Source organism: Onychostoma macrolepis, chromosome 03, assembly GCF_012432095.1.
Source record: "Onychostoma macrolepis isolate SWU-2019 chromosome 03, ASM1243209v1, whole genome shotgun sequence".
NCBI classification, from domain to species: Eukaryota; Metazoa; Chordata; class Actinopteri; order Cypriniformes; family Cyprinidae; genus Onychostoma; species Onychostoma macrolepis.
Genome location: NC_081157.1, coordinates 15,065,757 through 15,126,704, shown reverse-complemented (window position 1 = coordinate 15,126,704; position 60,948 = coordinate 15,065,757). Strand labels below are relative to the sequence as shown.

The 60,948-nt window shown below is 37.4% G+C and overlaps 3 protein-coding genes across 3 annotated transcripts; 1 reads left to right on the top strand and 2 right to left on the bottom strand.

Annotated features, from left to right (window-relative positions):
- Window positions 1-397: 397 nt before the first annotated feature.
- LOC131534715 (gastrula zinc finger protein XlCGF57.1-like) lies at window positions 398-42,248 on the bottom strand. Its single transcript, XM_058767756.1, has 5 exons — window positions 42,128-42,248; window positions 41,361-41,505; window positions 1,489-2,261; window positions 1,164-1,403; window positions 398-526 (listed from the first exon to the last, which is right to left on the bottom strand). The coding sequence occupies exons 2-5, from the start codon at window positions 41,440-41,442 to the stop codon at window positions 398-400; spliced, it is 1,224 nt and encodes a 407-aa protein (XP_058623739.1). The 5' UTR covers window positions 41,443-41,505; window positions 42,128-42,248.
- LOC131536999 (putative uncharacterized protein DDB_G0290521) lies at window positions 27,540-29,635 on the top strand. The gene is made up of 2 exons (XM_058770202.1): window positions 27,540-28,583; window positions 28,780-29,635. The coding sequence occupies exons 1-2, from the start codon at window positions 28,123-28,125 to the stop codon at window positions 29,483-29,485; spliced, it is 1,167 nt and encodes a 388-aa protein (XP_058626185.1). The 5' UTR covers window positions 27,540-28,122; the 3' UTR covers window positions 29,486-29,635.
- Window positions 42,249-57,335: 15,087 nt separating the features above from the next.
- On the bottom strand, window positions 57,336-58,372 carry LOC131534696 (gastrula zinc finger protein XlCGF8.2DB-like). The gene has a single exon (XM_058767726.1). The coding sequence runs from the start codon at window positions 57,981-57,983 to the stop codon at window positions 57,336-57,338; it is 648 nt and encodes a 215-aa protein (XP_058623709.1). The 5' UTR covers window positions 57,984-58,372.
- Window positions 58,373-60,948: the final 2,576 nt, after the last annotated feature.

The window sequence follows — 60,948 nt, the reverse complement described above, 5'->3', positions numbered from 1 at the left end:
TGCTTTGTATTGTAATGTTTTTTCACTGGTGACTGAGACATGAGGTAATCTGACAGCGCTGCATTCAGTCCTCCACCAACACCGTCTCTCATTGTGTTGCAGTTTAGTCTCTGTTCTGCCAGAGCATGTTTATATGTGTTTTGGAGGAGGCGCAGCTTTGCAAAGTGATTATGCAGGGAGGGTGGGGATCTTGCATTCAAAGCTAGCTTGCTATTGCTAGCCTTTCTGAAATCGCCTACCCTATGTTTAAGAAGATCTTTTAGCAAAAACACAGTCAAATGAATAGCCTTTCAAATACATAAAATTCACATGGACACTAGAAAGATTCGTGCTTGTCCAGTGTCTACTATTTAAGTTATAAGTGTCAAAATGTTTTGTACTTGTTTGTGGGTATCTCTTAATCCCCGCACTCATCCACGTTACCATCTATTGTTGTTGCCATCTTTAGTAGTTTGTTGTTGTTCATATTCTGTCCCCTTTGTTTCTTTTCAGACTGTGAAACACCAGGTCGGGCCAGTGTTGCCACCTTGTGGAAACCAGTGCAAAGAAATTCAAAATGTATGCGCACTGTACACATACACTTGCATATGCATAAAAATAAAAAATAAATAACATAGCATATTTTGGGCTTAAGTGTGATGACAAAATAATTTATTACACATATTACACATTAATTTTCCAGAATTAATGAAAGTGCGAAAGTGATTTTTTAAATTGCTATATTTTGTAAACCTTTTGCCAAACTGAGAAACACTGCAATTTCTTTCTATTGTAAGATTGCAAATTACATTTCAGGTCTCTTTGATACATGACCCCTTTTCACACTGAAGATGCATGAAATTCCTTCTCTCCAGTTTAAAGCCTCATGTGGATGTTAAGGTATCCTTTACGTGTCAATCTCTTTCCACACTGATGGCAGGTGAAGGCTCCTCTTCACTGTGAATTTGTATGTAAACCTCAAGGTTTGCTTTGTGCAAGTCTTTCCAAAGTGATGACACATGAAAGGCTTCTCTTCAAGTTTTTACACGCCTCTTAAAGTGTTTTCTATCTGTGAAATTCATTCCACACCAATGACATATAAATCAGTTTTCTCTTGAGTGAGTCTTCATGTGTTGATTTAGTGTTACACTGAATCTGAAATTCTTTCCACACTGACCACATACGAATGGCTTCTCTCCAGTGTGAATTCTCATGTGGGCATTAAGCGTTGGTTTATGTGGAAAACTCCTTCCACACTGAGGACATGTATAAGGCTTCTCTCCAGTATGCGTTCTCATGTGGCGTATAAGGCTTCCTTTTCGAATAAAACTTATTCCACACTGTTGGCAGGTGAAAGAGCACTCTCCAGTGTGAATTTTAGTGTGACGTGTAAGGCTTCCTTTTTGAGTGAAACTTATTCCACACTGTTGGCATGTGTAAGGCTTCTCTCTGGTGTGAATTCTCATGTGCCTGTCAAGGATTCCTTTTCTGTTGAAACTTATTCCACACTCTTGGCATTTGAAAGGGTTCTCCAGTGTGAATTCTCATGTGGGCATTAAGCGTTGGTTTATGTGGAAAACTCCTTCCACACTGAGGACATGTATAAGGCTTCTCTCCAGTATGCGTTCTCATGTGGCGTATAAGGCTTCCTTTTCGAATAAAACTTATTCCACACTGTTGGCAGGTGAAAGAGCACTCTCCAGTGTGAATTTTAGTGTGACGTGTAAGGCTTCCTTTTTGAGTGAAACTTATTCCACACTGTTGGCATGTGTAAGGCTTCTCTCTGGTGTGAATTCTCATGTGCCTGTCAAGGATTCCTTTTCTGTTGAAACTTATTCCACACTCTTGGCATTTGAAAGGGTTCTCTCCAGTGTGAATTCTCATGTGTACTTCAAGGTTTTCTTTTCGGCTGAAACTTTTGCCACACTGTTGGCAGGTGAATGGGTTCTCTCCAGTGTGAATTCTCATATGGACTTTAAGGTTTCCATGTTGACTGAAACACTTTCCACAATGTTGACAGGTAAAAGGGCTCTCTCCAGTGTGAATTCTATTGTGGTGTTTAAAGCTTCCTTTTTGAATGGAACTTATTCCAACCTGTTGGCAGACGAAGTAATCTCTACTTCCTGTCTTTTGAGCGCTTCTTTCCTCTTCTAAGGATGTCTTTTCAGTCTGTGAGCAACTAAAAGATTTTTCTCCAATTATTACATTGTGATGTTCCTTATACTGATCTTGCTCTTCCATTTTATTCAGATCTTGCCTCTCTTCTTTCAGTGCCATCAGATCTAATGTGAAAAAGAGACAAATACAAGTTAACCCCAGTTTAATGAAACAACAGGAACAGACAAAAACGTTTAGACATGTAACCAGCAGCGTGTATGCTAGATTCCATACACACTTAAACAGGTGTTTCCTATTATGACAGAATCTCCTCTCAATATGGTCTGCTTTCTTCAGGACAGTGTTTCTCAACTGGTGGGTCGTGACCCACTACCGTTCTGAGTGGGTTGCAGAGTGTGCGGCCAAAGAAACGACACCAACAACAAAAAACTTAATTCTAAATGTTTTTCTGATGCGAGACTTTTATTTTATTTTAAAAGATGTGCATGAAAAGCTGTTGACACATCAGTTTAAGTAAAGAGTGTCTGAGAAAAAAAGTGCTGTCCTGTTTCAGTATCTGCGGTCAGATGAGATGTTGACAGGTTTAATATCGGTGTCATTATTTTATCGTTATTTTCGTAACTCTCACCTCAGAAAAGCAAACTATGTGTCCTGCCAGATGTTATACCGTGTTCATAGTGCGCACTCTTCAATAGCATGCATGAACGCAGCGTATATATCACTTCACTAAAGTGCAGAAACTACGAGCATGCAACTCGTGAAATAAAAGTACAGTACCAATAAATCACATAACTGGTACTGCGTGTGTTAAGCCGGGCATACACTGTGCGATTTCAGCAAGGTATCAACTCACACTGTACGAGAAGATCGCATGCGATGTAAAGCCAAAGCTCACGATTTATGTGCTCATACTGTAGTCCGATTGTCGAGAGCGATTTACTCGGGTTGCGCTTGCGCAGACGATGACACCGTATAGCCTATGGAAGATAACCAGAGATAACTTAAAATAAAAAATAAAATAAAAAATTTGGCATTTCCAATTAATATATTAAATTATTACTACTATTATTATTATTATTATAGTTTTATTTATAGGTCTACTACAATTCATTTGCCCCGAAATAACTGCGCATTTACCGCACATCTGAGGCGCGGATAATAAAAGATTAATTTAGATTAATTCTCACTGAAAATTATTTAAAACATTTAGATATATTCCACAATTAATAGGCCTATAATTAAAATTCTCAACCGTCTAGCTAGCCTATGTTTCGACTCCGAACACTGAATGAACAGCTTAATGAATATTAAGTCAATGAAAATAAAACCTTTATTACAGACAAGGAAATTCCAAAAACAACTTGTTTAACACGAAATACTTAGATTCTGTTGTTGTTTTTTCACTACGTATAACAGCCATAAGAAATTTTTTTTTTTTTTAGAAAATAGATTAAGACAATACCCAATAGGCTACTACCCATATCTTGCGTCTCTTCTGAGAGAATATGTGCCGTTAATGCAGCGACAGATGCTGAAAGCTCGGTCAGTTTTTACTTTCACTTTCTTTAGTTTAACGAATTGACTGGATTTGAAAACTTCTTCACGGGCATTATAGGCTCATGCAGTTTGCAAATTGTTTGTGTGGTATGCACTGGCTCGCCTTCATGGTTTAAAACTGAAATATTTATAATTTTGCGATGTGTTTGTCTATCACTGATTGCAAAATGATGGACAATGATTCACATTTCCCGTGATAACATTATTTTATCTAAAGATCTCCCTCTTTTCATTTTCTTTCTTGGTGCAATAAAGTTTAAATAGCCTAGTTAAAGTAGGCTACTGTTTCCGTGCAGGCGCAGTGAGGGAAAAAGCATTGCATTTAGGGCAGTCGGTTCGTAGCTTTGCTTCAATTGTGCGATACCCTCACGAGGAGCAACCGTCCGATTGCCTGTCGGGAGAGGCTAATTGCTTCTCGTTTCCCCCTGTACACTGAACGAACACTGCACGACAAACGACGCACGACAAAGCTGAAATTCGGCCTGACACAAAAAATTAATAAAAAAAGTGTCGCACGAGTCAGAATTCGGCTCAAAATCGGATGAAAATGCGTATGCCCAGTGTATGCCCAGCCTTAGCTGGGAAGTATTTGCAGGAAGGTATGATATTCATTCTATTCAGGAGCAGTTTCCATGTTTCATTAACAGTTCATGTTAAGTATTGTATATTCACCATGGTAACTGTTGTTTCCATAACCCAAAAATACCATGTTATTTTCACTTTGTGTCATTTTGTATGTGTTTAAATGACTGTGGTGGCTCAAACCAACTTAATTGTGTTAACAAAAACTAGTTTGGGATTGCTATTTAATAGCCTTAACTTGTAGGCTGTTTTTCAGTATTAATCATATTCTCAACAGTCTTAACTTAATTTTTGTGAAGTAAATTTGCTTTGTTTTTGTTTAACAAATTATATATGGTAAGTGGGTCGCGGCTTGATGACCATAGGAAAACGTGGGTCCCAAGGCCAAACCAGTTGAGAACCACTGCTTTAGGACATAACCCAAAAACGTTTAAGCTGGTAGATGTCTAAAAACACTTGGCCCAAGAGAACTGGTTAATTAGAGGCTGATCTCAAACCAACCATTTATGTTTAAATTATTATAAAAATAGTGTCCTCTCACCTATGTTCAGTTTCTATTGATATTAGATCTTTCCACATCATAGACCACAACATTTTTTGGATAGCTTGAGAATTTCTTATTCATGTTGGCATATGTGGACGAGCATTAGCTTATTTAGGTCCTACCTATTCTACCCTTACCACTTGTGTTTGATGAGGCATCTCTTCTTTAACACAAAATATGGAGTTCATTATTATGTCCTCTGCTTTTCTCCTTGTATATGCTTCCCATGAAAGACATTTTTCATGGGAAGCATATACACTGTTATGCTGATGAGACATAGTTTAATATTTTCTTGCAACCTAAAGAAACTACACAACTGCTTTTAGAAGAGTGTATTACTGAAATCAATGATGGGATGGCTAGAAATTTTCTTCGAGATATTATTAGATCAAAACCCACACATAAGATTCTAAATATCAATAGATGTATTGTATTCTACTGTTAAGAACCTGGGTGTTATGAATGGCTAGTACAATTAAATAATGCATTAAATATTTTGAAAAATTATTATATTTAAATTTAAAATACAGTATATTTAATTTACAGATAAACCTTGATTTAAAAGTTTAACTGACATTTTTTAAACATTGCCTCAAAAAGGACACATCAAAAACAGTGCCTTAAATTTTATCTTTAAATGTAGAAGCTGCTAAATATATTCAGCCAACATAGACCTGTTGCTGTTGTAGTTTTGATACTCTGAATTTACGCTGCATTAATGCACAGCTCTATTTTGACATGGGCTTGGCAGATAGTTCATTCCGTCCATTGCTACAGTTTTCACTGTCAATCATAGTAATGACTCATTGAACATTTCAGCAGATTAACTCGCTTAATTTTTTATAGTTGCGTTTGTCATTCATGAAACAGTATACATGGATGTTTAGTCCTCATAGACAAAATCCATTTACAATTTGAAGACATGAGCTTACTCACTAAAAACTCCTGATATAATCAATGACTAACTACTAGGGGTGTGACGAGACGCTTACTCCACGAGACGAGACACGAGATTGGGTTCACGAGAACGAGACGAGACGAGATTTTTACACTATTTTTAAGAAATCCTCAATGATGAAATATATGAATGGAAAATAGTATTTTATTCAAATGAAAATCACAAAATGCAAAACAATTTAGGTGCATTTTGAAACCAACTTGTAATTAATGTTATTTTACTTGTATTTTAATGAATTCTATGCAGTAAAGAACATGCAAACACTGCAAAATGTTTTGCTATAAACTCTACCGACTGGCTTCTCCCCTTTACGATTTCACATGACGGTGGAAGAGATGCAAAGGCATTTAGAGTTGTTTGCCCTTTTAATTTTTTCGTCACAGGTGCGGCTGGTTTTAGTAGAGAGCTGTGGTAGTTCTGTATGTGTCTTTGCATAGTGCTCGTGTTAGCCGTGGTGTACGGCATTGTTTTCTTACAATGTTTACATATTGTGTTCGTCTTATCTGTCACTCTTTCGCCGTTTCTTATTTCCACTGGAAAACCAAAATGTTGCCACTAGTGTTGTCACGGTACCAAAATTTCAGTATTCGCACCGATACCAGTCAAAATCCACGGTTCTCGGTACCAATTTCGGTACCACATGCTAATTAAAAAACACACTATTTTTAATAAAGTCAAACAAAAATAAAATGTACAAAAATCAATGCCATTCTTTATACTTTATTTAAATTGTGTTTCAAGTTTTTCCGCAAGTAATAAAAGTATGAAAAACATTAAACAAGTTTCACCATTTTTCACCACCAAAACAAGTTTTAATTAATTAAATTTAAACACATTGTATTGTTTTGGTAAATAAAGGGGATTTACTATTAAAATTAAACTATGGAAGAAATATTGTGACTTCTTTAAAAGATAAAAATAAATTAAAAAATTATATATATGTAAAATTATATTTCTGGCACAATGTCTTTAAGATGAACTTTTATTTTGACGGGTTGCCGTGAATACCTTTACATTTCTGTGTAGCTATATGATATGACGCTGGTTTTACTCAATGAAACGGTAAAATGCTCGCGAGGGGACTCTCAGAGCAGTTCTGTAGATGTTGTTTATGTATTTATGTCCTCATTGAGACGGCAGATGATGAATCACCGCGAGCATCAGGCGCGCTTCAGTGTATGTAGTAAAAAGAAAAACCGCTGCCTCTGCCATTCATTCACTCACACAGAGACTCGCAGAACATGCGGATTCATATTTGAATCGACTTTTGCAGCTTAATATTTACAGATACTAGTCCACGTCGCGATTTGATTTAAGTGCAATGACCTACTTTTGATTAATTCATCCAAACTTTGACAAACTCCGTGACATTCCGTGCTAAACTGTAAATTCCGTTTTTATAACTGGATTCCGAGATTCCGTCCGCGTTTTCTGCATCGCGGAAATCATCGGGCCGTACGCGTCAAGAACCAGGTTGACCGGGTACTCGGTACCACCGGTACTTAAAAAAACCTGGTACCGTGACGTTTTCACTTTTTTAGTACCGACTTGGTACCGAAGTACCGGGTCTTTTGACAACACTAGTTGCCACACAAATGATTTAAAAGTGGCAGGGGGATCTTCAATACTAATTTCACCCTCAAGCTCCATCATGCTGACATCACAATTTACGAGACAACTTTTCACCTTGACGAGAAATCTCGTCGCGTTTTAATCTCGCGAGATCTCGTAACACGAGATCTCGTCACACCCCTACTAACTACACAATCTTTTATTTTACTGTGCATGTTTTTTTTTTCTTGTTATAAATGGGAAGATCTATGTAGAACTCTGAAAACTTGTGAAACAAATGAGTTCATAGTAGATTCTGACTAACCTACAGTAAATTGGGTGCAATACTCAACGCTGCAAAAACATGTTGTAAATAGAAACTTTTGGTTTTGTATTTCAAAACCAGAGCAGGCACACAAAAACACACAGGAGCATTTGAAAGTGGGTGAGTTCGAGTGGGTTTACAATTAATTTGGTACTACTGATCAAAAAAAAAAAAAAAACTCAAATCATACAAATGTCCTATTTTGAATTCAAAACAGCAAATTTTGACGAAAGGTGACAAGTTCGCATCCCTGACTTGAAATATTGAAATCCTCACAGCAAAATTCCCAGTGTTTAATGAACACTGCTGGGTGTCTCTATGGGTCCACTTAAAAGTTAAAAAAGTATTACTAAAGCAGCATTGCAATTAATTAATTAATTAATTAAGTGATGATATCTGTGGTTAACAAGCAGAATTCCTGAAGGAAAGATTAACAAGAACAGAAAAACTGATAAAAGATTAACAGAAGCACAACCATTATAACTGACATCCAGCCACAGCCAAGACAAAAAAAATCTCTCAAGATCTCAGCAGAGGATTATTAAACAACTCCAAAAACAACATTACCACCATGTATTACAAACCAGTTTGACTGTTTCTGTCATACATGTACAAAAGTTCTTATTGAGAATTAAAAGTTAATAGTTGCAAATTTAACTTTAACTGAAGCCGTTAAATATAATAATTTTCATATATAATAAATTACTTGCACCTCAGAGCGAGCAGACAAAATGCAATAAATGTGGTCATTGCTTTTGGAATTGGATGCCTGCTGTTTGGGAACACAGTCATGAAAGATAATTCTGGGAGGCAACTGTTCCATTTAAGAATGAGCATAACAACATTTACATTTACATTTTACATTTATGCATTTAGCAGACGCTTTTATCCAAAGCGACTTACATTGCATTCAAGTTACAGTTTTTACAAGTTGACAGCTCTTGCTTTCCCTGGGAATCAAACCCATGATCTTGGCGTTGCTAGCGCCATGCTCTACTATTTGAGCTACAGGAAAGCTATTTCAGATGCTGTGCAACAAGATCGGTCTGATGGTTTTCCCGTCCCATAGTGCAAAGTCACATGACATTTTTATGTGCATTAAGGAATTTGTTTAGCAAATTTGTTTCCATCTAACATTATTCACATGAACCCTTTTTCACACAAATCAAAACCACCTCAAGCGAGTGTAAAAACTTTTGCGAATTAAGCTTATTTTTTTCTTTTTTTCAAAATTTGGCATTTGCATCACTCGTTTCTGATGTGATACTTCAAAATGCTTATAAAAACAGAGTGATGGAAACATAGCTAATGTGAAATCGAACAGTGTTGTGACAATCACATATTCTGAAGGATTAAAAATGTTGTATACAAAAGTTTTAAACTACTGTATAATTTAGACACAGACAAGGCCTTAATGCGTGGGCTACACAAACAAGGATTAAATTAAGCAAAGTTTAGAGCCAATCAGGGATTTGTTGATCTGGGTTTTTTGGGGGGGGGTTTTTAAATGGTTGTTTTGCACCACTTAATTTTAAACACAGATTGACAAATCGGGGACTGGAATTGAGAAATGGGCATGAGAAACGAGAGGTGTGGCAGCGATCACTGGTGCTCACCTTATCACCGCTGCTGTTAAATGCTATACAGTAGAGATGGGCAGGTGAAGCCTTGTGAAGCTTTTGAGGCTTTTTCCTGATTGTACCAAAAAAATATTCAAAGCTTCAAAGTAGAGGGCAGCATTGGGTTTGGGCTCCCGCGGGACCCAACGCAAATCTCGCGGGAGCAGGCAGTCAGAAAATTTCGCAGGAGACCCGCGGGAAACAGTGGGATTTGGCGTGCAATAGAAATGGAGTCAACACATGAAGTTGAGAAGAAAATTAAAGTGGCTGTTTACATGACAAAAGCAAAGCAAGGCAAGTCAGACATATGGAAACAATTCTCAATTGTCACGGAAAAAAATAGGAAAGAATTAAACTTTGTAAGCCGCTAGTTTTGTTTTAACGGTTAATATTTTATAACGTAATAAAAAATACCCAATGTTTTTGTCACGTGTGGTGCTTTGGTTTAGCATTTCTTCATCTTATTTAAATGCAATCATGTTTAAAGCCTGTTATTCTGGATGTTAACTTATTTAGTTTGAGTATTTGTGTACATTTTTCACAAGCTCTGAGAGAAAGTCCACGGGAGCACGCGGGAGTGGAACACGCAGGTTGCGGGAGCGGGCGGTCCTGGTCAGAAATTCAGCGGGAGCGGGCGGGTTGAAGAAAACAGTCCCGCGCAGGGCTCTACTTCAAAGCCTCAAAGACAGACCCTACCAGTGACATCTAGTGATCAGCTGCAATTATAGCAGCCACTTTCAAATGATTCACACATCTTGTTGATTCCAAAGTGTTACTATGAAGCAGGGAGGGAACACCAAGCATTTCGTGTCTCCTTATAATGAATGAAGCCTTCAGGTGTTTTATTGTGACGTACAGTATGAAGCCTCAAACGTCATCGGTCACATGATCACGGAGATTTGATACAAGCCTCGACACAGTCTTTCGAACCAGTCTACTTCAATAGAGTAAAACAGGCTTCGGAGCCTCAGTGTCAAACGTCCCATCTCTACTATAGAGTATATTCCTGTTTTCTTTGTCATTCGACATGACACACCGAGATGAGTGACGGACATCACAGACTACCAAGTTTACTATGGGCTGCAGGCTCAATGCGCTTTAATTTTCATTTTTATTTGTAATAAACACCTCTCTGAGACCTGACAACACAGCCACTGTTTCTGTCTTTGTTCAATCAGTGACATATTTTAACTGTAGGTGCACTTTATTTTATTTAAACCTCCTCACTTGTAAGTTTAAAATGAATCCCTAATTGAGATTTAAATCCGAGTTTAAAGTTATGGAGCAACTGGATTACATTTAATCTATCTTGAATATAAAATAAATCCTGGCCCTTAAGAAAAATGTTTGGCCTACATGGCCACGGTAATTTGAAATAATGTGGCATGAAAATTCAAATGCAGCATCAGACAGTGACATTAGTCTGACACTGGGTCTACACCTGACACGAGCGGCATGGCACAATGCGACAAAATACAATACAACATGTTGGTTCACATTGAGTTAAAAATTTTAACGTACCACAACTTCGCTTTAATTTATTTTCAAGATCTGAGGTAAAATATCTACTGTTGCTTCCAGTATAGCTATAAAGGTCATGCAAAATAATATTCAAACTCACATTAGACCATTTTAACATTGAATAAAGCACATAATCATTACCTGAGATTATCAATGTCATAGTTTGTATATTGTTCCAGCAGCGACAAAGCAGAAAATAGAACCCGTTTTGAAAATCCCTGTCGTGTAGGAAACAATCTACATGGAAAAGATACCTATAACGATATCGCATCACGTCTGTGCTACAGTGTGATCACCCCCCAAAAAAATCAAAGTATAAAAATATTAATGCTGATAGAATAATTTAATCTGCAGATTGCAGGCATGCCATTAGGGAAAGTGGAGCAGGGCTCGCAAAATTAAAAAATCCCTGGTAGGTACTCTTCAGATTTTGGTAGCCTGAAAATTAATTTAACTAGCCCAAATTAAAAAATTACCTTTTTTTTTTTTTTAATATTGAAAATCAGATAGGAGTTTAAATGTCAATCAAAAATATTTTCAATGCACAAATATCAACAAATATGAAGGAAGGAATTTTATTTCACTATTTACAGGGTATCCGCAGAATTTTTAAAAATAAATTTAAGGAAATTTATGACCCATTTTAAGAGCTGCACAAGTAAAATGAACACAGAATGAGCGGGGTTGGACAATGTCTATGGTAACATACAGTATTGAGCCATAAAATTACATGATTTACAGTTCAGATACAGGTTTTCACAAAAACAAAAATCTTATACAGTGTTTCAGGCTATAGACCATTTTTATGAAAAGGGATAAATCAAGCATATAAATTATGTTAATTTAAAACGTATAAATATTACTGTCTTAATTGTTTAGATTTTTAGAAGGCACATTAACTTCTTTCTCATTTACAACCATGTGCTTGCTGCGTAAAAACATGAGTTGATATTTGCATTGATCTGAGCATAAACAGCAAGAAAGGCTTATTGGAAATGCAAATTCATTCTCTGCCATATGCTTTAGGAGCGCTGAGATATTGCGGTTTCCCCGGAAACGCAAGCAGCTTTGCGCTCATAAACGCTGCTTTATCAGGAATTATAGGTAAAATTAAATCGAAGGGAACCGACTGTCCTCAGAAACGTGTGGCTGGCATTTTAGAGACATTCACATAAAGACATCCGAGCCGCGTTTTGACTTGAAACGTGCAGTGCTCATATTTATTCAATGACATCATTGCCTTTTGAAGTTTAATCCTGCAGTATCGCGCGACTCTTGTCTTTCCGTCCCCAACTGTAAGACCTCTTGAAATTATAATTAAGACATTTCTTATACCATTTAACGTATTTAAAACTTTTTATGGTCTTAAGTTTGATACAACTTACTTTCAGAGTTTTTAAGGACCCGCGGGAGATCTGTATTTAACGTAGCCCGTCGGGCAGGCAGTGATACATTTTGGTAGCGATTTTGCAAGCCCTGTGGAGAGAATATCAGGATATCAGGGCCCGTATTCACAAAACATCTTAATTAAAAGTAACGCATAACTCACCAATTTAGGAGAAAATCTTAAAAATAATGGGCGTGTCAGATACTTTTAGCACTAAGGGTGAATCCCATTTCTCTGTCTTACCCCTTCCCCTTAGTTTTGCGCGTTCACATGAGAGTAAGGGCTATCCCAATTCTCGTTTTGATCGAGGGGTAGGGCTAAGGGGAAGTGGTAGATACCCCTTAAAACCAAGCATTTTCGCGAGCTTACTTGAAACCAAGGGGTACCCAGAACACACTGCGCAACCGGCAACAATGGCGGCCAGATCATCAAGTATTCAAATATTTTCGGCTTAAATAATTTATTTAAAAATTACGACAGTCTTGTTTTGTGCTCTAGACAGTCCTGTACATATATATTTGCAACCATGTTCTTAATTGAAATGTTTAAAAAAAAAAAAATCGCTAGTTTGCTACGCTAACGTTACATTGCTGAGTTGCACAACAGTCCCGCAGACTAGCCTTGAATGGACTCCATGCATGTCTACAGTTTTAACAAGTTTGTAAAACGATCCAAAGTTTGTGATCAACACTTGTCGGCTCTGGTGACGTAGCAGCCAGCTAGCGACGGTGTATGACGACGTAACCGTAACCAAGTGGTGTCTCATTTCATAGGGTATGCCACCCCTAGCGCTACCACTCGGTTTCGAGGGACAAGGGCTAGGGGTAAGACGAAGGGTAGGGGAAGGGAAGGGAAGGGAAGGGAAGGGAAGGGGAAGGGGAAGGGGTACGACAGAGAAATGGGATTCACCCTAAAACTAGCTCCTAAATATGTGAAACGTTAGGAGTAGTGAAGAGGACTTCTAAGTCACTAAGACCAAGCCACAAACTATCCTAAAATGGCTGTTGCCGGAAATCTGCCTCAGAATATAAACATTTTAGAAACATTTGACAAAAATTAGCTTTTAAAAAGGTATCACCTTTGGTTTTGGAGGTTATCCCTACTCCAGATTTTCCTTTGATTATATCCTTGTTTTCATTAACCAGCTGGGCACTAAGTAATGTTCTTGCATCCAGTTTGGTTTTCTTTTACATTTGCATGTCTTACTATCAGCCATTATTCTACTGTTAATTAAAAGGCTGTTTATATGCATATTTACTAATTACGAGAAGCATACATGAGGATGCCGACAATTAGCTGAACATATTTAGTTAGCGACACAGCCTGCATTTTAAAATCTTTATTTGAATGTGGCAATTAACAGTTTTATTTTTAACCCTTTATTTCAACATGACAACAAAATATTGCGCTCTTCAATATTTCTATGAATAAATATCTGACAGAAAGTCCTCCCCTGTCAGACAATCACTGTGTGCATAGTTAGTAAGCATGCTGACATCATCCATAGCAATGAGATTAACCCTTACTCTTAGCTTAAGACTTCTCTCTATTCCTTAGTAAAAGTTTGTCTCAGCAGCTTTGTGAATAGGTTTTAAGAGAAAACTCTTATCTAAATTTTTTTACTGCTATTTAGGAGAACTCTAGCGCCGGTTTCACCCTGCACGTGTAAGCAGTGCAGAAGCAGTGCATATGCAGAGCAGGAGCAGCGCACGCCCATTGTGCTTTCATACTGGCAGCGTTTGTCGCACGCAGCTGAACCGCGGTTTGTACTAGGGCTGCACAATTAATTCGAATTTCTAATCGCGATTACGATTATGGATGCCACGATTACATAATCGTTCAAAGCCGACAATTAAAAATGCCCACTTGCATTATTCTGTGTGCTTAAGAGGTGTTTGCAGCGCAGGGTTTAACAAACTCAAACACACTGGATAAAAGACATTTTGTCTGACTGATAGTCACTCTGTTACGCATAACATATGTTAAACGTCAAACGTGTCAAAAGCAGAACAAAATAGCGGTACTCGTTTGAACTGCGCGCCACACGGACCTTTTATCCGCTCGCCTCAAAAGAAAACAGCACAGTGCGAGCTTAGAGCGTATGCGTTTATTACAGTAACCAGTTGCGATCACACGCTAAACAACGCTGTGAAATCCAGTAAGAAGCACTCGAGTTCAGCGCAGAGTTCTCCAGTACAAATCACGTCTCTTTAATTTAAACTAGTTTAAAGCCAAATAAATCGGAGCTGTTATTCTCATCAACAATGATGCAGAAACAGTGCAACAACGATCCAGTTAGAAAACGTTTCAATGCACAAATCACCCACATTTACCATAGTTTTACTGTAGTAACACTAACAGTAAAAATACAGTGGCAGAAAAGTAGGATATTCATATTGAGTATTATTATATTAACAATATACTAAATATGTTAAAGAAGTAATGGAATATAATTCCATTATTTTGTTAATTATTCTATCAGTTGATGTGGATTTGTAATTGAATGTCTTTAGGCTACTGTTTTTCAATGCAAACACCATGGAAACCATATAGTTAGGCTACTTTTTAACATGGTAATGAGGTGCTGTACTTTTGGTTATGACCTACAAATGTATAAAAGATGAGGCTGTTTCAGTTTTCACAATGGTACTGTTTTTGTTAATAAAATTAAATGTACATCTGCATCCCAACTCAAACTCCTGCTACTCTGAACTCAAGCTCCTGTTCTAATGTGCATTTCTAAGAGACAAAACTTGTAATATTATTATTAAATGTTCAGTGCTACCAAATCAGGTGCTGGTGCCACTGCTCTCAAATGTTAGTCTGGAGCCCTGATAATATAAATTGTACTGTAAAATGTTACTGTAATTTGAAATTGTCTCTGTTTAATTGTAAATATAAAGCTTTAGTAAATAATTTTCTCTTTTTTTTAAATTTTAGTATAACATTATTATACCATACGTAATTATACCTTTTTTTGTTTAAAGAAGAAACCAAACCAATGCATAGTTGACATTTGAGGCTCAGTGCTATAGAAAAGCTATAAAAGTTCAGGAAGAGTGTTTTCAGCCTTTTTTATATACAGGTGCTGGTCATATAATTAGAATATCATCAAAAAGTTTATTTATTTCACTAATTCCATTAAAAAAGTGAAACTTGTATATTATATTCATTCATTACACACATTCATTTATTTCTTTTAATTTTGATGATTAGAGCTTACAGCTCATGAAAGTCAAAAATCAGTATCTCAAAATATTAGAATATTACTTAAGACCAATACAAAGAAAGGATTTTTAGAAATCTTGGCCAACTGAAAAGTATGAAAATGAAAAGGTCATACCTTGGATCTGGTTTTCTCACATGGTTTTTCTATTACGAACTTGGAGATTAATGACACTGGCTTTTCTGATCATAAATCTGTGATACTCGCTACTACTCTTCCTCGCACATCTAGTAAAGTTCCTGCCCTGGCTGGATGGTCTCGTTATTTTTCTCCGACAGCCTGTGAGGACTTTGCGGCTGCATACACAATTGTTGAATCGTCATTGGACGAGCTTCGGACCTTAGAATACAATGCTGACGAGTATTCAAACATTTTAGTAACTCTTGTGAAAGAGTTCTATGTGAAAACCTTGCCTTTTTTCTTAATAAGACAAAATTGTTAAGACCTCAATCAATGCAGACGGCATATGCCATGTCTGAAATAACCAGTCGCTCAGTTACCTGGAGTGTGTTTGATCACATTTCCTTACATACCTGCAAAGATATTATTGCACATTTAAAACCCACCTTCTGTCATCATGATTTTATTCCATCACGTTTTTTTAAAGCAAATTGTAGATATCATAGGGCCTGATCTTTTGTCTTTTATCAATATTTGTCTTATGGTCCCTGACTGTCTAAAACAGGGGTGCCCAATAGGTTGATCACGATCTACCGGTCGATCGCAAAGACAGTGTTGGTAGATTGCGCACAATTGTAGGATGTTCTTCTTTTATTTTTTAATAAATAAAACGGTTTTATTTTTTCTTCTCTTTTTAGTTTCTGTCTGACAAAAACAGTACTTGAGAATAAATTGACCAGGCAAAACTTTTGTTTGTTAGTTGCCATGACAACTAGCCTGCTTCTAGCCTATCAAGAGCTTCGGAAAATGGAGCGTGAAATTACAAATCCGATAGTTAAACAAATGACCTTAATTTTCAAAACACAATTCCAACAATTTGAAAATGAGTGCGGTACTAAGCAAAAAGTCAAAAACTTACCATTTCCATGCGGAATGGGAGGAAGACTTTTTTTTCACTGTCATTTTCTAAATGCATCTGTCTGATCTGTCAGATCTGTCAAACAAGTATTGCTATTCCAAAAAAAGGAAACGTTGAGAGACATTTTCATACACTTCATAAAACCTATGACAACGATTTTCCTGCAAGAAGCGAGCTAAGAAGAACAAAGGTGAAAGAACTGAAATCTCAATTAATTGGTCAGCAGTCTCTTTTTACTCGCCCAGGCCTAAAAGCAAAGGCAGCCACAGAGGCATAATTCCGGGTGAGTCACACCATCGTAAAACATAAAAAATCATTCCAAGATGGACAAATGATAAAGGACACGTTTGTCGAGACAGCAGACTCGTTGTTTCGGGATTTTAAAAACAAATCTGAGATCGCGTCTGCTATTAAAGCTGTTCAGCTTTCGAGAAATACAGTTACACGTCGTTGTGAAATGATGGCTGATGACTTGACACAGCAACTAGGAAAGGACATAACTGACTGTGAATGTTTCTCACTGCAGTTAGATGAGTGCACAGACATCAGCGATACTGCACAATTGTGTTTTTATAAGGATGGTGTTTAAAGACATGACCGCAAGAGAGGAACTGCTAACACTTTTACCTATGAAAGAACACACTCGGGGTGAGGACATTTTTCGCTCATTTAAGGACTTTGTCGACAAAACGCAGCTACCGATGTCTAAACTGTTGTCAGTCACAACTGACGGGGCACCTGCTATGGTCGGCCGTTCGAACGGATTCATTGCCAAGTGCAAGGAGGACGATGCTTTCCCTGACTTCCTCAATTATCATTGTATAATACACCAACAAGCACTTTGTGCAAAAATTCTGAACATGAAAGAGATCATGGATGTGTCCACGAAAATCGTGTGCTCCATTCGTGCACGCTCACTTCAGAGACGGCTGTTTCGTGCGCATTTGGAGGAAGCTGACTGCAACCACACCATTCTCCTGCTGCATACTGATGTCAGATAGTTAAGCAGGGGCAAATTCTTGGAAAGGTTTCGTGAGCTGCTGCCTGAGATAAAGGAGTTTCTCCTATCTACAAATAACACAGAATACAAGCAACTTGAGGATGAGCAGTGGCTTTTAGATTTGGCTTTTTTGACTGATCTGACTAACATGCTAAATGAGCTAAATTTAGAGCTACAAGGTAAAGAGAAGATGGTGGTCAACATGATCAGCTCAGTTAATGCTTTCAAAAGAAAACTTCAGTTACTCACATCTAAGCAGCAGCACCACAAATTAGGCAACTTCCAAAACATCACATCTGAACTGCATAAGCAAGGAAAGGAGCCTGCACAACTTGACAGTGAGCGCTACATTGAACAAATGGAAAAGATCAAGTCCGACTTTGACAGACGTTTTCAAGACTTTGCGTTACTTGAACCAGTCGCTACATTCATGTGCTTTCCATTTAGAGATGAGCATGAAGTTGATTCCCTGGCCTCAGACATGGGAAAGCTGTTTCAAATTAACCCATCAGTACTGGAAGATGAGATTTTATCACTGCAGACTGACATTCAGGTGAAAGCGAGGGCCAGTGGACAGTTTTGGAACCTTCTTTCAGAAGACAAGTATCCAAATATCAGAAAATATGCCACCTCACTGACTGCACTCTTTGGCTCGACATATTTATGTGAATCAGCCTTTTCGCAAATGAAGATCATTAAATCAAAACACTGCTCCACCATAACTAATGACAATTTGGAAGCCTGTTTGAGACTCGGTATCAGCAGCTACTGCCCTGATTATGCAAAACTGTCTGATTCCATTCAGTGCAAATCATCTGAATAAAGTAAATGCCCTGGCTATTGTAATCTGTTGTGCTTTAGGAATTTGAAATTACTGTTAAAATTGAATGATATTAACATTGAGCAATTATTATTTTTCTCCTTAATTAGAAGATTCCATGTAGTAGCAACAAGGATCTGAAGTGTTTTTTTTATTTGTATAATTAAACTGTTTTTGTTGGTAGATCTTATTGAGTTGATCGTTTTTAAAGTAGATCATCACACATAAAAGTGTGGGCACCCCTGGTCTAAAAATGCTTACGTTACTCCTTTGCTGAAGAAACCCAATCTTGATGTTTCTGTGCCAAGTAATTTTAGGCCGATTTCCAATCTCCCATTTATTTAAAAATTTTTTGGAAAAGGTTGTACTCTCTCAATTACAGTCTTTTCTGAGTTATAATTCACTATATGAAACGTTTCAGTCAGGTTATAGAAAATTACATAGTACTGAATCTGCGTTATTGAAAGTCACAAATGACATTATGCTGTCTACTGATAATGGGAATGCTGTTGCTTTGGTCCTTTTAGATCTCAGTTCAGCATTTGATATGGTTGATCATGAAATCTTAATTTCTCGATTGGAAAGTTATGTAGGCATTCAGGGTACAGTTTTAAAATGGTTTAGGTCATACTTAACCAATAGGAAGTTTTCTGTTTGTATTGGAAAACATTCTTAGTCAGTAGCACACCTCTCCTGTGGTGTTCCACAGGGATCAATCCTTGCTCCTACACTTTTCTCTTTATACATGCTGCCACTGGGATCCTTGTTTTCTAAACATGGAGTATCGTTTCATTTATATGCTGACGACACCCAGTTGTACCTCCCATTTAAACGTAAAGATTCATGTTCTATTGAGGTTTTGCTTGCCTGCAGGATCTGAAATCATGGCTGTCACAAACTTTTTTGCCCTTAAATGAGGAAAAAAACTGAAGTTGTATTGTTTGGGCCAAGTGATTTTTATGATGGTAGTAATCGGGATCTAGGCTTTTTAAGCTCTGATGTTACTCCATGTGCGAAAAAACCTTGGTGCGTTACTTGACTCAGGACTGCGGTTGAAAAAACAGATTAATTCTGTTGTCAAATCACGCTTTTTCCATTTATGTCGCCTTGCAAAAGTTAAAACTTTTCTTTCCCTCAGGAAATTTGAAATAGTGATTCATGCATTTATCACCACACATCTTGACTACTGTAATTCACTTTATTACGGAGTTAATAGTTCATCTATTGGGCGTTTAACAACTTGTTCAGAATGCTGCTGCGAGGCTGTTGACCGGTAGTAAAAAAATTTATCGCATCACTCCCATCCTGATATCTCTGCACTGGCTACCAGTTAAATTTAGAATGGAGTTTAAAATCTTAGTCTTTGTTTATAAATCTTTACATGGCTTAGCTCCAGACTACCTTTCCAGGCTACCTTTCAGTCTGGGTACTCCCTCATAACCCAACTCGGTCACTTAGGTCTGGGGATCTTGGACTAGTCTCTGTGTGCAGGACTAAGCTGCACACATAGAGGGGACAGAGCCTTTGCAAGGGTTGGCCCTAAACTATGGAACAGCTTACCACTGTCAATTCGAATGGTATCTTCTCTTTCTATGTTTAAATCTAAGCTTAAATCTTATTTTCTATCTATGGCATTTAACAACATATGAATTTTTACGGTATGTATTTTACTTTGTTGATTGTAATTCTTTATTTTATGGATTGTTTCTAATGTTCTGTACAGCACTTTGGTCAACCTTTAGGTTGTTTTTAAATGTGCTTTATAACTAACTAACTAACTTATGCAACCAAGAACAAAGTCTTGAAGAACAGCAGCCGGAAAGATATTCAATGATTTTATTCCACGATTTGGATATCCAAATAAGTTGCATCACGACCAAGGAAGAGAGTTTGAGAATGAACTGTTCAAGACCTTGAGTAGACTGTCTGGAGTTGGACATTCAAGGACCACCCCCTATCACCCTCAAGGCAACCCTGCTGAGCGATTCAATAGGACTCTCCTACAAATGGTGAGAACACTCCAAGAAAACGAAAAGGAGAATTGGAAAGAATATCTAGCATGTGTTGTCCATGCTTATAACTGCACAAGACATGAGGCAATTGGATTCTCACCCTTCTACACTGAACAAAATTATAAATGCAACACTTTCGTTTTTTGCCCCCATTGAGCTGAACTCAAAGATCCAAGACTTTTTCTTATGTACACAAAAGGCCTATTTCTTTCAAATATTGTTCACAAATCTGTCTAAATCTGTGTTAGTGAGCACTTCTCCTTTGCCGAGATAATCCATCCACCTCACAGGTGTGGCATATCAAGATGCTGATTAGACAGCATGATTATTGCACAGGTGTGCCTTAGGCTGGCCACAATAAAAGGCCACTTCAGATTAACTGAATCTGGACTTCTTCCAGCTGCTTCTGTCTTCTGTCACATCATCACTAAACACCAGTAACCCAGTGCCACTGGAAGCCATGCATGCTGTCGAAGGAAATCCCGACCTAACTAATATGCAATTTCCTGATCAATCCTCAATTGGTAATAGTAAAATAAAAATTGATTTTGACGATCTTATTGTGCAAGGCTTACAGCAAAACTGGAGCCGGAAGGTCAAGAAACAAGAGAAGACAGAACGACGCAGACGGGTTCAGGAGAGAGCTGGAACATCAGAAAATCATCTTCAAAATGAGAGCAATGGTGCGATTACTGAGGAAACAAGAATTGATGAATAAGAAAATAATGAAATTACTGAAAGAAATGATTGAATTGCATGATTTTACTTTTGAATTACAAACGCTGACAAGTGAATTGGGAACAATGGAACTCCAAACTCCTGTTACGAAATTATAAATATCAGATGATGTAAAAAGGTGCATCCTATTTTGAAATTACAGGTGTTGATTGATTTGTGGTTTTAACTGCTATATAGTTGCCTTGCTTACTTTGTAAAAAAAACAGTTAAAGACAAGGGGATGCATTTTGCAACATGCGTGCAAAATGGAACCTCTAGCTAACCGTTGCATAGTGTTTTATCACACCTGCATAGAGGTGTTAGATTGCGGTTTTAGACAAGTATGCGTATATCCGCTTACGCTTTTGAAAGGTGTTACAATTCTTTTTATAGGTTAAAAGTAGAAGTAGATATGCTTGCTATTTAGAAATGTTATGATTCTTCCATTTGAACTTTTGACATGCAGCCTCTGTGACAAAGGTTGCGCATCCTGTCTGGGCGTGAGGAGGTAGTAACAAAGATTGGCAGGAGGAGGAAGAATGCGGGGAGGTTTTTGATGCAAATTATATTTTTATTTATAATAATTTATTCCGGTCCTCACAACGAAGCCTTGCTTATTATGCCTACCCTTTGTACATGGTTAACTGAATTGGCAACACTTTTCACTAAGTTAAATAATACAAAATAATATTACAAAAACATTTCCCAAAATGTGCATACATAATTCCAAACGTATATAACAAAAATACACATTCCAGCTATTACTTCAATATTTTAACAATCCATTCACAATTTATTGATACCGAGTCATATAATTATCACCCTATTTTTGTACATGTTCTTAAATTTGCAAAGTGAATTACATACTTTTAATTCCTTATCACATTTATTCCATAGATTTACCCCTTTGACAGATAAACACCTACTTTTTACATTAGTTCTTGCCCTTACTTTTTTAAACATGTACAATCCTCTTAGATTATACTGACTTTCTCTTATTTTGAACAGCCTCTGAATACAATTTGGAAGTAAATTATTATAAACTTTGTACATTAACTGTGATGTATATAGATCAACTAAATCTACAAATTTGAATGCATGGAAATGAATAATTTATTTGTTGGTTCGTAATAATCAACCCTTTTAACAATCCTAATAGCTTTCTTTTGTAACACATATACATACATTATATATATATATATATATATATATTATATACACACACACACCCGATTCCAAAAAAGTTGGGACACTGAACAAATTGTGAATAAAAAAGGAATGCAATAATTTACAAATCTCATAAACTTATATTTTATTCACAATAGAATATAGATAACATATCAAATGTTGAAAGTGAGACATTTTGAAATGTCATGCCAAATATTGGCTCATTTTGGATTTCATGAGAGCTACACATTCCAAAAAAGTTGGGACAGGTAGCAATGAGACCGGAAAAGTTAAATGTACATATAAGGAACAGCTGGAGGACCAATTTGCAACTTATTAGGTCAATTGGCAACATGATTGGGTATAAAAAGAGCCTCTCAGAGTGGCAGTGTCTCTCAGAAGTCAAGATGGGAAGAGGATAACCAATTCCCCCAATGCTTCGGCGAACAATAGTGGAGCAATATCAGAAAGGAGTTTCTCAGAGAAAAATTGCAAAGAGTTTGAAGTTATCATCATCTACAGTGCATAATATCCAAAGATTCAGAGAATCTGGAACAATCTCTGTGCGTAAGGGTCAAGGCCGGAAAACCATACTGGATGCCTGTGATCTTCGGGCCCTTAGACGGCACTGCATCACATACAGGAATGCTACTGTAATGGAAATCACAACATGGGCTCAGGAATACTTCCAGAAAACATTGTCGGTGAACACAATCCACCGTGCCATTCGCCGTTGCCGGCTAAATCTCTATAGGTCAAAAAAGAAGCCATATCTAAACATGATCCAGAAGCGCAGGTGTTTTCTCTGGGCCAAGGCTCATTTAAAATGGACTGTGGCAAAGTGGAAAACTGTTCTGTGGTCAGACGAATCAAAATTGAAGTTCTTTTTGGAAAACTGGGATGCCATGTCATCCGGACTAAAGAGGACAAGCAGACAGACTGGCTAAACTGATCGTCTGCTAGCCGCCTCACGTCACCAAAGTCAGTTAACTCTCAGCACATAGAATCTTTTTCACCTAGATATCACTCTATAGAGACTGTGTCTGTTCCCCGAACTAGAAAATACAGAAAACATCCAAACCAAAGTAATAGTAACAATTTAATTGATGTTCAACAAATAAAAAAACTATATAATACAGATAAACTCATGATAAAGCTTGGCTTATTAAATATTAGATCCCTTTCGTCAAAAGCACTTTTTGTAAATGATATGTTCACTGACCATAAACTAGATGTGCTTTGTCTGACAGAAACCTGGCTAAAACAAGATGATTACATGACTTTAAACGAGTCTACACCCCAAGATTACTGTTACAAACATGAACCGCGTCCAAAAGGTAAAGGGGGAGGTGTTGCTACAATTTATAGAAATATTTTCAGTATCTCTCAGAGGTTGGGTTTCAAGTATAATTCGTTCGAAGTAATGGTGCTTCATATAACGTTATCCAAAGAAACAAGTGTTAATGATAAATCCCCTGTGATGTTTGTACTGGCTACTGTATACAGGCCACCAGGGCACCATACAGACTTTATTAAAGAATTTTCTGATCTTCTATCGGAGTTAGTGCTGACTGCAGATAAAGTCCTAATCGTTGGTGATTTTAATATCCATGTTGATAATGACAGAGATTCGTTGGGATCAGCATTTATAGACATTCTAAACTCAATTGGTGTTAAACAACACGTGTCAGGACCTACTCATTGTCGAAATCATACTCTAGATTTAATACTGTCACATGGAATTGATGTCAGTGGCGTTGAAATTTTGCAGCAGAGCGATGATATCTCAGATCATTATCTAGTCTCCTGTATATTCCATATAGCTAAAGCTGTAAAGCCAACTTCTTGTTACAAATATGGTAGAACCATTACCTCTACCACAAAAGACTGCTTTATAAATAATCTTCCTGACTTATCTCAGTTCCTCAGCATATCCAATAGCTCAGAACAACTTGATGATGTAACAGGAACTATGGACTCTCTCTTTTCTAGCACTTTAGATGCGGTTGCTCCTTTACGCTTAAGGAAGATTAAGGATAAGAGTCCAACACCGTGGTATAATGAGCACACTCGCGCCTAAAGAGAGCAGCCCGGAAAATGGAGCGCAGCTGGAGGAAAACTAAATTAGAGGCATTTCATTTAGCTTGGCGGAAAGTACCCTATCCTACAGAAAAGCATTAAAACTGCTAGATCTGATTACTTTTCGTCTCTTCTAGAAGAAAACAAACATAACCCCGGTATTTATTCAATACAGTAACTAAATTAACGAAAAATCAAGCATCAACAGGTGTTGGCATTTCCCAAGAGCATAGCAGTAATGACTTTATGAACTACTTCACTTCCAAGATCGATACTATCAGAGATAAAATTGTATCCTTGCAGCCGTCAGCTACAGTATCGCATCAGATAGCGCACTATAGATCCCCTGAGGAACAATTCCATTCATTCTCTACTGTGGGAGAGGAAGAATTGTATAAACTTGTTAAATCATCTAAACCAACAACATGTATGTTAGACCCGATTCCATCTAAACTACTAAAAGAGCTGCTTCCAGAAGTCATAGATCCTCTTTTGGCTATTATTAATTCATCATTGTCATTAGGATAAGTCCCCAAAACCTTCAAATTGGCTGTTATTAAGCCTCTCATTAAAAACCACAACTTGACCCCAAAGATCTAGTTAATTACAGACCGATCTCAAATCTCCTTTTCTGTCAAAGATACTAGAAAAGGTAGTATTCTCACAATTATATTCCTTCCTAGAGAAAATTATATCTCTGAGGAATTCCAGTCAGGATTTAGATCGTATCATAGTACTGAGACTGCTCTCATTAGAGTTACAAATGACCTGCTTCTATCATCTGATCGTGGTTGTATCTCTTTATTAGTTCTACTGGATCTTAGCGCTGCGTTCGACACTATCGACCACAACATTCTTTTGAATAGACTACAAAACTTTGTTGGTATTAGTGGAAGTGCCTTAGCATGGTTCAAATCGTACTTATCTGACCACCATCAGTTCGTAGCAGTGAATGAAGAGGTATCATATCGATCACAAGTGCAGTATGGAGTACCTCAAGGCTCAGTAGTAGGGCCGTTACTTTTCACGCTCTATATGTTACCCTTGGGAGATATTATCAGGAGACATGGTGTTAGCTTTCACTGTTATGCTGATGATACTCAGCTCTATATTTCTTCGCGGCCCGGTGAAACACACCAAATTGAGAAACTAACGGAATGCATAGTCGATATAAAAAACTGGATGACGAGTAATTTTTTACTGCTAAATTCTGAAAAAACAGAGGTGTTAATTATCGGACCTAAAAACCCCACATGTAATAACCTAGAACATTATCTAACACTTGACGGCTGCTCTGTCAATTCTTCTTCATCAGTCAGGAACCTAGGTGTGCTGTTCGATAGCAATCTGTCATTTGAAAGCCATGTTTCTAGCATCTGTAAAACTGCATTTTTTCATCTCAAAAGCATATCTAAATTGAGACCAATGCTCTCAACGTCAAATGCAGAAATGTTAATTCATGTGTTTATGACCTCAAGGTTAGACTATTGTAATGCTTTATTGGGTGGTTGTTCTGCACGCTTGATCAACAAACTACAGTTAGTCCAAAATGCAGCAGCTAGAGTCCTTACTAGAACCAGGAAATATGACCATATTAGCCCGGTTCTGTCAACACTGCACTGGCTCCCTATCAAGCATCGGATAGATTTTAAAATCTTGTTAATTACTTATAAAGCCCTGAATGGTTTAGCTCCTCAGTACTTGAGCGAGCTCTTATCGCATTATAGTCCTCCACGTCCGCTGCGTTCTCAAAACTCCGGCCGTTTGATAATACCTAGAATATCAAAATCGACTGCGGGCGGCAGATCCTATTCCTATTTAGCACCCAAACTCTGGAACAGTCTACCTAACACTGTTCGGGAGGCAGACACACTCTGTCAGTTTAAATCTAGATTAAAGACCCATCTCTTTAGCCTGGCTTACACATAACACATTAATACGCTTCTATTATTCAAATCCGTTAAAGGATTGTTACGCTGGTTTCACACCGCAAGCGTGAGCGGCGCGTGAGCTGCGCGTATTTTTTTCGGCGCCCATGTTAACAAATGAGTGCATTCACACCGGCAGCAGCAGCAGCGCGTGAGCGTCAAGCAGGAGCGTCGCGTGAGCAGCGCTGCAGCGATGGTTTCGGCGCCGAGTCTATTTTTGCTGCGCCGCTCACGCTCAATTAAAGTGACAGCACACTTTTGATGGACAAAATAAATATGATTTCATACAAAACGTGCTAAAATGCACAGAATATGCATGTCTAGTGTGTTTAACAAGAATTGTTGTCAAAAGAAAATTAAGAATCCAAAATATGTAGGCTACAGAAGATATAAATTGTGTTTTTAATTATTTGTTTGGGTGCGAGCATGGTGTACTGAGAGAAAAGAAAAAAGCCAGAAAATGAGCTGATTCACGGCAGAATTTAATGTTTTTTGCATCGAGAAAAAGCTGCTTTGACGCAGTTTTGGATTGCATAAAGCACTATAAAATACATGTATAATAATAATAAAATAAAAAAAATTAATTAATAGAAAATAAACATATCTGCTCTAGCGCTACCCAATTTAACCTCATTCATGTGCAGCAATGGATGACACGAGGCTGATCGTAGAGGTCGAAAAACACAAAGTGCTTTATGATCCCACCAATAAATATTACAAAGACTTATCTTGAAGGAAAAGGCCTGGGTTGAAGTTGCTTCTGCAGTTTCTTCAGATGGTAAGTTATCAATTTCATATTTAACTGTAATCAGTTCCATAGAGAAAAGCGGACTAGGCTACTAAATTTCTAAATCATTAGCTGTATTTTTAAAATATGTGTAACAATGTATTGATTATTGTATGTAACTCAGTCACGCACAGTGATCACCTGTCTTTTTTTGTACAAAACATCATAAATGGTAGTTGTCCTTCCTCTCAACGCCGTGGTGTAATATTAAATGGACAAATTTGACTGAAGTCAAAAATGTTCTTCATATGTCTATATCAACATGTACTGTAGTATACATTAAACAAACATGTTTATACTTATGAAATTAAAAGATATATATAAAATATAAATGTTTAATTTGCATGTAATCTTCTGCATATATACACACCTTTCCTGGTCAATCCTTTTGTATATTATAAATGAAACATGAACAATCGATTTTTAAGAAGAATTTATTTACATAAAGAACACTATGTACACCGTCTTAATTAACTTTTATTGACACTGGGGTTTTTTAATCTGTAAAGCACTCTATACAGTATGTTCTTATCGTAGTATTCCTAAACCATTTGGTCCTGCCATGCAACTCTGCCCTCCGGGAACAGAAAATGTGCAAAACCTTTCACGCACGTCGACGCTTCTCTACTCCCCCTGTTTCCACCCATGTTTCTGACCGCTGGCAGCACATTTCCTCTCTCTTCAGCCTCATCTAGCCATGTTTGGTTCTGAGATGGGGTCATGAGGTAATTATGCAAGATACATGTTGCCATTACCACGGCATCCGCATTTTCTGGCTTCATATTCAGTCTTGTGTGGAGTACTCTCCATCTTGCTGAAAGAATCCCAAAAGCACACTCAACTACCATCCTGGCTCGAGATAGCCTATAATTGAAAATGCGCCTCCATCTTGGAATGTTGCTCCCTGGAAATGGACGCATCATGTAGGTCTTCAAGGGGAATGCTGCATCTGCAACCATGGTATACGGCATGGGACCATGAACACCAGATCCTGGTAAAGGGTTATCTGCTGGCACAGACAAATCTTTTGCCTCCATGCCTCTTCCGAGGATTGAGTTTTGAAAAACCCCACCATCACTGGCTCGGCCAAAGTCTCCAACTTGAATGAATGTAAATTTGTAGTCGGCATCTACTAAAGCGAGCAGAACAATAGAGAATGTCTTCTTGTAGTTAAAGAACATACTCCCTGAATGTGCAGGTGCCACTATGTTTACATGTTTGCCATCGATGGCACCGATGCAGTTTGGAAAGTTCCATTTAGACCAAAATTTCCCAGCGATGACTTTCCACATGTCTTCTGTTGGCTTTGGAAACTGCATTGCCAACATTTGGCTCTCAATTGTTCTGCAAGTTGTATGCACACTCCCAGAAACAGTGCTTGTCCCAAGACGATATTGTAGGGCAAGGCTTGAGAAGCTTTCCCCAGTCCCTAGGAATCTGACAAAAACAAAAAGACAAACAGAAAAAAAAAAGTACACCGTTATTAAAATGCATGTTTTTTCCCCCACAGTAAATGAGTGTAAAAGGAGGTGGAAGGTGTTAAGGGATGCCTTTGCAAGAAACAGGAAGCAAAAAAATCTTCCTAGTGGCTCTGCTGGTGGAAGCAGCAGAGAATGGAAATATGAACAAGTGATGTCCTTTCTGCTTCCCCATATGCAGGCCAGAAGGTTAGTATTTTACATTGATGTTGTGAAATATGTAAATATGTTGTGAATTGTTAATTGGACACATCAAGTAATCAAAGTTGTTACAGAACAAGGTATTTTTAATGAAAATAGATTTTACGAGAATTTTGTAAATTAGTTTTTTTAAAATATTTATAAACTATGTACATAAATATGTTTCTATTATTATCTGTTGTAGTTCCAGGCACACTTTGCAGTTGGAAGATGTACCGGTAGACATGAGTATTGCAGAAGATGATGTGGAGCTAGAATTAGCAGAACTATCAAGGCCAAGTTCTCCAGTGCCACCTCAACAGAGATCTGCAAACCCAACACCCTCTACAATTTTAAGATCTGACACATCCACACCACCACCGGCCAGTCAGAGGTCAAACACTCCCACACCCCATCCCAGAGTGCAAGCTCTAATTAGTGAGACTCAGACAACAAGACAGAAGAAGAGAAGGTCAAATGATCCAACGGCAACAGAGCAACAGCTTTTGGAAATTTTAACACAACCAACTACAACACCTGCACCATATATTCCAAAAAAAGGAGACGAAATGTACTATTTCGCTCTCAGCTTAGTACCTAAACTTGCACGACTATGTCCCCGGAACCAGACGAAGGCACAGGTTTATATACTGACTTACCTGTCAGATCTAGAAGAAGAAGAACAAAACATGCAGCAAAGTCACACTACAACCCAACCATTCACAAGCAGTCAGCAACCACACAGTTCGGGATTTCATCAGTACCATCCAACCCTCCCTTGCCATCAAAGCCACACTCAGCAACTGCACACACATCACCTAGCCCAATCAACACCTTCTTCTACAAGGTCTGGCCAACAACATAGTTCATCTATGGAAGACCCTTCTTCGCCAGTATATCATCATTTTTAACACATTTACTTTGCTTTCCAAAATTTCAGTCTGTGTCAGAGCAGTTTTTCAGTTTCACTACTTTGTTGTAAACCTAATATTTGTGACTGTAATGTAACACATTGTAATTGCTTGATACTAATAAGACTGTGTTTATAGTTCCTTGTATTGCCTTGCCTTGTTATTACAACTTAAAGATATTTGTTGGAAAAAAACTTGTCTCGTCATTTTCATTAATTTACACTTAAAGGACATCTTAAAATGTATTATATTTTATTATTATAATATGCTGACATATGTACTGTTTGTAAATAAACCACAACCACATAATTTGATGCCAAACAAATCACCCAGTGTGTCTGTTATTACCTCAGTGTAATTGCAAGTCGCTGTTTGGGTTCGATGGCTGCTCGGTAATGACTTTATGAACTACTTCACTTCCAAGATCGATACTATCAGAGATAAAATTGTATCCTTGCAGCCGTCAGCTACAGTATCGCATCAGATAGCGCACTATAGATCCCCTGAGGAACAATTCCATTCATTCTCTACTGTGGGAGAGGAAGAATTGTATAAACTTGTTAAATCATCTAAACCAACAACATGTATGTTAGACCCGATTCCATCTAAACTACTAAAAGAGCTGCTTCCAGAAGTCATAGATCCTCTTTTGGCTATTATTAATTCATCATTGTCATTAGGATATGTCCCCAAAACCTTCAAATTGGCTGTTATTAAGCCTCTCATTAAAAAACCACAACTTGACCCCAAAGATCTAGTTAATTACAGACCGATCTCAAATCTCCCTTTTCTGTCAAAGATACTAGAAAAGGTAGTATCCTCACAATTATATTCCTTCCTAGAGAAAAATGATATCTGTGAGGAATTCCAGTCAGGATTTAGATCGTATCATAGTACTGAGACTGCTCTCATTAGAGTTACAAATGACCTGCTTCTATCATCTGATCGTGGTTGTATCTCTTTATTAGTTCTACTGGATCTTAGCGCTGCGTTCGACACTATCGACCACAACATTCTTTTGAATAGACTACAAAACTTTGTTGGCATTAGTGGAAGTGCCTTAGCATGGTTCAAATCGTACTTATCTGACCACCATCAGTTCGTAGCAGTGAATGAAGAGGTATCATATCGATCACAAGTGCAGTATGGAGTACCTCAAGGCTCAGTAGTAGGGCCGTTACTTTTCACGCTTTACATGTTACCCTTGGGAGATATTATCAGGAGACATGGTGTTAGCTTTCACTGTTATGCTGATGATACTCAGCTCTATATTTCTTCGCCCGGTGAAACACACCAAATTGAGAAACTAACGGAATGCATAGTCGATATAAAAACTGGATGACGAGTAATTTTTACTGCTAAATTCTGAAAAACAGAGGTGTTAATTATCGGACCTAAAACCCCACATGTAATAACCTAGAACATTATCTAACACTTGACGGCTGCTCTGTCAATTCTTCTTCATCAGTCAGGAACCTAGGTGTGCTGTTCGATAGCAATCTGTCATTTGAAAGCCATGTTTCTAGCATCTGTAAAACTGCATTTTTCATCTCAAAAGCATATCTAAATTGAGACCAATGCTCTCAACGTCAAATGCAGAAATGTTAATTCATGTGTTTATGACCTCAAGGTTAGACTATTGTAATGCTTTATTGGGTGGTTGTTCTGCACGCTTGATCAACAAACTACAGTTAGTCCAAAATGCAGCAGCTAGAGTCCTTACTAGAACCAGGAAATATGACCATATTAGCCCGGTTCTGTCAACACTGCACTGGCTCCCTATCAAGCATCGGATAGATTTTAAAATCTTGTTAATTACTTATAAAGCCCTGAATGGTTTAGCTCCTCAGTACTTGAGCGAGCTCTTATCGCATTATAGTCCTCCACGTCCGCTGCGTTCTCAAAACTCCGGCCGTTTGATAATACCTAGAATATCAAAATCGACTGCGGGCGGCAGATCCTATTCCTATTTAGCACCCAAACTCTGGAACAGTCTACCTAACACTGTTCGGGAGGCAGACACACTCTGTCAGTTTAAATCTAGATTAAAGACCCATCTCTTTAGCCTGGCTTACACATAACACATTAATACGCTTCTATTATTCAAATCCGTTAAAGGATTGTTAGGCTGTATTAATTAGATCAACCGAACCGGGAACACTCCCCATAACACACGATGTACTCGTTACATCGTAAGTTGAATGGCATCTACGCTAATATTTGTCTGTTTCTTTCCTAGTCTGTTTCTCAGTCCGTATCTGATCAGATGGTGGATCAGCACCAAGAGATGATGTCTACAGCCCTGATCGTCAGCGGAGACCCGGACACCCAGATGACCCCCAGAGATATATCCCCAGATATATCAACCAAAAATAACAAAATAACTAAAATATAATAAAATACCTAACTACATAATACTACTATTGTTAGAAATTGCAACAAAATTAAAATAGAAATATAAACTTTTGAACTGCGGGTTTCGTCTGGTCAGAGGAGAACTGGCCCCGCCCGACTGAGCCTGGTTTCTCCCAAGGTTTTTTTTTCTCCATTCTGTCACAGAGGGAGTTTTGGTTCCTTGCCGCTGTCGCCTCTGGCTTGCTCAGTTGGGGACACTTAATTTCTAGCGATTATCGCCGATTTGATTGCACAGATACTATTTAAACTAAACTGAGCTAGACAATCACATCTCTGAATTCAATAATGAAATGCCTTTAACTGAAAATTGAAAATTGAGTGTTTAATCTTATCATTATACATTACTGACACTCTATCCTCCAATTTGATACTGTTAAGTGCTTTGACACAATCTGTATTGTAAAAGCGCTATATAAATAAAGGTGACTTGACTTGACAAGGACAACCCAAGTTGTTATCAGCGCTCAGTTTAGAAGCCTGCATCTCTGATGGTATGGGGTTGCAAGAGTGCGTGTGGCACGGGCAGCTTACACATCTGGAAAAGCACCATCAATGCTGAAAGGTATATCCAAGTTCTAGAACAACATATGCTCCCATCCAGACGTCGTCTCTTTCAGGGAAGACCTTGCATTTTCCAACATAACAATGCCAGAGCACATACTGCATCAATTACAACATCATGGCTGCGTAGAAGGAGGATCCGGGTACTGAAATGGCCAGCCTGCAGTCCAGATCTTTCAACCATAGGTCTTCTTTGTCGCATCTTCCTCTTTATGATGCGCCAAATGTTTTCTAAGTCAGTTAAGCAACTAGAAGCCTGTATTAGACAAGAATGGGACAACATTCCTATTCCTAAACTTGAGCAACTTGTCTCCTCAGTCCCCAGACGTTTGCAGACTGTTATAAAAAGAAGAGGGGATGCCACACAGTGGTAAACATGGCCTTGTCCCAACTTTTTTGAGATGTGTTGATGCCATGAAATTTAAAATCAACTTATTTTTCCCTTAAAATGATACATTTTCTCAGTTTAAACATTTGATATGTCATCTATGTTGTATTCTGAATAAAATATTGAAATTTGAAACTTCCACATTCTGTTTTTATTCACAATTTGTACAGTGTCCCAACTTTTTTGGAATCGGGTTTGTATATTATACTGTATATAGAATGTAAATTGGATTTATATGCGTGACCCCACACCTCCACACAATAAGTAATGTATGGAACTATGAACGCACAATACAATACATAAAGTTTTTTCATTCAAAATATGTTTTATTCTATTTAATATTGCAATGGATTTGGACATTTTTGTTTTTATAGGATTTATATGTGATTTCCAACATAATTTATGATCAAGTATAAATGCAAGACTACATAAATACTTGTAGATGATTTTATTAGGGCTGACACTTCGTGGTGAAGACTACTCGCTGTTACTTTTGATGTATTGCTTATGAGTTATTGTTTTTAATAAAACGAAACCATTTCAATGGTGATTCGTTAAATTTTATTAAAACAAGTCTCTGAGTGATTAATTTCTGGTAACCTGTTATCTGAACCTAAAGACGGTCCTTTCTCAAGCTCCAAGTAGTTCGAACCCTGACTGAGCAAGCACGGACACCAGGAAAAAAAAAGTTCCTGAAACTTCTAACAACATCTACCCAGACAAGAGGTAATTGCTAGGGCTGTGACGGTGGCAGATTTTTACCACCGCGGTGGTAATGGACCAACTACCGCCGGTGGCGCTGTGTTGTGTATATTTATATATATATAATTCTGAATCGCAAAAATAAATAAATGAGGCTCAATCATCTATTAACAAACGTGCGTGTTTACTTTAGCACTTCCATCAGTGAACACTCAGCCTGCAAAACACTAATATAAATATCAAAGAAATAATACAGTTAAATAGGAAAGTAGCCTTAAATAAGAAAGTTAAATACACCCTGTCTACCTCACGCGAGCGGCGCGGCGAGAACCCATTATAATTAGTGATGCGGTCTACACTAGATGCAGTGCGATACGACCAACAAATCCCTCACAGTAAACTGCCTCGTCCTATTTATGACGTACAGACACAAAGTTCAAATGTCCTGTGTAGACAGACTAAACCTGTTGTGCTGCGACGTGGCTCCCGTTTTAGACACGGTTCACTGTTCCCCCACCATGCAAGCGTGCGCACTCTGTGGAATAGGAATCGCGGCGTATGTTGCCACATTACTTGTTAGCATCTTCCATTTACCGCCGTCTCGTTCGTATTTGACCAGTTTGGAGAAAGCCTCACCAATACAAACCTGACCAGCCGGGCGTTTGCGATCACGTGAACTTGAAGACACTTGTACAAACGCGGATGAGTGACATGAATGGAAATGATTCCAGATCGGCGATGTAGTATTTGGTTTCCCAAAAAGGTACATCGCTCATCACGAAATAAATTTGCTAAATGCAGAATAAACTGTATTTTCCTGCGCTCAAACCTGCCAATCTAAAGGAAATGCCGTGCATGGCGTTTGAGGTAATTAGTGAATTAGCATAGATTTATAGTCTAAATAAAACAATCTGCAACTGTATATTATTACACTTGTATACAAAACTTTGTATTATGCTTGTTATAGAGTGTGTGACGTCACGTGCACTACCGCCGGTGGCAATAGACAACCGCGGTGACAACCGACCATCGCGGTGATGCGGTTGTCACGGCGACCGTCACAGCCCTAGTAATTGCAAATTGATTGATTCTGAATTTATTTATGGATGGTGAAGATGTGAAATGTAAGTTTTAGCCCTTTTTACCGGTATACAAACTTAATGTTCATGCCATCACACTGCTCCACCATGTTTCACATTAGGGCTGTGCAATTAATCGCATGCGATTGTCATGCGCATCTCGTCAGTAAAGCCGGTTCTGTGATTAGTAGTAAATCTCCATCATGTGCTTTCAGGTGGAGCGGCATTTAATACACAGAGCCGTAGTCACTGACAAGCTACGCAAAACCATGTTCATAATCGCAGGTGATTCATCTGCGATTATGAACGCGATATAATCACAGATCAATATAATCACAGAACCGGCTTTACTGACGAGATTTATTTCCCTATTTCACAGATGATATTATATGCTTTTGATCATAAGCTGTTCCAAGCCTTCTCCATATTTTTTCCTTCCCGTCATTCTGGTACAGGTTGATCTTAATTTCAGCCATCCAAAGAATGCTTTTCTAGAAGTGGTTTGTTTGTTTGTTTTTTTTGGCAAAGTCTAATATCTGGCCTTGTTTGCACCTTGTGGTGAACCCTCTGTATTTGCTCTCGTGAAGTCTTCTCTTGATTGTAGACTTTAACAGTGACATGCCTACCTCCTGGAGAGTGTTCTTCTCTTGGCTGGATGTTGTGAAAGGGTTTTTCTTTACCATGGAGAGGATTCTCCAATCATCCACCACTGTTGTCCTTTGTGGACATCCAGGCCTTTTTATGTTGCTGAGCTCAACAGTGCATTCTTCTTTTTTTTTTCTTCTTTTTTTTTTTCTCAGAATGTAGGATCTTCTCAGGTGCACTTGAAAGCAGTATTAGTACTTCAACTTGAAGCAGCACTATGCAGACCGATCGGCATCTGTCTTAAAGTACTGCTTGCTGATTAGAAATGACTTGAGATGGAACTGACGCCGTGTCACTGTGACGTTTGCCATCAAGAGCAAATCGAGAGCAGCCAGCTGGCTCATTCTGCAAGGGCGGCGTCAGAGAATTTTGAACGCAGGTGCTGAGGGGGTTCTAGATCATTCACAGGGGGAGCTGGGCAATTAATAGTAAATATGACCAAAACAGGGTATTATTATTATTTTTTATATGAATAATAAAATAGCTATATAGGCGCATTTCAAGTGTTTATGAGGAGTGTGGGACTATTATCGCGCTTACTGTATGACATGGAGGCGCCCGGGAAATCCCTTGCATCCCTCGCGTCACAACAATGAACCGGCTCACAAACATAAAAAAATAAATCTATAGAAAGCTTGAAATGTCTGATTATGTAGTCTGTATGAAAAGGTGCATTTCTCTATTAAAAGGCACATCCATTAGCCTACTGTGGAAATGGCCAGTCAGCGTCAGCATTCGGCAACTTCAGCCGACACTGACTGAGAAAGCACTAGTTTAGTAATAAATAATTACAATGTCTTCTTTCCCCCCCCCAAGGCATTCATAATCAATATTTTGCCGGTGCTTTGCGGCAATCTTTATGCACGCACTTGACCACAAAATAGGCTACACCTAAATGCTTATATATTAAAGAATGGTTTAGTAGGTTATTATTACGGACAAAGATCGGCGATGGCCTCAGATTATTCTTGTTTCACTTTAACAGCACGTTAAAACATTTGAACACTTACTTGATCTGGACAAACTGTGCATCATTAGAAAAATGAAAGACTCTAGCTTCAATATTTGACCACTGTTTTGATAAAACATTGTTGCAGTGACAGTAATTTATTCATTTATGTCAGGAGTGCAAAATAATAAATCCGTACGCGTCATAATTTGGAATAGAAATTCACCACGCATTCATATTCAGTCACGTCTGTAGCAGTTTATTTGTTTTCACATAGCTTCACTGAACAGCATCAATAAGGGCTTATAGTCCAACGATGCATATACATGGAGATATATAGATATATTTACTCATGTTTACTTCATATTTCTTCAGACGGAATCATAATTTCTATTCATTTTCCACTGATTTAAGCTATTTAGCATTAGCACTTTCCAGCGCTGTATCTCTGTGTTTATTCTTCCGTGGTCGTAGTATGAGTCAAAGAAAGCCGATTTTCTGGTGAAAATGTCAGCCGTATTGCGCATCACATCCCGCCCCGTCTCATCCTGTGATGCACATCTGCGTTAATTTCTGACCATAACAAACCCAGATAAACACTTTTACACACAAAGAATAAAGATAATAAACACACGATTATGATATGGTTTGTATGTGATTTTCTTGTGATATTTTCATAACAATAAAGAATGTGTACATCTAAAATGCTAATTTGTGCAGCGACATAAAAGGCTATAAATAGCATATTTTATCAACAGTAAACGACCAAATTCCACATGTGATCGTAAAAGGAAGTTATTACAAACACTCGATGGTAGTTTAAAGTGAGTTCTGAGCAAAGGTGTACTAATAATCTCATAATTTGTCTTATGTAGCTTGATGCTAATGTTAGCTCTAATGCAGCTGCAGAACAGTTCTTCTTCATAATGCATTTTTGTCAGAATAATTTACGTAAGGTCGTAAGAAAATGTTCAGTTGTATTTTTTTTTTAGAAATACTTTTGATAATAGTTGGGTTAATTTATACTGGGATTGAAGCGATGTGGCTTGGTAAACATTGTAATGCCAGAATAAAGGCTAAAAATTGCTGAATAATACAAAAGAATAATTATAAAGGAATAATGAGGATTGTGTGTCATACCTGGCGGAGGTGTGAAAAGTTTGTCGTGCGAGAACAGTAGAATCATGAATGGGGCAGTTTGCCGAGCCAGACATGAGGCTACAGCTTACAGGAGAGCTTACAGGGGTCATACATTTTATTAGCCTTCTAAAAACACACGACATGGTCTTAGAAAATGTTTCATAAAATTCAGTTTTAGAGATTATCTCCTGAAATTTAATATGAAGCATTAGTAGACTTGTGGCTTTAGCTTCATTGTGTTTCTAAAAGCATGTACCACACACATGTTTTTAATATTTATATTTTTGTTTTCATGTTTGAGCTAATATATCTTCATTATCATAACAGTCTGAGTAATTCTGATTCTTTAACAGTAGACTTTGAAGTGTCGGCTTTGTGAACATGTTGATTATGTATTTAGACAGAAAGACTCATGAGCAGCAGCCTTATAATTTTGCGTATGTCATTTGATTCTCCATGCCGAAAATGGGGGGTGACGGCAAAGGGGTTAATCAATTTAATAAAAACATGCGACTTTAGATTAAATCTTTTAAATCTTTAGTCGGGGGCAGGCCTACTTGGCACAAGGAACTAGGGCTGTGCGATATGACGATATATATCGGATGGACGAAATAAAAAGTCTATCGTTTCATATTATGTTCTATCGTTTATTTCGTGGTGTCACAAAATACATTGTTTACGGTAATACTTTTTAATCATTTGGATGACTGAGATCTTTACACACCACCACGGGGCGTGAAGAGGAGACAGAACCAGGTGAAGAACGACCAGAACAAAACGAGGAGCTCGTTCCTAAACGAGGGACTACATCTGTAGCATGGACATGCGTTTTTAAGCACTGCAGTTTTAAAACAACCGATTTTAAGCCGTTGAAACACAAACAACAGAGTTATATGCGTCTCTGTTTCTGTGTGAGAGGACCTCGCTTCTTTTTTTTTTTTGCCGCTTTATTGACTTTGAACGATTACATAAACACTTATATGCGTCAGAATCCCCGTCTTGGCAAGTATCCTCATAATCGACAGCGATTTAGGTCTTAAGAGAGAGGAAACAGCTAAAAGAGAAAACGCATGTAACAGTATATTGGATCCGGACTTCGGTCTTAAAGGGGAAGCTGCCCAATATTCGTTCTGTCTGCCATTCATATTAATCATAGCACATTGCTAGAAAATCTCTCACTGCTCTTGACTAAATCACTTTTGTAACTTTAATAAGAAGAAATAATAATAATAAAAAAAAAATATATATATATATATATATATATATATATATATATATATATATATAATCTATACATAATACACGTTAATTATATCTATCACAGGCCGCATTTACACTGCATGGTTCAAGTGACCCAATTCCGATTTTTTTCTCCCATGTGGCACAGATCGGATATGGCCCACGACCGTGTAAGCAGGAAAAAATCACATGGATTCCGATATTCTCCGATCGGTTTCAGGCCTCATTCATATGTGGAAATAAATCAGATTTGAATCGGATACGTGCACTTGCGCCTGCCGTGTAAGCGGACAAATCGGATATTCCCTGTAAATGCGACTCCTACGTCATTGAAAAGTGAGGTTTTTGAAACATTTCGCGGTACAGACAAACCTGTAAAAAATGAAACATCTCTAGTTGAGTAGCAGAGTATTAATTTCGTTCGTTTGTGTTAAATAAAAGGCGGTCTGACGCTGAAATGTGTTGCTTTTGAAATCAAGCTGAGTGCTGTTGTCAGTGACGGCGGCTCGTGCTCAGACGAGCGCTTCAGTCCCGTTCGTTCCATTGAAACCACAAAATAAAATGCACACAAACATGTCCCTGCCTTTGATATACAATCACTGATGAACGCATTTAGTTTTAATTACTAAAATAACACAGCTTAATATCTACCACCTGAGTATTATTCCACTCGCAAGCTTTCAGCGGAGCTGCGTACATCACTGTCCTGAAGAATTTGTACTAGGATATATAATTATTTTGATGTATAGATGTAACTATTGCATTAAAAACGTTTCTATATGAATTACATGTCAATAAATTAAACTTAATGTACTATTCAAATTGATTTGTGATGTCATATGCTATTTTTGGCTTGTATCACCAAGTGCAGTGTAAAAGGCACACATCGGATACGGGTCACTTTTAAAAGAAATGTAAGCACGTCGTCCAAAAAAAAAGGATATAGTCACAAAATCGGAATTGGACATCAAGACCTGCAGTGTAAATGCAGCCATAGATAGATAGATATAATTAACAGTGAAGACTAATTAATTTACACAATGTATATAGCGTTTATTTATTGTAGTTTTTGTGCTATTGCTTGCAATTAGTTTCTTATACTTATTTCATCACTGACTGTTTATTTATTTTCAGTGAGCTGGAGTTTTTTTTTTTTGTCTATTTTTAGGCTTGTATTAGTTTGATATTAACATTGGTGACAAGGATTATGAAAATTCTATGGTATCAAAGATTTTAATATCAAAAACTTTTTTAAAAGAAAAAAAATTACTATATCGTGATATATATCGTTATCGTGATATAAAATTAGTCATATCGTGATATAAGATTTTGGTCATATCGCCCACCCCTACAAGGAACTGATCCATTTATAAAATAAAATGCTATGACATTACGAAATGTGCGACTGCAGATCACTTTATGTTCTATTGCATTGCACAAGTTTTGTTAGGCTGCATTAGTTAGAGATCAACCGGAACCGGGAACACTCCCCATAACACACGATGTACTCGTTACATCGTAAGTAGAATGGCATCTATGCTAATATTTGTCTGTTTCTTTCCTATTCTGTTTCTCAGTCCGTATCCGATCAGATGGTGGATCAGCACCAAGAGATGATGTCTACAGCCCTGATCGTCAGCGGAGACCAGGACACCCAGATGAGCCCCAGAGACATATCCCCAGTGAAGACCTCGATTAAATACAATAAAACTATAAATATAACTAAATAACTAAAAATATAATAAAATACCTAACTACATAATACTATTATTGTTAGAAATTGCAACAAAATAAAAAATAGAAATATAAACTTTTGAACTGCGGGTTTCGTCTGGTCAGAGGAGAACTGGCCCCCCGACTGAACCTGGTTTCTCCCAAGGTTTTTTTTTCTCCATTCTGTCACAGAGGGAGTTTTGGTTCCTTGCCGCTGTCGCCTCTGGCTTGCTCAGTTGGGGACACTTAATTTCTAGCGATTATCACCGATTTGATTGCACAGATACTATTTAAACTAAACTGAGCTAGACAATGACATCTCTGAATTCAATAATGAAATGCCTTTAACTGAAAATTGAGTGTTTAATCTTATCATTATACATTACTGACACTCTATCCTCCAATTTGATACTGTTAAGTGCTTTGACACAATCTGTATTGTTAAAAACGCTATATAAATAAAGGTGACTTGACAAGTTATTCATGCGAGTCAAATGTTATTTATTTATTTTTAATGTATGGGGGTGCTGCAGCACCTGCTAGCCCCTCCCTAGTGCCGCCCATGCAAATATGGGCTTTTATAATAGCAGAAATTCATGTTAAATGTTATATTGTGTCATGTTTACCAAAATAGAACTGATAAAAAAAATATAGACCCCTCTTAATAGGTATTTTAATAGTGTAAGCTTATGTTAAATTTTATACTTGTACAGGCTCTGTTTGAAGCGGTACAAAAAAATTGTTTATATTGCTTCATGAAAACATCTGTGTATTTGACAAATATTGCTTCTAATCCACTTGTGATAAAGTATGCAAATACTGTGCTAAGTCCACTGCAAGAAGCACAAAGTGTCAGACTTGACAGCTCCATTTTCAACTCCTTCCTGACTGCACGAGACAACCCTCTCCATGTCAAATAAAACCACTTTAATTAGAAAACTTATGACATTCTTCAAAAGTATCATTGATTTCTGTAGAAGTCAACATTTTAATAATGACCAGATGACTTTGAGTAGAAGTTCAGCTTTGAGAATGAAAACCAACCTGTTTGTTCCTCAGTATCTTCATATTTGACTCTGAATTCTTCTTCAATCTTCATGTCTTGACTCTCCTCTTTAAACTCCATCTTTATAATAGTGTCATGTGAATCTCAACTGCTTCACCAGGAGTTTTTCTGTGTTTGCACACTCTGTCACATTTAAGATGAGAATAATTAACACAAAGAAAAAATAAATCTGAACTAAATCTCTGGGTGCTCTCAATCAGCTCTCCCTAGAAATAAATAATTTAGGCATTCATAATTTACATTTGGTATTTAAATTACTTTTAAATTAAATTTAATAGATTACACATTCATAAAAAAATAGAAAAAAAAAGAAAGAAAAAAAAACATTTGCTGTTAGTTTGTAAAAGCTGACATTACACTAACTTACATGTTTGTTGTCCTGGTTACATTTACTGTGCTTTGACTAGCAATTCTCGTCAGCGTGCGTTGAATCAATGAATCACTTTGTAATGCATTTGGTTCAGTTGACTAGGAGTTTCGAAAAGCTCTGTTTCTCCATCAGTTCTTGCCAATCAACGAATTTGTGTTTACCATAAACTGATTTAGGAAATAGGGAGCGAAATGAGACGCACCTTTCTTAGTTACTAATGTGCTGATGCACGTTATTCACAAAAATTACGTTTATTAATGTATAAAGAAATCGTTACAATATATTAAATAGCAACTGATTCGTTTCAAAGTTATTGCAAAAACTATAAAATAGACTGCACGGTATTTAAACATTTTAAATACTTAAAATACAAACCTTTCTTCACCCGAATCACAACAGATGCAGGAGCGCGGCGCTTATTTATGACATCATACGCCACAACCGAATAAAAGTCCCGTTCGCAAACTGCTTGATAGAAAGCAATAAAACAGGTGTTAGAGCAATTCCGAGTTCATTGGTGAAATTGATATTTAAATACATGTTGCCCAATATGCTGAACATCAGTGTTGGGAAGTAGTTACATGTAACTTAATTACGTAATTTAATTACAAAATAAATGTAATTGTAATCAGTTAGTTACTGAGAAAAAAAATGTGTAATTAAATTACAGTTACTTATGAAAATGTTAAGGATTACAAAGGGGGTTATATCTTAATTAAAACATACAGATTTATTTGATTTATTTTATAAATTGCAGTGACTGCTCTACTATATGAGACATGTTTCAGGAGTTTTGTTTTGTTTTTTTACAAAACATTGTTAGATCCCAGTGTTTCCTGTCATTGCGGGCTTTCTCCGTCTTCTCAACAGCGTTGTGCCCAAAGCAGCTTAACCAGAAATTAGTGATGATCCAATCAAAATTTTTTGAATTTTTGGAATTCAGGTCCTGACTTTCAGTTTTGAAAATTAATTCCCCTCTTAGGTGACACTTGTGAGGGGCATTTATTTTTTTCTTCATTTTTAAAAAATATATATTTATCTCACCTAAATATTTGATCATGCACTGCATTTTTGTTTTGACAATCGTGCAATTGCGGCACAATAGATTACACACAGCACAAGCCTGATTTCGTCAGCTGTATGTGAGGCAGTGTTAAGCCAGGTTCACACATACTATGTTTGCAGTGCGCATGCAGTCCATGTGCGGTACGTAAGTGCTGCAGAAGTAGCACTGACTATGCTTTCACACAGGAGTCTGCTACTGATCCGTGGCTGTTTACTACAAACACAACATTTATCCACTATTGATTTTGATTTCAATTATGGTGGGATTATGATTAGGATATAGTGTTCCCAAAATAAGACCCTTAAAAATAAATACAGTGGCAAAACTGAACCAGCAGAAGTAATATAGGACAAGTTCATATTAATAATAGCTATACAAATTTATATTGTTTTTCTGTGAATAAAATGATTAAATGTAAAATATTTCGATTTTATTATTATTATTAATTATACATTATTAAAATAAACAGTAAACTACATTTAATAATAATAATTCAACAAAAAGTATGATTAAGTTTAACAGTCCTTGAAAGTAGAGCTCGTTTTTTATATTACATACTGTTATGCTGCTATACAGTATATGCACTAGAGCAGGTGCCCAATCCTGCTCCTGGAGGACCACTGTCCTGCAGAGTTCAGCTCCATCCCCAATAAACACACCTGAACCAGCCAATCATGATCTTATTAGGCATACTAGAAACTTCTAGGCAGGTGTGTTGAGGCAAGTTAGAGCTAAATTCTGCAGGACAGTGGCCCTCCAGGACCGACTTTGGACACCCCTGCATGAGTAAAAAAAAAAAAAAAAAACATTTTATGCTAATACTGATTCTCTGTATTTCCTTTTTTTTTTTGCAGAGTCTTGTCATTGTTATCCCCGCCCCTCCATCTCTCTCCTCTCTTTTGTTGTTCTTCATTTTATAACCCAACGGCTCTTTTAAGAGCCATTTCCCCTTGCAAAAATGCACAAAACTGTTAAGCAAGGGGAAATGTGAGCAGTATTTAAAAAAACTGCACTAGTGAGTGCCCATTCTGCAATTACACCAGTATGCCACAACTGATGTATTATCACATCAAAAATCACTTTTAGTGGGCAGTGCAACATCATGGTGAGTTTAACTGTCTTTTGCTTATGTCACTTTAGTTAAAGTTTAATATGGTGCCGAACCAGCCAGCTATGCACTGTGCATGCTTCTGATTTAATTGCTTGTGAATTTGTAGTAGAATGTTTAATTTTAAGGCTCAGGTAAACTTAATTGTCTGCATTCTGCACATTGACCATGGGTCTTTTTTGCTCAAATCACAAAAAAAATGTGCTTGCTCATGGATGGTGCTGATGAAAATTCTGTCTTGCGACTGTCCACCATCCAGACCAAAATGCAAACAAGTGAAGGTTCAATTTAGGCAATTTTCAACAAACTTATTTTCTTTTTTTACCCTTTCAGATTTCACCATTTTAAAATGTGGTCCAAATTTGCTGAAGCACATCGCCACCCATGCTTCACCACCAATCCAGCCTCGGTCTTCCTCCTCGGTCCAGCAGCCGCAGCCTCAGTCTTCCTCCTCGGTCCAGCAGCCGCTGCCTCAGTCCTCCTTGGTCCAGCAGCCGTAGCCTCAGTCTTCCTGCTCGGTCCAGCAGCCGCTGCCTCAGTCCTCCTTGGTCCAGCAGCCGTAGCCTCAGTCTTCCTGCTCGGTCCAGCAGCCGCTGCCTCAGTCTTCCTCGGTCCAGCAGCCGCTGCCTCAGTCTTCCTCGGTCCAGCAGCCGCTGCCACAGTCTTCCTCGGTCCAGCAGCCGCAGCCTCAGTCCTCCTTAGTCCAGCAGCCTCAGTCTTCCTCCTCGGTCCAGCAGCCGTAGCCTCAGTCTTACTCCTCGGTCCAGCAGCTGCTGCCTCAGTCTTTTGTGTTCACACAAAAGATGAAGACAATGACTGGTAACCAAACAGTTGGTGGTCCCCATTGACTTCCATTGTATTGGGGGGGAAAAAATACTGTGGAAGTATATACAATATACATGTACAGTCATAGACCAAAATCTTCATTTTTGGGTGAACTATCCTTTTACGCAGCTCCTTGGCTGAAGTATACTTACTTTTGTAGATGTGCTTACAGTGTTCAGAATGTTAATACTCTCAGCTGTTGTTGTATTTATTATTACATGTATTTATTATAACAGTTTCTTCCTCCAGGCAATCCAACTTATGAACAGTTAAATTTGTTTATTTATATTTATATATGTGTATTTTTTTATTCTCATCTTATTTTTATTGTCTGTGTGTCGTTGTTGTCTCTGTAAACTGTAAGCTTATGACAATAAAACAAATTCCTTGTATGCGCAAGCATACTTGGCAATAAAAGCTCTTTCTGATTCTGATTCTGAAGAAAGTGTGTAAAGGATGTTAATGTTTAACCAGAGATTTATATGTACAAAAAGATGTGTTATATACAGATGTACAAATTTCACCTTTCTTTATCAGAATTAAACTTTCATACCTAAATAAATAACAAGGAAATAATTGTCTTGGCATGTTATTCATATACAAACAATGCTGGTATTTTTTACCATAAGCTTTTCATTGTCAAGTAAATCCAAAAATTATTAATTTGTTAACAATATGGTTCTTTAGTTAACATGAACTAATAATGAACTGCACTTATACAGCATTTATTAATCTTTGTTAATGTTAATCTCAACATGTACTAATACATTATTAATCTTGCTAACATTAGTTAATGCTCTGTTAACTAACATGAACAAACAATAAACAACTGTATTTTCAATAACTAACGTAAACGAAGATTAGTAAATACAATAACAAATGTATTGTTCATGGTTAGTTCATGTTAGTTAATACATTAATGTTTAATGAACCTTATTGTAAAGTGTGACCATTAATTTTAATAACATCTTAAGACATGACACTTGCTGAGAATATTGAACTTTTATTTAAATGTTAATAATACATGTAACAGTAAAGCATACTGAAATTAAAATAAAAAAACGACCATAAATAACTTATAAGTGGTAAATGACCAATGCACATGAATAGAAATAACTTAAAAGTTGTAAATAAACTATATTCGTTGACATTGCAATGTGACAATTCAAAAGCAGTAATTGGATTCTTGCTTGGAAATGTACATAATGAAACGTTTTCCAAAAATTAACAAATTTACAATGTATTGTTTAATACTATATATTTTTACCAGGTATAAGTAATTAACGGGGTCACAGTTTTGTTTTATATAATTAAGTATTAATACCATGTAGGCCTATTGTTTCAACCGCATTTCCTATTTACCGCGGCGTCGACGTCATTACTTTGCCACTAACCAATGAGAATCATTGTGAGCGGGGCTGCACGTGTCGACAGCCCCGCCTCGATCTGCAGGCTGCAGCCGGGTGTACTTGGACAGAGATGGTGACGCTGTATGTCGTGCCAACCCTCTGACGGCAGGCGCAACATCAGCTTGAGATCGGCTTTTTGAGATCAGCCTTTATAAAGACCGCCGATCAAACATCCCAACAAGATTATCGGCCGCTAGTGATCGGTAGCCGATCAATCGTGGCACACCTAAATTTAATAGACCGAATTATGCAGTGAAAGAACACACTCTAAATGTGCACTCGCACTAGTCTAGACTTCATATACACTGTATGCGTGCACTGTTTTGTGTTTTGAATGGTTTTTGCAAAATACTCGATAATGTCAAATCTCACATCATTAAAACAACAATTACAATATTATCGCAGACGATATCGCTCACCCCTAATGAGCACATGGTTAATCATGTGAAAATAAGTGAAATGTCTTTATGGTTCTGAAAAATGTCTTTGTTTTGAGAACTGAAATTAGACCAACTGAAACAGTTATAGTGTTTTTATTTATTTAACCTTTATTTAACCAGGCAAGTCAATTAAGAACATGTTCTTATTTTCAATAACAGCCTGGCAGGAGAATTCATATCTCCTGAGAAAAACACAAACACACATTACAATACATAAAGCACTTAAAAAAAGAATAAGATCTCAGTTAAAACATTTACTGTACAGTTATTGAGAAATTGAGAAAAACTGTAAGCAAACAAAATAAAAAAACCTAAAAGAATCGAACTGCACTGTAGATCGATTCATGGAATGTGTGACCCGTGCTGGTAAAATAATTCAGAATGCGGATGGGCTAATTTTGAGCTACAGGCAAAAAAGTGAAAAATGTTGATTTTGGTTGAATTTGAGGTTTTGACAAAAATTTGTTCATTAAGCCCTCGTCTAGTGATCCCAATGCTCCAAATAGCAATTAAACATCCAAAATAATCTTTTTTTTTGTATGTTTTCTGAGAAGAGTACCTTTTCGGACTGTCACCCGAAGTGCACGCATAAAGGCGCTTCCGACTGCGCGCGATCCCCATACACATATTTACACGTACACAATCTCTTATATCTTAAGTGAATGTTTGGGGAACTGTTGGGGAAAAACTTTGGATGTGTAACATTATATTAGATCCATGCATTACATTGTCTTAATATAGGCCATCGCATCAACATTAATCAAATGACAAAAGAAAAGAGGGAATCACTCTCCGCTCTTGATTGAACTGGTTTTGTAGTATTAATAATCAATTTATTTGTAATGAACACACAAGTAATTTTTACATTTTATAATTGTTTCTTTCTAATATTTGTTCTTTTTTTGCATCTATTCTTATTTCTAACAAAGATAAAATAAAAATAGCTGTATTGTGATTATTAATCTAGTAATGTTGCCAGGTGATTTTTCTTTGGAACTTTCAAAAACTTTGAATCAGTTTCTCTTTAGATTTACTTTGCTGGCTCCATCGACTTCAAATCATACATAATTTTGAAGGTCTTTTAATGGAGAATGTAAAAATAAAAATAACTCATTTTTGAAAATTTGCTCATTGTGACTCATTTTGCCAGCACTGGTCACATATATTGATTTCAAAGTCTTATACTGAATCAAATATATGAGAGACAGCTCATTCATATGACAAAAGAAAACAAAGTCTCAAAGCAGAGTAGGTCACAGGTGGTCACAGATGCAAATAAAGTAACTGATCAAGGCCAAATCATTGTGATAAACTTGGTAGTCATATGTTCAGTATCTTATATGGGCTACATTTAGAAGGTCTCTTCAGAGTGAAAACTCATGTGAACTTCAAAGTTTCCTTTAAGGCGAGACACTGCAGGTGAATAAGGTAAAGATTTTTACTAATAGTTATTGCCTTGCTTACCTAGTTGATTGATTACATTGATAATTGCAAACATTTTTTTGTATTACAAGTTTTCTAAAATGTTAGGTTTAAATATGCAAATGAGGCATTATTTAATGAAATATGCACTAATTTGCATACATCTCTAGTACAAAAATCTAAACACTGGATGAAGTCAGTTTCAAAATTCTTGTTTAATTTTTTTGACTTATTACAGTCAAAAGTTTTTACAGAGGGGATTTTGGATATCTCATTTTGTCACTCCATAATTCAGAAAATGCTTAGAACAGACAGAAAACACTATATTTTGACAATTTTGGGGGGATTCAAATGTTGTATATAATCAAGCAAATTATATATGAACAAATCCCTCTGTAAAAACCTTCAGGATATAGACAGGAATAAAAATGTAAAGTTTGGTGTGTGTAAGTGCTACTGAAGTGGAGATTTATGGCTCAGTGTAGGAGAAAAAACTCATTTTGAGAAAATGGCCTTTAAAAATGTGTGTTGTAATTGAAATCTATTGACACAAATAGATAAAGTGCTATAAAAGAAACACTTAACAGTGTCCTTTGGATGTTTTCGTTCTACTAGTCTGAAAAAACACTATGAAAAACCAAAAAGCCCAAAATCTCAAAATTGACAGGTGCATGAAAAAACAGTGTTTTTGCCTGCAGTGTCTCCCCTTAAGTGTGAAACTCTTCCACACTGTGGGCAGGTGAAAGGTTTCTCTCCAGGGTTAACTCTTATGTGAACCTCAAGGTTTTCCTCATGAAAGATGCGTGTTATTGCATGATTCCTAAGGTGTTTCCTGTCTGTGAAACTCATTTCTCACCGATGACATATGAAAACAGTTCTGGAGTCATTCTACGAAACGGGTGCCATTTGCACTTTGCAATTTTCAAAATTTTCACTAAAGACAAACCTTTTTTTCAAAAACCTACAACTTGAAAGATATGTTAATCCTTCAGAATACACATTTTCCCACCTCAGGCACAAAATCCTTAATATTATTGCCCTGTTTATTCAGGAAAGGGTGCCTTTATTGTACCACCCTGTAACGGACAATATGTACGTCATTAGAGTAGTAAAACAAGAAATAGATTTTTAAAATATAATGTTTTCCTAATAGTAAAATGTCCCTTTTTTAGAATCTATCAATAGAAAGTATGTAATTTAGTGCATTTTTTTTATTCTTAGATTTTCAATCTTGAAAAATGAATTCAACATTTCAATCGCCTCATTGTTTGTACTGAAAAAACAAATTCACTTAAAAAATACAAATAAATTTAAATTTATTGGATTAGTCCACACAACAAGAACACCATTCAGCATTAATTTATGTAACATTTCATTTCCTTTCTATATATTTTTAACAAAATGACCCTGTGACGGGGTGGTAACTGATGTGACAGGGTGGTTTACTGTGACGGGGTGGTATGGACAAGTCATGTACACCATATGTAAAAACAGTTACTTATCAATGATAGGCCTGTTTCTTTTTCTCTACAAGTGTCCATTTATTTATAATCCTAACTCAGAATCAGAAAGAACTTTATTGCCAAATGTGTTTACACACACAAGGAATTTGTTTTGGTGTCAGGAGCTTCCAGTACAGAAGTACAAACATAGTGCAGACATGCATATAATTTAAGGTAATAAAAACACTAATAATAAAGAGAATAGGCAATAAATTATAAATAACAAAAGTAATAAAAATATAGAGAAAAATAAATGTCCATAGACAGAATTGTGAATGTGCATGCTATTTACAGATGAAGGTTTGATGAGTTATTTACAGATGTACAGTCCTGAGATGTGTTATGTATTGTTCAGGTGGGATATGGCCTGAGGGGAAAACTGTTCTTGTGCCTGGCTGTTTTGGTGCTCAGTGATCTGTAGCGCAGACCAAAGGGCAACAGTTCAAAGAGGGAGTGTACACTATCTGATCTTGAAGATTCTAACTGCTACTTTGACTACTGGACAAGACAGTCTGTGCTTCCTAGCCTTTCTCTTTTCTCTTCTTGTTGTGATTCCTCGACTTTTTATGCAGCTGATGCTTCCCTCGTTCACTTAGATCACTAATATTCTTCTTTTTTCCTTGCTCTACATCCCATCTCCATCTCTGACATTCACTGAGGGGTGTCAAACTAGTTCCTGGAGGGCCACAGCCCTGCACAGTTTAGATTCAACCCTAATTAAAGTACTTCAGGCTTATTTAAAAACTACCTGGTTTGTGTGTTGGAGCAGTGTTAGAACTAATCTCTGCAGGGCTGCGGCCCTCCAGGAACCGAGTTTGACACCCCTGCTCTAGATATTTTTTCCTCCTCTCAGGATCAGCATCCCAACATGCACAGCATCACTGTTGTCTCTCAGCAGTGCTTAATGTAGCCATGATGGAGACAGATCAAAATGTAATTCATTAAAAATGGATAAAATGTAATTCATTAAACACAGATAGTGAGTGATGAGTGACTGAAAGAGATACGTGTAAGAGTGATATAGTAAATGAGTGAATGATCCAAACAGGGTTAAATTAACAGAAAAATAAATTAATTAGCCGATTAGAATCCTCGATTTCACACATCCTCACATTCAAACAGGAAGCAGAACCTCTCAATTACATCCATTACCACTGCGTCACAATAAAACATGTTACGGGGTGGTATGTGACGGGGTGGTAAATTTCATCCCAAAATGGCCACAGATCTCCCATGTAGTCAAGTTCCACACCCAGCATACATGCATTCAATCTGAAATATAATTTTATTTGCATTAATAATCCAAAAAATGCAATAAAAAACTGTTTTCCCCATCTATTTTGCGTGACGGGGTGGTTGGTTTAAGCTTGACGAACCCTGCCTAACATGTAAAAGCAACACATAAACAATGTAAAAGAATGTCAGGACTAGCCTACTTTTGTTCTTGGTGGCTACAAGGCTTAAATTATGTCATTTCTGCTAAATGTGGAGTCATTTATAGCAACAGTACATTATTTGCAGCTAAAACAAGTTAGTGTGACGGGGTGGTAAGTCAAACTGAGGGACACACACAAATCATAAAATATTTACAAAAAAAATAAGTTTTTTTTTGTAATAAATGTGTCTTATGTAAACAGGGACACATAATTGTCCAAAAAAAATAAAAATGAAATAATAATAATTAGTCCTATTTGGTGATATTTTAGATGCAAATATCATATTGGTCAACATGGACATGTGTAATTGGCTATGTACTAATGAAAAATGATTAAAAAAATAGAAAAATTAATTTAAAAAAAGTATTTTATCGTATATCATGTTAACAAGAACACTTGAATTAATTACTTTAAGCTTTGGAAACACACTTTGGGACATTTTTTGTGCCTTATGCATCTCATCGAATGTTCCGGACCAAAATGGCACCCGTTTCGTAGAATGACTCTCTGTCATAACTCTCTGAGGGATCGGCATAGTAATGTACATAACAGTGTTAATGTGTTTGGTCTTGGCAAAATAGATCTGCTACAGCAGCAGAGCAAGTACCGAGACTTGCTACTAGGGGTGCGCGATATGACGATTTTTGATCGTGGACAATAAAAATGTCTCCACAATCTGCTTTTGGAGAAATATCCTAGTATCGTGCTACAGCACATTCTTTCAGTTGCAGTTCTGGCGCCTCCGTATCAATATACTGTACAACGCCACATACATTCACATCAGTGTTAACTCAGCGGTAAAGTTACTCTCACGGGACACTGCACTTATTCGCAATCACAAAAGTACATTATGTGCGTGTGTTTTAAAGCTTTGCCGGTTAAACGTTTCATTCACGTGCTGGTCTGACGTGCGCTTTTTCTGAGCCCGTACACCTGAAGCGCGCGCACTAAAAAGCCTGAATTACTGAACTAAGTTATCTTTTGCGCTAACACTGTCAAAAGATACAAGGTTTATGTATAGACTCAGTTGGTTATGTCTAAAATGAAGGTAAACAGTTGAAACAGACAAATGGATGCGTGCCTGTATATTACATGCGTGCAGGGACAGAACTAAACATGCAGCCGACTGTCATTAAAGGGATAGTTCACCCTAAAATTGAATTTCTGTCATTATTTACTCACTCGCATGTTGTCTCAAACCTGTATTAATTTATTTATTGTGCTGAACACAAAAGAAGATATTTTGAAGAATGTGAAAAATACTATGGAAGTCACTGTGGACCAGCAACTGTTTGGTTACCCACATTCTTCAAAATAGCATTTATGTTCAGCAGAAAAAAGAAACTCATTCAGGTTTAAACCAAATTTTGAGTGAGTAAATTATGGTATAAATATAAAACACTATGACACAATCGACAGACAGATGACAAAAATTGTATTCTTTAATGTTAAAACAAAAAAACGCAAAGATAAAAAAATAACTCACTACTGTTGACAGAAAAAAAAATACAGCTGCTTTAATAGGAATCAATCTATATAGTGTTTTATTTTTATATTTATATTTATTCATTCAATTTCTTGAATGCTCCTGCTAAATATGCCTACTGTACCTGAAAATAAAGCACTGTTTGTTTTATTTGTATATTGTGTGTATTTGTAATGTGTATCTTCGTTCTTATTTTTAATAACAAAGATAAAATAATGACAAAGATTTTTATCTTCGTCCACTTTGGCCTAAATATCCACCATTCTTTTTTATATTTTGTTACCTTGAAAGGATTTGTCTTTATAACAGGGAAATTATTTTGTCTGCACTGCTCAGACAAAATAGTTAAACCTACATCACAAAGAATCGTGATAAAATCGTGATATTAAAAAGAAACAAAAAAAATATTGTGATATGATATTTTTGCCATATCGCCCACCCCTACTTGCTACTCCCAATACATCCACAACATGCTGCTGTGAGCATGTAAGAAATACTGCTGCTGCACGTATAACTTGTATGGAATAACCCCCCACAAAGCAGGAGACATGGAATGGACAATACAAGCCAAAAACAAGAACAAAACACCCCCAACAAGATCTATGGCCAAGACATATGTACTGCTGCTGCTCCGAAGAGCCATGTGAACCGCATGTATTTTTATCTGTGTGCCTGGGCTACCACACCAACCGGCTTAATGCTAAGGGCCTATGGGTATGTGTGCCTGGGCTACCACACCAACCGGCTTAATGCTAAGGGCCTATGGGTATGTGTGCCTGGGCTACCACATCGACCGGCTTAACACTAGTGCACTATGACTATGTGAGCCTTGGCTACCTTGCCGACTGGCTTAACAATAGTGGCCTATGACTACCACGCTGACTGGTTTAACTAATTAGATGCGCAATGTGTAATGTTAATTAACAATTGGATATACGTTGCAATCCAATAGATAAGACCCCAGCACCCACCTGAGCAAGTATCATTAATTTAAGTCATTTGATAACTGTTGTTACTTTCTCCACTTCATCAGTCCCAAAGGCAGTATTACAGTATAGCATGACAAAGTTGCCAATGCATGCCATTTTACACTCTCGTGCAGATAAAAGTTGTCAGGGTTACAGTGCACAAAAACTTGTGGATGCACTAACTTCAATGAACTTGAAATAAAAGCAGAGTATAAACATTCTTCCTCCGTTTCTGAACTACACAGCGCAGTGTGTTCAGAGAGATGTGTTCATCCAAACTACATTTCCCTTCTCCTGCAACACTGTCATTGATATGACTGCGATAAGTGTGTGCTTCTGACACTGCATGCAGCTGAAATCAACCACACACTCATCACAGCTAATGAAAATATCGACCTTAGAAATAACGAACATGAACATTGAGATATGATGAACCCCGGGTTGAAATGCATTCACGAGAATTCGTATTTAATTTAACCTGTTTTCATGTCCGTTACTATCAGCGTGTCCTGAAAACGAGTGCTCTAGACCAAGGGTATTCAATTAACTTCATTTGAGGGCCGGATTATTGAATTGAACATTTGAAGGGGGCCAAGGGGGTGGGGGGCCGTCCCGATCTTTTTCTGGGGGGCCTATAAAATTGGAAATTAAATTTAAATGCATATTCAGCAGTAAAATTAACTAATATTACTAAAAGTAACATCTATAAAAGGTTAACATTAGTGCTGTCTGCCATTCAATTAAAAAAATAAAATACATTTTTTTTTATTAATTTTAAAAATGTGACTAAACGCATATTAATATATTTGTGTTGTCATATTTTCAAACTGAACTTCCAAATTAATATAGAAACAACATAAAGATGGTATATTTTAAATATGTGTTTAATGGCATCTTTTTACTAGCCTATTATTAATGAAGAAGTATCATTGATACAAATAATGTTACTGTTGTCTTTATTTAATCCATTTCTTCCTAGGGCTGTGACTGTCGCCGTGACAACCGCATCACCGGGATGGTCGGTTGTCACCGCGGTTGTCTATTGCCACCGGCGGTAGTGCACGTGACGTCACACACTCTATAACAAGCATAACACAAAAGTTTTGTATACAAGTGTAATAATATACAGTTGCAGATTGTTTTATTTAGACTATAAATCTATGCTAATTCACAAATTACCTCAAACGCCATTTCCTTTAGATTGGTTTGAGCGCAGGAAAATACAGTTTATCCTGCATTTAGCAAATTTATTTCGTGATGAGCGATGTACCTTTTTGGGAAACCAAATACTACATCGCCGATCTGGAATCATTTCCATTCATGTCACCCATCTGCGTTTGTACAAGTGTCTTCAAGTTCACTGAAATCGCAAACACCCGGCTTGTCAGGTTTGTACTGGTGAGGCTTTCTCCAAACTGGTCAAATACGAATGAGACACAGCGGTAAATGGAAGATGCTAACAAGAAATGTGGCAACATACACCGCGACTCCTATTCCACAGAGAGCGCGTGCAGACGAGGAGGTAACGCGGAACAGTGAACCGTGTCTAAACCGGACGCCACGTCGCGGCACAACAGGTTGACTCTGTCTACACAGGACGAACTTTGTGTCAGTACATCATAAATAGGACGAGGCAGTTTACTGTGAGGGATTTGTCGTGTCGTATCGAACCGCATCTAGTGTAGACAGCATCACTGATTATAATGGGTTCTCTCCGCGCCGCTTGCGTGAGGTAGACAGGGTGTATTTAACTTTAAGGAAACTTTCCTATTTAACTGTATTATTTCTTTGATATTTATTTTAGTGTTTTGCAGGCTGAGTGTTCACTGACGGAAGTGCTAAAGTAAACACGCACGTTTGTTAATAGATGATTGACCCTCATTTATTTATTTTTGCGATTCAGAATTATATATATTTATACACAACACCGCGCCACCGGCGGTAGTTCGTCCATTACCACCGCGGTGGTAAAAATCTGCCACCGTCACAGCCCTATTTCTTCCTTTAATTTTAGCCATTAATTATAGCCATTTAATATTACAGTATAATTGAAATGTTATGATATTATTTTTAACATTTAATAGGCTTTGAAAAATAACTTATAAGTGAACTTGAAATAATCTTCACATAAACTATAAATTGTATGCATAAACTATATTGATTATTCTTTATTAAAGCTACAAACGTTAATCAGCGACTAGAGCAGTAGAGTGATTTCTCTTTTTCTTTTGTTCTTTGATTTACATCAATCACAGACTGCAGCAGGTTTCACTTTAAAAGTAGCGCTGTTTCATTAATAAAACCTGTATGAAAACCCGATATGATTAGGAACTATACTCCCATTCCGGCGTAATAATCAAGGAAGTTTGCTGCCGTAACATGGCCGCAGCAGGCGCAGTGATAAACTTCCAATCAAGGAAGTTTATCACTGCGCCTGCTGCGGCCATGTTACGGCAGCAAACTTCCTTGATTATTACGCTGGAATGGGAGTATAGTTCCTAATCATTTAGGACCTAAATACATTGCAGATATGCTCACTGAATATAAACCTAACAGACCACTCAGATCATTAGGATCGAGTCAGTTAGAAATACCAAGGGTTCACACAAAACAAGGGGAGTCCGCTTTTAGCTATTATGCCGCCTGCAGTTGGAACCAGCTTCCAGATGAGATCAGATGTGCTAAAACATTAGCCACATTTAAATCCAGACTCAAAACTCACCTGTTTAGCTGTGCATTTGTTGAATGAGCACTGTCCTACGTCCGAACTGATTGCACTGTTTTTTATGTATAATCATTTTCTATTCATTTTTATATAATTTACTTGTTTTTACTATTTTTTTTTTTATTCCTTGTTTTTATTGTTGTGATTATTTTTTTATGACTATTTCACTTCATTTTATGTAAAGCACTTTGAATTACCACTGTGTATGAAATGTGCTATATAAATAAACTTGCCTTGCCTAATCATATCGGCCTAGAAAATCGCAACTTTTCATTTTCCACCGGTCTTAGTAGAACTACAGAAGAATCAAGTTTTAAATAGGAAAAATATCGAAAACTCTTTGGTCATTTTTGAACGTGATGCTACTGGTCTAATCGGATTCAATGATCTATGCTAAGCTATGCTAAAAGTGCTATCGCCAGACCCGGAGATCAGATGAATAGATTCCAAAACGGTAAAACTCAACTTATTAACTCTGGGGGAGTTGGAGAATGAGCCTATTTCCAAAAAAAGTGGAGTGTTCCTTTAAACTAAAGTTAGAATTGTGGATATCTCATAACTCCCTCACATAAGCGCTTGTCAACGCTGCCATATATTGATGTTGCAGTCTCCGGTAGATTGTTGTTATTGCGTCTCTCCCTTTTCTTTTTTGGCTGGCCCGGGCCAGTTTTGCCACCTTGTGGACAATTGTGCAAGAACAATTCAAGGCAAATGTACAACCTGCGTACTCTTCCTTGGGCCGGATGAAGATGATTGGGCCTGCGGGTCGCCAATTGAATAGCCCTGCTCTAGACTGTGTTTTGCTCTAGCTGTATAAACACAAATGCTAAATGCTGCTGCTATTATGCTTAATATTTCACTTCTACATAAGATGCTAACAGCTAATATTACATTTTAAACTTGTTTATAGTTGCTCATTTTTTAATTCAATTAGACCACGCAATATACACAGCTATAAGGATTAAAAGAGCATTCACTTATCTTAGATGTTGATTTTAGATGTTTCTCAAGCATGCTGCAACTGCTACAGCAAGCACTAGTCATATATTTGAATGTTGAGCAGCGAGCTCATTGGCTACCGATACAAGAGAGAACCAGTCAGCTGTGCCATGTGATAATGATGTCATTATGTCAGATTGAGTTAGACCTATCGGACTGTGCCATCTAGAGTTTCATGCCAGAACTTTGTATTTCTCTCATACATGAATCCTCATGTGGTACTTAAGAGTCACTTTATATCTGAAACTCTTTCCACAGTGACCACATATAAATGGCTCCTCTCCAGTGCGAGTTCTCATGTGCCTGTTAAGGATTCCTTTTCGGTTGAAACTTGTTCCACATTGTTGGCAGGTGAAAGGCTTTTCTCCAGTGTGAATTCTTATGTGGTCTTCAAAATGTCCTTTTTGATTGAAACACTTTCCACACTGAGGGCATGTGTAGGGTTTCATTCCAGAGTGAATTCTTGTGTGGTCTGTAAAGTGTCCTTTTTGACTGAAACTCTTTCCACAATGATGGCATGTGTAGGGTTTCTCTCCAGAGTGAATTCTCATGTGCCCATTAAGGCTTTCTATTTGAGTGAAACTTATTCCACACTGTTGGCAGGTGAAAAGGCTCTCTTCAGTATGAATTCTCATGTGGTACTTAAGGTTTCCTTTTCGGTTGAAACTTTTTCCACAATGTTGGCAAGTGTAAGGCTTCTCTCCAGTGTGAACTCCCATATGAACTTCAAGGTTTCCAAGTTGAGAAAAACTCTTTCCACACTGTTGGCAGGTGTGAGGCTTCTCTCCGGTGTGAATTCTCATGTGTCTGTTAAGGCTTCCTTTTTGAGTGAATCTTTTCCACATTGTTGGCACATGAAAGGGCTCTCTCCAGTATCAATTATTATGTGGACTTTAAGGTTTCTATCTTGATCAAAAGTCTTTCCACACTGAGAATATGTATAAGCCTTTTCTCCAGTGTGAATTCTAGTCCCTGTCTTTTGAGCCCTTTTTTGTGAGGGAGTCTTTTCACTCTGTGAGCTACTAAAAGATTTTCCTCCAGTTATGAATTTATGATGATTCTTATTCTGATCTTTCTCCTCAATCTCATTCAGTACTTCACTTTCCTCTTTCAGTGCCATCAGGTCTAAGGTGAAAAAAGACAAATAAAACTTCATCCTAATTTAATGGCACAAAGCAAGTGTCCTCAAAACATTTAGGCAAGTAACAGATCAAAAACCAACATACTAGATCCTATACCCACTAAACTAATGAAAAAGGTGTTATGTGTAATCTGAGAGCCATTTCTTAATATTGCTAACACTTCACTATCTTTAAAATGTCTTAATAATTGTCGACCTGGCAGTTAAAATTTTTAGTTTTAAAAATAAAAATAAAAAAATAATTTCAATCTCCCATTTACTACATCTACTAGGGGGTTAAGACACAATAAAGAAAGAGAAAAAAAAAGAAAGAAGGGAAAAGAACTGAGAACAAATTAAACTCCCCATTAAACTTAGCAGCACATAGGTCTTCGGTTAGCCAAAGAGATGCCACATCACACCCCTCCTGATCTCACACCACTGGGTCCCAGTTGCAGCCAGAAATAAATTTAAGGTTTTGAAGCTGGCTTTTAGGACTGCCACTGGAACTGTACCTCCCTACCTCAATTCACTCCAACAAGTGCACGCTCTCTTCTGCAAGCTACGGTCAGTGAATGAGCAATGGCTTTTTGACTCTTTGACAGATTGCTTTTATTCCTCTATTGCAAGTTGCTTTGGATAAAAGCATATACTACAGTGTTTCCCATGAATTTATTTATTTGTGGCGGCCTGCCACAATATCTGACACTGACTGCCACAAATAGATTTTCCAAAAGGCTTTGACTTTGCTGGATAAACATAAGCACTGCACCATCTAAAATCAAAACAAGAATGTATTCTTTGAAGGGAACTGACTGGCTTCAGAAAAGCTTTGTTGTCACTTTCATTTAATTTTGCCTGTAATGCCTGATACAGTAGCGTTTGAGCTCAGCGCTGCTTTGATTACAGCCGGTACCAAGGAAACCACTCTATTCCCCTCAGATTCGCAGATGAATCGCCTGCGATATTGAACGTGATATTGCGTAGCTTGTCAGTGAACTACGGCTCTGTGTATTAAATGCCGCTCCATTTGAAAACAGGTGATGGAGATCTATTAATAATCACAGAACCGGCTTTACTGACGAGATGCGCATGACAATCGCATGCGATATATATCGTGCAGCCCTAATATATATATATATATATATATATATATATATATACACACACACATACATGCAGTGGGGCAAAAAAGTATTTAGTCAGCCACCAATTGTGCAAGTTCTCCCACTTAAAAAGATGAGAGAGGCCTGTAATTTTCATCATAGGTATACCTCAACTATGAGAGACAAAATGAGGGGGAAAAAAATCCAGAAAATCACATTGTAGGATTTTTAAAGAATTAATTGGTAAATTCCTTGGTAAAATAAGTATTTGGTCACCTACAAACAAGCAAGATTTCTGGCTCTCACAGACCTGTAACTTCTTCTTTAAGGCTGCATTTACACTGCAGGTCTTGATGTCCAATTCCGATTTTGTGACTATATCCGATTTTTTGGACGACGTGCTTACATTTCTTTTAAAAGTGACCCGTATCCAATGTGTGCCTTTTACACTGCACTTGGTGAAACAAGCCAAAAATAGCATATGACATCACAAATCAATTTGAATAGTACATTAAGTTTAATTTATTGACATGTAATTCATATAGAAACGTTTTTAATGCAATAGTTACATCTATACATCAAAATAATTATATATCCTAGTACAAATTCTTCAGGACAGTGATGTACGCAGCTCCGCTGAAAGCTTGCGAGTGGAATAATACTCAGGTGGTAGATATTAAGCTGTGTTATTTTAGTAATTAAAACTAAATGCGTTCATCAGTGATTGTATATCAAAGGCAGGGACATGTTTGTGTGCATTTTATTTTGTGGTTTCAATGGAGCGAGCGGGACTGAAGCGCTCGTCTGAGCACGAGCCGCCGTCACTGACAACAGCACTCAGCTTGATTTCAAAAGCAACACATTTCAGCGTCAGACCGCCTTTTATTTAACACAAACGAACGAAATTAATACTCTGCTACTCAACTAGAGATGTTTCATTTTTTACAGGTTTGTCTGTACCGCGAAATGTTTCAAAAACCTCACTTTTCAATGACGTAGGAGTCGCATTTACAGGGGAATATCCGATTTGTCCGCTTACACGGCAGGCGCAAGTGCACGTATCCGATTCAAATCTGATTTATTTCCACATATGAATGAGGCCTGAAACCGATCGGAGAATATCGGAATCCATGTGATTTTTTCCTGCTTACACGGTCGTGGGCCATATCCGATCTGTGCCACATGGGAGGAAAAAATCGGAATTGGGTCACTTGAACCATGCAGTGTAAATGCGGCCTAAGAGGCTCCGCTGTCCTCCACTCGTTACCTGTATTAATGGCATCTGTTTGAACTCGTTATCAGTATAAAAGACACCTGTCCACAACCTCAAACAGTCCAACTCCAAACTCCATCATGGCCAAGACCAAAGAGCTGTCAAAGGACACCAGAAACAAAATTGTAGACCTGCACCAGGCTGGGAAGACTGAATCTGCAATAGGTAAGCAGTTTGGTGTGAAGAAATCAACTGTGGGATCAATTATTAGAAAGTGGAAGACATACAAGACCACTGATAATCTCCCTCGATCTGGGGCTCCACGCAAGATCTCACCCCATGGGGTCAAAATGATCACAAGAACTGTGAGC

Bases quoted from the DNA above. Each gene is read 5' to 3' on its own strand.
- LOC131536999 (XM_058770202.1), top strand. From the start codon at position 28,123: ATGTTTACATGTTTGCCATCGATGGCACCGATGCAGTTTGGAAAGTTC. The intron at 28,584-28,779 runs GTTAGTATTTTA...TATCTGTTGTAG, and splicing joins CCCCATATGCAGGCCAGAAG to TTCCAGGCACACTTTGCAGT.
- LOC131534715 (XM_058767756.1), bottom strand. From the start codon at position 41,442: ATGGAGTTTAAAGAGGAGAGTCAAGACATGAAGATTGAAGAAGAATTC. The intron at 1,404-1,488 runs GTGTGGAATAAG...ACATGCCAACAG, and splicing joins AACCCTTTCAAATGCCAAGA to TGTGGAATAAGTTTCACTCA. The intron at 527-1,163 runs GTATGTGGTCAG...GGTTTCCACAAG, and splicing joins ACACTGGAGAGAAGCCATTC to GTGGCAACACTGGCCCGACC.
- LOC131534696 (XM_058767726.1), bottom strand. From the start codon at position 57,983: ATGTGGAAAAGATTCACTCAAAAAGGAAGCCTTAACAGACACATGAGA.